This window comes from Salvelinus namaycush, chromosome 25 (assembly GCF_016432855.1).
Source record: "Salvelinus namaycush isolate Seneca chromosome 25, SaNama_1.0, whole genome shotgun sequence".
Classification (NCBI taxonomy): domain Eukaryota; kingdom Metazoa; phylum Chordata; class Actinopteri; order Salmoniformes; family Salmonidae; genus Salvelinus; species Salvelinus namaycush.
In genome coordinates, this window is record NC_052331.1 from 9,541 (window position 1) to 81,629 (window position 72,089).

The following is a 72,089-nucleotide window of genomic DNA, read 5'->3' on the forward strand; positions in this document are numbered from 1 at the left end:
ACGACGTGATCTCCACTGAAGGACTTGTGGATAGTGGAGCACATGACCACCTCTCTGGTATCCATCTTGGCGAATCCATCTCATGGTCCCCCGCTCAGCCCGCTTAGGAATGTCGTTCACCTTTGTCTTCGGAAAGCCCACTCTGTTGGTCCGAATGGTGCCACAAGCCCACACCTCCAGCTTCCTCAGGTCTGCAAACAGGGTAGGGCTTGTGTAGAAGTTGTCCACAAAAAGTTTGTAGCCCTTCCCTAGCAGCTGAAAATCTAATAACTGCATAACGGAATCATAACTGAGACCCTTACCGATCGCAAAACTGCTCTTCCCTTCATAGACAAAAGAATTGCACGTGTATGCACACACAGAATCAGCCAAAACAAACAGCTTGTAACCCCACTTAGTTGGTTTGTTACGCATGTATTGTTTTAGGCCAATTCTGGCCTTTGAGGCTACCATCCTCTCATCGATGGAAAGGTTCTGGGCGGGCTGAAAATAGGTCTTGCAGGCCTCAACGATGGAGAGATTTTATTTTACAGAGCTTATCAAACCTTGCTGTGCCTCTCGCCTTCTCGTTGTTATCATCAACTCATGGGTCACTGATATGAAGCGCCCGTGAGATTGTCAGAAACCTTTTGCATGACATGACAGTGGAGGGGAAAGGCAGTTTGATAGAGGGGAGCAGTTTTCCAGTAGTCTTTCAGGGTTTTCAGCTTCACAAGACCCATGTAAATGACCATTGACAGGTAACAAAAAAGATCTGACATGGAAATGGGCTTCCATCCCTCTTTCTTGCCTGCCTGCTTCTTAGCACCATACTTATTACTGTTCAACACCAGGGAATCAACAACAGATGAGGTGAAAAACAGCTGAAAAAGTTGCATGGGGCCGTACTTGGAGGTCATGTCCAGCTGAGGTCCTGATGGCCTTTTTGGTCTGAATATTGGAGGTGGTGGCGCCACATCCTCCTCCAGCACAGAGTGCCAACGACCCTCCCCCTCTCTGATTGCAGGTTTATCTCTTCCCCATCTCCCCATTGCTTCAGAAGTTAAGCTTTTAAATTATGTTAAATACCGTCCCACCTAGCCTAGAGAAGTTAAAAAGTGCTTTCTTTCTTTTTTGAAATTCTTTAGATTTTTTTGGTCAATTACACATGTATAAGAATTGTATGAACATACTTTTGTCATATTTTATTATCATATTTTTTTTTTAGTTGTCCATAAGGCATATGTTTTGTCCATTTGCAATATGATTTCATAGGAAGTCAAAAGTCTAAAATAATGTTGTTGTTTATTAAACGTCCAAAATGACAAGGGGCGCCCCATTGGATGGGCACGGGTCGGGGGGTGCTCCCTACCCAACCTTGCTCCCCACTAAAGGCATTAGGTGCACGGCTGTCCATTTGCAATATGTTTCAATGGGCATTTACCATCACGAATTTGACATGCTCAAAAATACTGCAGAAATGCAAAAGTGACTGACCCGATGAACTCGGGATGGCCGGGCAGTGATAGTGGTTCCTCTCCATCGCTCGTTGTGTTGATTTCATCATGTCCATTTGGTGATGTTTTTTCACTGTTGAATCATATTGCAAATGTACAGACATCCATTTTTTAAACCCTCCATAAATCACTCTGGCTGGCCCCTATTGACTTGGGGCCGTAGTATAGTGCTTCCATAGTGGGCATGGAAGTCTGAATGCCCCCTAAAAGCATTTAAAACCGTTTTGAAAATCGTGCCTGGTAACCCAAAACATTAAACAGAATATTTTCGAGAAGAAAAAACTGAATATTTTTTAGACTTTTTTTTGAAAACCTCCATAAATCACACAGGCCGGACAAAATTGATTTGGGGCATTAGTATAGTGCTCCCATAGCGAGCATGGCAGTCTGGATGCCCCCTAAAAGCATTTAAAACAGTTTTGAAAATCGTGCCTGGTAACCCAAAACATGAAACATAGCCTAAAATACTGCAGAAATGCAAAATGACTGGCCTGATGAACTCGGGATGATCCGGAAGTGATAGTGGTGACTCTCCATTGCTCGTTGTGTTGATTTCATCTTGTCCATTTGGTGATGTTTTTCACTGTTGAATCATATTGCAAATGTACTGTGCATTTGCAATATGTTTCAATGGGCATATACCATCACGAATTTACATGCTCAAAAATACCTCAGAAATGCAAAATTGACTGGTCTGATGAACTCGGGATGATCCGGCAGTGATAGTGATGACTCTCCATTGCTCGTTGTGTTGATTTCATCTTGTCCATTTGGTGATGTTTTTCACTGTTGAATCATATTGCAAATGTACTGTGAATTTGCAATATGTTTCAATGGGCATTTACCATCACGAATTTGACATGCTCAAAAAAACAGCAGAAATGCGAAATTGACAGGGCCGATGAACTAGGGATGGCCGGGCAATGATTCTGGTTCCTCTCCATCGCTCGTTGGGGTTGATTTCAGAATGTCATTTTGGTGATGGTACCTCACTGTTTAAACATATTGCAAATGTACAAAAGTCCATTAGCAAGTCAGTGTCCATCAGTCAATTAGATATTTTCTGACACCAAACTGATACAAACTGACACCACACCCACTTTTTCCAACTCGTTTAGAAGCCAACTTTCACATATTTCAGAGCAGGCCCAAAATGCACAGTGCCTTCTATTTAAACCATAATGAAAACATATAACACATAGTTACGTTCTAGCTGCAGGTCCAGTTCTGACATTATGTGTAGGCCTATGTGAGGCGACCTCGAATCCCAAGTTTCGGCTCGATAGGTCATTCGGTGACAGAGCTAGACCTTAATTGGTGCTGAAAATCCACCTTTTTCCATGCCTTGCTACGGGGTCCTTGAATGAGCTATCGGACAGAAACGTTGGGGTCCGTCTCTATGGGCCGAGCCGGTTTCAATGCACCTAGTCTTGCGACTCTTGGACTTTTCTAAATGTCGTCATTTTCGTAATGGTCCAAATGAATTGAAGTTGTTGCAAATGTACAAGGCTGTTTCTCGGTCCGAGAGCCTTCTGGAGCCACATATCTCACCACGTACTATCGACCTGAGCTCTAGAACAGGTTTCTAAAGTTTCAGAACTCTAGGTCTGACGGTTCTTTAACCTGTCTAGCCCCAGGGTTCCGCTAGCGGAACTCCTCCCACATTCCACTGAAAAGGCAGAGCGCGAAATCAAAAAATATTTTTGAGAAATATTTAAATTTCACACATTAACAAGTCCAATACAGCAAATGAAAGATAAAGATCTTGTGAATCCAGTCAACATGTCCGATTTTTAAAATGTTTTACAGCGAAAACACCACGTATATTTATGTTAGCTCACCACCAAATACAAAAAAGCACAGACATTTCTTTCACAGCACAGGTAGCTTGCACAAAACAAACCAAACTAACCAAGAACCAACCAAACTAACCAAGAAACAACTTCATCAGATGACAGTCTTATAACATGTTATACAATAAATCTATGTTTTGTTCGAAAAATTTGCATATTTGAGGTATAAATCATAGTTTTACATTGCAGCTACCATCACAGCTACCATCACAAATAGCACCGAAGCAGCCAGAGTAATTATAGAGACCAACGTGAAATACCTAAATACTCATCATAAAACATTTATGAAAAATACATGGTGTACAGCAAATGAAAGACAAACATCTTGTGAATCCAGCCAATATTTCAGATTTTTTAAGTGTTTTACAGCAAAAACACAATATAGCATTATATTAGCTTACTACAATAGCCTACCACACAACCGCATTCATTCATCAAGGCACGTTAGCGATAGCAATAGGCACGTTAGCGTTAGCGAATAAACCAGCAAAAGATATTAATTTTCACTAACCTTCAAAAACCTTCCTCAGATGACAGTCCTATAACATCAGGTTATACATACACTTATGTGTTGTTCGAAAATGTGCATATTTAGAGCTGAAATCAGTGGTTATCCATTATGCTAACGTAGCTTATTTTTCCCAGAATGTGCGGATATTTCTATTAGACTCTCACCTATTCTGACCAAATAGCTATTCATAAACATTACAAAAAAATAAATGTTGTATAGGAAATGATAGATACACTAGTTCTTAAAGGTTCGAACAAAGGTAACTATTGCAGGCTCTGTCTGTCTCTACACCCCACACTGTGTCCCATTACCACCAGTGCCTACACCACGCACCAAGCCTCCTGTGCGTCTCCAGAGTCCTGTGTCCTGTTGCTGCTCCCCGCACTAGCCTTGAGGTGCGTGTCCTTAGCCCGGTACTTCCAGTTCCGGTACCACGCACCAGGCCTACTGTGCGCCTCAGCCGGCCAGAGTCTGCCGTCTGCCCAGTGCCGCCTGCACTGTCCGTCTGTCCCGAGCCGTCAGAGCCGCCCGTCTGTCCCGAGCCGTCAGAGCCGCCCGTCTGTCCCGAGCCGTCAGAGCCGCCCGTCTGTCCCGAGCCGTCAGAGCCGCCCGTCTGTCCCGAGCCGTCAGAGCCGTCCGCCAGCCAGGACCAGCCAGAGCCATCCGCCAGCAAGGACCAAACAGAGCCGTCAGCCAGCCATGACCAGCCAGCCATGACCAGCCAGAGCCGTCAGCCAGCCATGACCAGCCAGAGCCGTCAGCCAGCCATGACCAGCCAGAGCCGTCAGCCAGCCATGACCAGCCAGAGCCGTCAGCCAGCCATGACCAGCCAGAGCCGTCAGCCAGCCATGACCAGCCAGAGCCGTCAGCCAGCCATGACCAGCCAGAGCCGACAGCCAGCCATGACCAGCCAGAGCCGTCAGCCAGCCATGACCAGCCAGAGCCGTCAGCCAGCCAGGATCCGCCAGATCCGTCAGCCAGCCAGGATCCGCCAGAGCCGTCAGCCAGCCAGGATCCGCCAGAGCCGTCAGCCAGCCAGGATCCGCCAGAGCCGTCAGCCAGCCAGGATCCGCCAGAGCCGTCAGCCAGCCAGGATCCGCCAGAGCCGTCAGCCAGCCAGGATCCGCCAGAGCCAGCCAGCCAGGATCTGCGAGAGCCAGCCAGCCAGCCAGGATCCGCCAGAGCCATCTGCCAGTCTGGAGCTGCCCCTCAGTCCGGAGCTGCCCCTCAGTCCGGAGCTGCCCCTCAGTCCGGAGCTGCCCCTCAGTCCAGTGGCGCCCTCTGGGATGGTATTCAGTCCGGGACTCGCCGTTCCAGAGGCGCCACCAAAGCGGTTAGTGACTATGGTGGAGGGGTCCACGTCCCGCACCCGAGCCGCCACCATAGGAAGGCCCACCGGACCCTCCCCTTCTGTGTCAGGTTTTGCGGCCGGAGTCCGCACCTTTGGGGGGGGTACTGTCACACCCTGGCCTTAGTATTCTTTGTTTCTGTAATATTTTGGTTAGGTCAGGGTGTGACAGGGGGGATGTTTTGTAGGTTTTGTCTCGTCTTGGGTGGTTGTATTGTATAGGGGGTTTTGTTGAGTGTATGGGGTTGGGTTTAGTATAGTTGTCTAGGCAAGTCTATGGTTGCCTGAATGGTTCTCAATCAGAGACAGCTGTCATTCATTGTCTCTGATTGGGAGCCATATTTAAGGCAGCCATAGACAGTAGGCTTTCGTGGGTAATTGTCTATGTCTATGTTGCATGTTAGCACTTAGTCTTTCATAGCTTCATGTTTGTTGTTTTCGTTCGTTTTTGTCTTCCTAATAAAATATGTATTTTTCACACGCTGTGCCTTGGTCTACTCATTATCCTCAAGACGATCGTGACAGGTGGTTTTGGAGCAGTGGCTTCTTCCTTGCTGAGCGGCCTTTCAGGTTATGTCGATTTAGGACTCGTTTTACTGTGGATATAGATACTTATGTACCTGTTTCCTCCAGCATCTTCACAAAGTCCTTTGCTGTTCTGGGATTGATTTTACATTTCGCACCAAAGTACGTTAATCTCTAGGAGACAGAACACGTCTCCTTCCTGAGCGGTATGATAGCTGCGTGGTCCCATGGTGTTTATACTTGCGTACTATTGTTGGAAATTGCTCCCAAGGATGAACCAGACTTGTGGAGGTCTGCAATTTTTCTTGGCTGATTTCTTTGGATTTTCCCATGTCAAGCATGTCGGAGCGAGTAGTCGCATTCCCGCTGGTCGCATTCCCGCTGGGCTCCCCAGGTAGTATTCCCCAGGTAGTACTCCCCAGGTAGTATTACCATTTCATTTCATTTTCATTACAGTACAACGGTTTGATTTGTTTGATCTTAGCTAGCTACATAGCCGTCTTTGTATCAAAGATAATTGTGTAGTTATTGAGGTTCGCTAGCCAGCTATTTTCGTCGTAACGTCGTAACGTAACGTAACGTAGTCAACACTGCTAGCTAGCCAGCTAGCCACCGAATAGCAGCACTGCAGTAACGATTACATTACAACGGAACGACTTGATTAGTGTAGTGTAGTGTTAGCTAGCTACATAGTTGTCTTTGCTATCTTTGTATCTAAGATAATTGTGTAGCTTAGAGTAGTTTAGAGTAATTATTCGGTTAGCTAGCCAGCTATTTTCGTCCGCCGCGCTGCCGTTCTCCTACCTAGTCAACACTGCTAGCTAACACTGCTAACTAGCCAACTTCTACCGAATAGCAGCACTGTAGAAACTCACATTACAACTTACATTGCAACGGAACGACTTGATTAGCGTAGTGTTAGCTAGCTACATAGTTGTCTTTGCTGTCCTTGTATCCAAGATAATTGTGTAGTTTTGAGAAATTGTCGAGGTTACCTAGCCAGCTATAGGTTACCTAGCCAGCTACACTTTCAAACAGTCAACAACGCAGCCACTGCTAGCCAGCCTACTTCACCGCCAGCAGTACTATATCATTTTAGTCAATAAGATTTTATTTTATTTTTGCAACGTAAGCTTAACTTTCTGAACATTCGAGACGTGTAGTCCACTTGTCATTCTAATCTCCTTTGCATTAGCGTAGCCTCTTCTGTAGCCTGTCAACTATGTGTCTGTCTATCCCTCTTCTCTCCTCTCTGCACAGACCATACAAACGCTTCACACCGCGTGGCCGCCGCTACCCTAACCTGGTGGTTCCAGCGCGCACGACCCATGTGGAGTTCCAGGTCTCCGGCAGCCTCTGGAACTGCCGATCTGCGGCCAACAAGGCAGAGTTCATCTCAGCCTATGCGTCCCTCCAGTCCCTCGACTTCTTGGCACTGACGGAAACATGGATTACCACTGATAACACTGCTACTCCTACTGCTCTCTCCTCGTCTGCCCACGTGTTCTCGCACACCCCGAGAGCTTCTGGTCAGCGGGGTGGTGGCACTGGGATCCTCATCTCTCCCAAGTGGACATTCTCTCTTTCTCCCCTGACCCATCTGTCTATCGCCTCCCTTGAATTCCATGCTGTCACAGTTACCAGCCCTTTCAAGCTTAACATCCTTATCATTTATCGCCCTCCAGGTTCCCTTGGAGAGTTCATCAATGAGCTTGACGCCCTGATAAGTTCCTTTCCTGAGGATGGCTCACCTCTCACAGTTCTGGGTGACTTTAACCTCCCCACGTCTACCTTTGACTCATTCCTCTCTGCCTCCTTCTTTCCACTCCTCTCCTCTTTTGACCTCACCCTCTCACCTTCCCCCCCTAATCACAAGGCAGGCAATACGCTTGACCTCATCTTTACTAGATGCTGTTCTTCCACTAATCTCATTGCAACTCCCCTCCAAGTCTCCGACCACTACCTTGTATCCTTTTCCCTCTCGCTCTCATCCAACACTTCCCACACTGCCCCTACTCGGATGGTATCGCGCCGTCCCAACCTTCGCTCTCTCTCCCCCGCTACTCTCTCCTCTTCCATCCTATCATCTCTTCCCTCTGCTCAAACCTTCTCCAACCTATCTCCTGATTCTGCCTCCTCAACCCTCCTCTCCTCCCTTTCTGCATCCTTTGACTCTCTATGTCCCCTATCCTCCAGGCCGGCTCGGTCCTCCCCTCCTGCTCCGTGGCTCGACGACTCACTGCGAGCTCACAGAACAGGGCTCCGGGCAGCCGAGCGGAAATGGAGGAAAACTCGCCTCCCTGCGGACCTGGCATCCTTTCACTCCCTCCTCTCTACATTCTCCTCTTCTGTCTCTGCTGCTAAAGCCACTTTCTACCACTCTAAATTCCAAGCATCTGCCTCTAACCCTAGGAAGCTCTTTGCCACCTTCTCCTCCCTCCTGAATCCTCCTCCCCCTCCTCCCCCCTCCTCCCTCTCTGCGGATGACTTCGTCAACCATTTTGAAAAGAAGGTCGACGACATCCGATCCTCGTTTGCTAAGTCAAACGACACCGCTGGTTCTGCTCACACTGCCCTACCCTGTGCTTTGACCTCTTTCTCCCCTCTCTCTCCAGATGAAATCTTGCGTCTTGTGACGGCCGGCCGCCCAACAACCTGCCCGCTTGACCCTATCCCCTCCTCTCTTCTCCAGACCATTTCCGGAGACCTTCTCCCTTACCTCACCTCGCTCATCAACTCATCCTTGACCGCTGGCTACGTCCCTTCCGTCTTCAAGAGAGCGAGAGTTGCACCCCTTCTGAAAAAACCTACACTCGATCCCTCCGATGTCAACAACTACAGACCAGTATCCCTTCTTTCTTTTCTCTCCAAAACTCTTGAACGTGCCGTCCTTGGCCAGCTCTCCTGCTATCTCTCTCAGAATGACCTTCTTGATCCAAATCAGTCAGGTTTCAAGACTAGTCATTCAACTGAGACTGCTCTTCTCTGTGTCACGGAGGCGCTCCGCACTGCTAAAGCTAACTCTCTCTCCTCTGCTCTCATCCTTCTAGACCTATCGGCTGCCTTTGATACTGTGAACCATCAGATCCTCCTCTCCACCCTCTCCGAGCTGGGCATCTCCGGCGCGGCCCACGCTTGGATTGCGTCCTACCTGACAGGTCGCTCCTACCAGGTGGCGTGGCGAGAATCTGTCTCCGCACCACGTGCTCTCACCACTGGTGTCCCCCAGGGCTCTGTTCTAGGCCCTCTCCTATTCTCGCTATACACCAAGTCACTTGGCTCTGTCATATCCTCACATGGTCTCTCCTATCATTGCTATGCAGACGACACACAATTAATCTTCTCCTTTCCCCCCTCTGATAACCAGGTGGCGAATCGCATCTCTGCATGTCTGGCAGACATATCAGTGTGGATGACGGATCACCACCTCAAGCTGAACCTCGGAAAGACGGAGCTGCTCTTCCTCCCGGGGAAGGACTGCCCGTTCCATGATCTCGCCATCACGGTTGACAACTCCTCCCAGAGTGCTAAGAACCTTGGCGTGATCCTGGACAACACCCTGTCGTTCTCAACTCACATCAAGGCGGTGACCCGTTCCTGTAGGTTCATGCTCTACAACATTCGCAGAGTACGACCCTGCCTCACACAGGAAGCAGCGCAGGTCCTAATCCAGGCACTTGTCATCTCCCGTCTGGACTACTGCAACTCGCTGTTGGCTGGGCTCCCTGCCTGTGCTATTAAACCCCTACAACTCATCCAGAACGCCGCAGCCCGTCTGGTGTTCAACCTTCCCAAGTTCTCTCACGTCACCCCGCTCCTCCGCTCTCTCCACTGGCTTCCAGTTGAAGCTCGCATCCGCTACAAGACCATGGTGCTTGCCTACGGAGCTGTGAGGGGAACGGCACCTCCGTACCTTCAGGCTCTGATCAGGCCCTACACCCAAACAAGGGCACTGCGTTCATCCACCTCTGGCCTGCTCGCCTCCCTACCTCTGAGGAAGTACAGTTCCCGCTCAGCCCAGTCAAAACTGTTCGCTGCTCTGGCACCCCAATGGTGGAACAAACTCCCTTACGACGCCAGGTCAGCGGAGTCAATTACCACCTTCCGGAGACACCTGAAACCCCACCTCTTTAAGGAATACCTAGGATAGGATAAAGTAATCCTTCTAACCCCCCCCTCCCCCTTAAAAGAGTTAGATGCACTATTGTAAAGTGGTTGTTCCACTGGATATCATAAGGTGAATGCACCAATTTGTAAGTCGCTCTGGATAAGAGCGTCTGCTAAATGACTTAAATGTAAAATGTAAATGTAAGCAAAGAGGCTCCGAGTTTGAAGGTAGGCCTTGAAATACATCCACAGCTTCACCTCCGATTGACTCAATTTATGTCAATTTCCCTATCAGAAGCTTCTAAAGCCATGACATACTTTTCTGGAATTTTCCAAGCTGTTTAAAGGCACAGTCAACTTAATGTATGTAAACTTTTGACCCACTGGAATTGTGATACAGTGAATTATAAGCGAAATAATCTGTCTGTAAACAATTGTTGGAAAAATTACTTGTGTTACCTTACACTCTATGTTGGCTGACAATTTGTTAGCTACGCTGTCCTTATGAACCACATAGCATATCATTACAGCAGTATGTACCAGTATGTTAGCTAGCTACTTAACGTCAGTAGTTATACATCAAACTTGCAAGTATATTATCTATAGGCTATCTAACTACTCAACGTTTATTGACTTGATTATTCTCGTCATTCATTAGTTTAGCTAAATGGTATAGTCGTTGTGCTTTCTCAATGGACATTCGGGTGCTTTTGTAAATTCGCTCTGGCTATCTATAGGCTGGACAACAGAACGAGTCAAAATTCACACAAGGCTGAAAAACGGCTTAAGAACGTTGGCTAAATTGGAACACTAGCGCGAGCCCATTGGAAATTAAATCTTAGTCCTGTATAGCCGAGTTGTCGTCAAGTTGAATGCATTTGAGAAAAGCAATATCCAAAGCCATTCATCAGTGTTGCAGAATTAAACATTTATTTTGGCACAGAGAGAAGCCTCAGTATAGGTTCACATACTGACCCTTGTATTAAAACTTATTGAGCCTATGGGGGGTGCTGTTTCGCATTAGCATAATTTGCTCTACAGATTAAACTGCCTAGTACTCAATTATTGCTCGTACAATATGCATATTATTATTATTATTGGATAGAAAACACTCTAGTTTCTATAACCGTTGGAATTATGTCTCTGAGTGGAACAGAACTCATTCTACAGCACTTTTCCTGCCAGGGAGTGAGATTTCAGAAATGTTGGCCTCTGGTCCCAGGTCAGTTTTTAAGTCCCTGTGAATCCTATGGGGATACAAACACTGCCCACGCCTTCCTCTAGATGTCAGTAAGTGGTGACAATTTGAATGGAGTCGATTGCGCAATCAGGGCCTGTATAAAACACCAAAGACCGGATGTACCGTTCTTTTGCTCCCTGCGCCTGACGCACGATGGACGTCGGACCTGCTTCTTTCCAAGCTGTTGTTTAGCCAGTAATATATGGCCGGTCATGTTTTTACTCGTTATAGGTGTTAAAAACATCATAAGGTAGTTAATTTAAACCGTTTTATAGCAATTTATATCCGTTTAGTGCGATTTTGAGGCATTTCTATGTGATGCACTTTGAAGCGCCGGGCACGTTTCGGGGTCCCGGTCGAACGTTAGTGGGCATTTCGACGGACAAGAGGACATCTTTCGACCAAAAGAAGATTAGACCCAAGAAAGGATACATTGCCCAAGATTCTGATGGAAGATCACCTCATAGTAAGAAATATTTAAGATGATAAATCGTTGTTCTGTCGAAAAATGTTAAACGCATGTCTGTTACTCTTCATGACATCAGTGAAGCATCAAGTTTTGCCCTTGAATTTACAAGTATGTCTTGATTGACACTCCAAAACATTGCAAAAGAGCTTGAATATGAAAAAGTAAATATTACATTTTTTCACTGTTCTTGATGAGCTGTTTGGATTCTCCAACTGAAAATGTCAGGACAGGTATGATGGATAATGACACATGCAGAAAAACAGTACCTGCCATACAATATATTACAGTAGTCGTACATCACACAGTCAACAATTATTGTAAAAATAATAAAGTATGTAGGTAGGACTACTGTTTGAATATTTTCACATCGGGCTAGGCTAGGGCCTATCTCCCATAGCGGTGAAATTGACACTTTGAACTGCTGCTAATAAACTAAAAATCATAAGTTAATATCGAACATATTGAATAATGTTCTACATTACCAGTAGCAGTACTACTGGTAATTGAGACAGGCAAATTTATACTGAACAAAAATATAAACGCTACATCAAAATCGAATTGTATTTGTCACATGCGCCGAAAACAAGCCCTTAACCAACAATGCAGTTTTAAGAAAAAATAAGTTAAAGTATTTACCATATAAACTGAAGTAAACAATTAACTAGAAAAATAACGAATAATTAAAGAGCAACAATACAATAACAGTAATGAGGCTATACCTGTACAGAGTCAATGTGCGGCGGTTAGTCGAGGTAATTGAGGTAATATGTACATGTAGGTAGAGGGTAAAATGCCTTTGTGTCACGCCCTGACCTTAGAGAGCCTTTTAATTTCTCTATTTGGTTAGGTCAGGGTGTGATTAGGGTGGGCATTCTTGGTTTTCTGTTTCTATGTTGATGTGTTTGATTCCCAATCGGAGGCAGCTGTCTATCGTTGTCTCTGATTGGGAGTCAGATATAAGTTGTTCGTTTCCGTTTGGGTTTTGTGGGGTCTTTGTTTGTTGCACTACGAAGCTTTACGTTCGTTGTATTGTTTATTGTTTTTAGTGGAACATTAATAAAGAAATTGTACGCCTACCACTCTGCACCTTGGTCCGGTCATTCTACCAACGAGAGCCGTAACACTATGCATAGAAATAAACAGAGGGTGCGTTCGTAAATTCACTCTGAAGCGCTCAGAGGGCACTTTTCGCGATCGTAAATTCAGAATGTTGTCAGATTGTCCGTTCTAGGAACGTTCAGAGCGCACACTGGACGCTATGGCCGAAGAGTAGGGTTGATCCGAGCGTTCTGGCCTCACAACGGCAGTCAAGCACCTAAGTTAACTCGCTTGTTAGCTACTTCCAGACAACATTGAGACAATGTTTGAGACAATGCAACACAGTTACAATCACCAACGATATGGATAACATGAACGCCTAGCCAACGTTTACTGACACCGACCATATTCAAGGCGTATTGAACGTTCATAAATTCATCAGTTATTCTGCGCTTTCGCACACTCAGACGGGAGTGCTCTGAAATCGGAGTAGATAGCCAGAGTGAATTTACGAACGCGCCCAGAGAGTAGCAGCATTTTTTACAGAAGATAAATTGTAGAAATGGGCGGCGTTTATGTATTTTGCGCGGTGGGTTATGGGTGTGAGCAGAGAAGTAAAATGGCGGAATTGGCAAACGAAGGTGAGCAGTGTCCGTGTGAGGAAACAAAGCAAAACTGTTGAATTATCTGCATGGCCGTTTACGTATTTATTTATTTAAAAAAATATATATATGTCATTGCAATAAACGTAATGGTTTACAGCCTTTAAATAAAATAGTGGAACCAATTGTTGTTTCAGACCGGCTACATAAGAAAGAACATGTTAATTTTCACAATACAGGTAGCTAGCTACCATAGCAAACCAGCCACATCTAACTTCGGCTATTTAGGCGGGGATGGGAAGCTGGCTAACGCTAGCTAATCAGATCTGTTTGTCAACGTTATTTTAACTACATTTAGCAAGGTATATTGTAGCTAATAAGTTAGCTAGTTAATGCACGTTAACGCACGTTTGCCACCTTGTTAGCTATACGAGTTCTTAATTTGTTAGTCACAGCTTGGTTGCTAACAATTTCCTCAGCTAACGTTAACCGGTGAAATGACACTTCATGGGGCTATGGCTAACTTAGCTAGCTAGCTACCTTCCTCTTAATGCTAACTTTCTATATCATGTATTGGTATTAGTGGTAACTAGCTATTTGTCAAGGACATTGATTTAGCTAATAAAATCATGAAGTCTCTTTAAAGGTAGCAAGCTATTTGTTCACACCCCACTTGCCAGCGAGGTAGTGTTAGCCAATTTAGCAAATGTTGCTAGCAATCTTAGCTAATGAATGCTGCACATTCTGAACTGGGTGACTAATTTATAAAGTCTTGTTGGTGCGCCAAATCCTGTTAGCTAACTAGCTTGTAGTTGACCAGCGCTATATTGTGACTGCATTTATATTACCCAGACTATCCTAATTTTGTAGTTAGCTAGCTAGTAAGGTTGGATATGTGGATTGGAAGCTAGGCTATGATGTCACTGTCGTACACCACTACTACTGTTTGAAACAACTGTTGTCATAAGTGACAATCAAGCTACACATATTGTTGGATCATGTGCTTGTATTTATTTACAAAGTATGACAGTCCTTTCTCTGACCCTGGCCTGCTGAGGTGCTAGTTGTCCTGGCAGTTTGTTGGCTAGGCCATGAGTTTTGATGGTCTAAATCCAATGCTCTTGTCAATGTGGTGTCCATACATGTAGCCTATGTTTAAAATGGCAATTATTTGATGCACACATTGTCCTATTTGAAATGCCTAGTTTGATTTAGATATATTTGTTTTAGTAAATATAATGTCCCTTACCAATTCTAGGCTAGTATGGTTGTTTTTGTTTTTAAACTGATTGTTTACTTCAACCTCTGAATGGAATAAAGGATTATATAACGCAAGTTGTTTATTCTCAAACCTTGCATCATGGTCATTTGGCATCTATTCAGAAGTATCTAACTGAATGGGGAGAGTTGGAAGTCTGTGTGATTGACCCAGTTAGCAGAAAGTTGGAGGAAGGACAAAACAAACAGTCTGAATACATGTGTTGGGATTCTTTTTGGCAGAATTTTTTTGTCTGTCTAGGTTTATGGTTTAGCCTTAGCTAAATATTCCTGCATTTCCTCAAGTGGCACTCTGAACATATTTATGAAATTAGAAACACATGCCTACGTTAAACAGAGAATCCAGAATGCCAGACATGGAATTACACAGATGTAGGTCTTCTACCTTTCTGAAAAAATATTATGGCAGAACCTGTGTCAACTCAAAACTGCTGCAGGGTGTTTGCTCATGACAAATGCTCATGACAAATGACAATCACTGTGACAATGTTTTTCATTGTTGACACAAACAACTGATTCACGGGCTGTGATGTCTTGATATTAGGCCTACACTTCATACAAGTGACAAATGTACTCTTCTGTATGGTAAAGCATGATTTCCCTCTTCATTAAACAGAGAAGCCTGCCATAGCGCCACCAGTGTTTCTGTTCCAAAAAGATAAAGCACAGAAGGTAAGCTAGACAGTATTCTATTCTATTCTTTCCCCTCACATTGATGGAAATCAATGGGCCTTCATGGAAATTCACTGTAAAGCTACATAATTTGACTCAGTTGTTTCTAGTCTGAGAAACAAACAGTTGACCTAGTGCTGCTCTCTATTACAGAGATCAGCTGATGGATCGAGTGCAGAAGATGAAGGTAGGGTATGCATACAACGCATCTGACTATTAGCCTATTTCATCATATGATTTCCATCTGACCTTATAATGCCCTTAATAGTATTGTAGTTAATTTACCAGGGATCAAATTATACTGCGTAGTAGGGCTGACCCCATTTAGTCCACTGGTCGATAGGCTGTTGATCGACCGAGATTGATTTAGACGAGCCGTTGCAAATAGATCATTTTTTTCATGGCATGCAAGACACCTGTCAGATTTGCGCCTGTCTCAGTTGACTAATCCATTGACGAGGCTGCGGGCATGCCATAGTCCAAGAAGGGGAGTGTGGCTAATATGCACAAGGCACGTCCCTCTCCAGAATGCACTCTCTCCCACAATTTCGTGTGCATTCATTGTTTCATAACTTCATTGTGTGAATTGTTTGCCTTTTGATTGTTAGTGTCTATCAATTCCCCATAACATATCACCAGTAGTACATTTACCGTTAATTTCCATCATTTCTAATCTTCCATGCTTGTTTGGTAATGGTAATTTCTGTTAATGCATTCAATATATTATTATTAAAGTCGTTTACTGTTCTCATTGTTGTAGTGGACACGTTGTTTGCAAAGCTCAAAACATATGCTACACATGTGAGAAACAAGTTTTAGTGTATTTCAAAATAAACCAAAACTTGATTACTTCTTATCCCTTGCACAAATAGCCTTACAGCTGTGTCTGTCCCAAGCTCACTGGAGCGGGAAACTCTGAGGACCCAGAATATTTTATAACATTTTGCAAGTTTGCTAGTAGAGGTCGACCGATTAATCGGAATGGCCGATTAATTAGTGCCGATTTCAAGTTTTCATAACAATCGGTAATCGGCATTTTTGGACACCGATCATGGCCGATTACATTGCAATCCACGAGGACACTGCGTGGCAGGCTGACTACCTGTTATGCGAGTGCAGCAGGAGCCAAGGTAAGGTGCTACCTAGCATTAAACGTATCTTATAAAAACAATCTTAACATAATCACTAGTTAACTACACATGGTTGATGATATTACTAGTTTATCTAGCTTGTCCTGCGTTGCATATCATCAATGCGGTGCCTGTTAATTTATCATTGAGTCATAGCCTACTTTGCCAAACGGGTGATTTAACAAGTGCATTCGCGAAAAAAGCACTGTCGTTGCACCAATGTGTACCTAAACATCAACGCCTTTCTTAAAATCAATACACAAGTATATATTTTTAAACCTGCATATTTAGTTAATATTGCCTGCTAACATTAATTTCTTTTAACTATGGAAATTGTGTCTCTTCTCTTGCGTTCTGTGCAACAGAGTCAGGGTATATGCAGCAGTTTGGGCCGCCTGGCTCGTTGCAAACTGTGTGAAGACCATTTCTTCCTAACAAAGACAGCCAACTTAGCCAAACGGGGGATGATTTAACAAAAGTGCATTTGCTAAAAAAGCACAATCGTTGCACGAATGTACCTAACCATAAACATCTATGCCTTTCTTAAAATCAATACACAGAAGTATATATTTTTTTCAACCTGCATATTTATTTAAAAGAAATTCATGTTAGCAGGCAATATTAAACTATGCTTAAAGCATTGCGCTGTTTATGACTTCAAGCCTATCAACTCCCGAGATTAGGCTGGCAATACTAAAGTACCTATTAGAACATCCAATAGTCAAAGGTATATGAAATACAAATGGTATAGAGAGAAATAGTCCTATAATAACTACAACCTAAAACTTCTTACCTGGGAATATTGAAGACTCATGTTAAAAGTAACCACCAGCTTTTATATGTTCTCATGTTCTGAGCAAGGAACTTAAACCTTAGCTTTTTTACATGGCACATATTGCACTTTTACTTTCTTTTCCAACACTTTGTTTTTGCATTATTTAAACCAAATTGAACATGTTTCATTATTTATTTGAGACTAAATTGATTTTATTGATGTATTATATTAAGTTAAAATAAGTGTTCATTGTTCATTCAGTATTTTTGTAATTGTCTTTATTATATATATATATACACTGCTCAAAAAAATAAAGGGAACACTTAAACAACACAATGTAACTCCAAGTCAATCCCACTTCTGTGAAATCAAACTGTCCACTTAGGAAGCAACACTGATTGACAATAAATTTCACATGCTGTTGTGCAAATGGAATAGACAAAAGGTGGAAATTATAGGCAATTAGCGAGACACCCCCAATAAAGGAGTGGTTCTGCAGGTGGTGACCACAGACCACTTCTCAGTTCCTATGCTTCCTGGCTGATGTTTTGGTCACTTTTGAATGCTGGCGGTGCTTTCACTCTAGTGGTAGCATGAGACGGAGTCTACAACCCACACAAGTGGCTCAGGTAGTGCAGCTCATCCAGGATGGCACATCAATGCGAGCTGTGGCAAGAAGGTTTGCTGTGTCTGTCAGCGTAGTGTCCAGAGCATGGAGGCGCTACCAGGAGACAGGCCAGTACATCAGGAGACGTGGAGGAGGCCGTAGGAGGGCAACAACCCAGCAGCAGGACCGCTACCTCCGCCTTTGTGCGAGGAGCAGTACGAGCACTGCCAGAGCCCTGCAAAATGACCTCCAGCAGGCCACAAATGTGCATGTGGTCTCACGATCTCATCTCGGTACCTAATGGCAGTCAGGCTACCTCTGGCGAGCACATGGAGGGCTGTGCGGCCCCACAAAGAAATGCCACCCCACACCATGACTGACCCACCGCCAAACCGGTCATGCTGGAGGATGTTGCAGGCAGCAGAACGTTCTCCACGGCGTCTCCAGACTCTGTCACGTCTGTCACATGTGCTCATGTGCTCAGTGTGAACCTGCTTTCATCTGTGAAGAGCACAGGGCGCCAGTGGTGAATTTGCCAATCTTGGTGTTCTCTGGCAAATGCCAAACGTCCTGCACGGTGTTGGGCTGTAAGCACAACCCCCCACCTGTGGACGTCGGGCTCTCATACCACCCTCATGGAGTCTGTTTCTGACCGTTTGAGCAGACACATGCACATTTGTGGCCAGCTGGAGGTCATTTTGCAGGGCTCTGGCAGTGCTCCTCCTTGCACAAAGGCGGAGGTAGCGGTCCTGCTGCTGGGTTGTTGCCCTCCTACGGCCTCCTCCACGTCTCCTGATGTACTGGCCTGTCTCCTGGTAGCGCCTCCATGCTCTGGACACTACGCTGACAGACACAGCAAACCTTCTTGCCACAGCTCGCATTGATGTGTCCTCCTGGATGAGCTGCACTACCTGAGCCTCTTGTGTGGGTTGTAGACTCCGTCTCATGCTACCACTAGAGTGAAAGCACAATTATTTTTTTTAACCAATCGATTAGTCGAAAGAACAGATGACTCTCGATCGACCAGTAGGACAGCCGTACTGCGTATCTTAGTGCCCAGGTAGAGCATTTTAATTGGTCATTTCAACAGAAGGCTAAAATAAGACAATTTGCTTATTTTCAGGTTCAGACAAAGAGGATGGTGGCTACTGTCCTCCATTAAAAAGAGAGAGGACTTCATCTTTAACACAGTTCCCACCTTCACATTCTGGTAATGAAACACATTAGATAAGTCATTCCCTGCTGAATGTATTTTCCTCGATTTTTACTTAATTGTTGGAAAATAATATATTTTCTAGATTTGGTGTTGTGTGTAATGCAGCCTCTCTCCTGCTCTCTGCAGGGTCTAGTAAGAACAATGTCTTCATGCCCTCAAGTTTCTGCCAGTCTCCAACTGGGAATTCAGAGGACTCAGAACCAGGTGAGACTTGTCTACTTCTTCTAGTAACTCCTCATCATAAAGGCTTCACTCATGAAGTCTCCAGTGGTTGACTTGTATGTAATATGGATTGTATGCTTAAACTGTAGTCCAGCTGTGTTTATTTAATGATAAAATGTACTGAGGATACAATAATACTATGAAAGCTGCCGTTATTGGTTTTTTTAAACAATTCTACATGTTCTGTTTTTTCTTCCTTTCGCCAGATGAGAAGCCTGTAGGGTTTCGTTTAAAACCACCTACTCTCATCCACGGCCAGGCGCCTAGTTCAGGTGGGTATTGATGCTTGTGTATGTGTGGTTCTGTAGAGGCTGGTGGGAGGAGCTATAGGTGGACGGCCTTATTGTAATGGCTGAAATGGAATAAATGGAACTGAGTCAAACATGTGGTTTCCATATATTTGATACCGCTCCATGTTTACCATTACAATGAGCCCATCCTGCTATAGCTCCTCCCACCAGCCTCAACTGGTGTGGTCTGGTATGTGGGGTGCTGACTTGACTAGAAGGAGAAAAACTGGGCCCTTGTTATAGCCCATGACTAGGCCCTATAAGTTTTCTTGGTCAGGTCAAGTAGTCATGATAAACTCCTGGTCCAAGTAAATGTATAAATGTAGATGGCAGTACAGCATGTTAATATGGATGGAGGTGCATGGTGGTAGTTCTGATATAGTACATGGTGGTGCATGTTTGTTGTGATATAGTGCTGATGTAGTACGTGGTGGTGCATGGTAGTTGTGATATAGTACATGGTGGTGCATGGTAGTTCTGATATAGTACATGGTTGTGCATGTTAGTTGTGTGGTAGTGCTGATGTAGCACGAGGTAGTGCATGGTAATTGTGATATAGTGCATGGTAGTTGTGATATAGTACATGGCATGATATAGTACATGGTTGTGCATGGGGTAGTTCTGTAAGGCATTCAGATCCAATCCATTAGCAGATTGTGTTCCAGGCGTCCCCAGTCAGAAACCCAAGGAGCAGCAGCGCAGTGTGCTCCGGCCAGCCTTGCTCCAGGCCCCACAAGTCAAGTCCAACTCAGAGTCCACTAACGGGGTGAAGAAGTCGTCCGACGGAACGTCAGAAGGGTCGAGCATCTTCCAGAACAATACTGAGCACTCAGACGTCCTCGCTAAGTCACCGGTGAGGACTACGATCATGGTCCTGTCTAATATACAGAGGCAGAAGTGTAGTAACTGCCCAGACCTACTTTTTGGAAATCATTTACTATCAGAATTGTGCAGTTATTTATTTTCGGTTGCCCAATTATTATTACTATTATTTAACAATAAATGAAAGCTGAATTCCCCAAACCCATCATGATGACTGACTGCTGTATCTTGCCTCCTGTAGAAACATGAAAGGGAGGATGGCGCGAGCAGAGAGAAGAATGATTGTTCTGCAGAGTCTTCTTTCGTGTTTGGGCAAAATATCAAAGACAGAGCAAAGGTGGTTATTTCTCCTTTAAACAATCACTTCAAATTATTCAAGGGTGATGTTTAAATATCCAATTTATTTTTGTAAAAAAAAATCTTAGCAAGAAACGTCAAAATATTTATTTTACCTGACGGTTCTCTTTCTCTCTTTCTAGTTGGAAGAGAATAGTAACGATGGCAAGTTGTTACCCCTGGATTCTCAGGAGGGAACAAACTATTTCTTACAGTACATCGCCACCCCCAGGTAACATTTTGTCACTGGCTTTTCAGACCTTTGCTCTGGCAGAGAATCTGCTTCTTTATGAGTTCAGATCAGACTTGTTTTTTTCACAATTTTTAAGGTTTTGCAATAATCGTAATATGATTGTTTTAGCTACCTTAATTGAATGCATTAATTGTAAGTTGCTCTGGATAACTGTCTGTTAAATTACTAAAATGTGCTAATATCTTGTTCTTCTTGATTCCTTTCAGTTCAAAGAACGCCATACACAATACCGACAAGGGGGCCAAATTTGTCTTTGGACAGAACATGTCAGAGAGAGTCCTAGTGAGTAGAGACTGTTCGTTTGATTAGTGGGGGCGTTGCCCTTTAGGCTGTGACATAGACCATAGAGATGGTGATCGAGCAAACCCAGTTGAACCCAAATAGAGATGGCTCCTGAGAAATGCAACAACCTGGGACTGTTATGGAGACGAGAGAACTGTGTGTGTACTGTGCACACTTATTTTGACTTATAGTGCATTCGGAAAGTATTCCGACCACCTAATTTTTTCCAAATTCTGTTACGTTACAGCCTTATTATAAAATTGATTAGATTTTTTTAAATTTAATCAATCTACACACAATACCCCATAACGACAAACCGAAAACATGTTTTTAGATTTTTGGGGGCAAATTTATTACAAATTAAAAAAACTGATGCATAATTATTCAGACCCTTTGCTATGAGACTTGAAATTGTACTCGGATGCATCCTGTTTCCCATGATCATCCTTGAGATGTTTCTACAACTTGATTGGAGTACACCTGTGGTAAATTCAATTGATTGGACATGATTTGGAAAGGCACATACCTGTCTATATAAGGTCCCACAGTTGACAGTTTATGTCAGAGCAAAAACCAAGCCATGAGATTGAAGGAATTGTCCGTAGATCTCCTAGACAGGATTGTGTCGAGGCACAAATCTGGGGAAGGGTACCAAAACATTTCTGCAGCATTGAAGGTCCCCAGTGGCCTCGATCATTTTTATATTGAAGAAGTTTGGAACCACCAAGACTCATCCTAGAGCTGGCCGCCCGGCCAAACTGAGCAATCGGGGGAGAAGGGCCTTGGTCAGGGAGGTGACCAAGAACCCAATGGTCACTCTAACAGAGCTCCAGAGTTACTCTGTGGAGATGGGAGAACCTTTCAGATAGACAACCATCTCTACAGCACTCCACCAATCAGGCCATTATGGTCGAGTGGCCAGACAGAAGCCACTCCTCAGTAAAAGGCACATGACAGCGCGCATGGAGTTTGCCAAAAGGCACCTAAAGGACTCTCAGACCATGAGAAACAAGATTCTCTGGTCTGATGAAACCAACATTGAACTCTTTGGCCTGAATGCCAAGTGTAATGTTTGGAGGAAACCATGCACCGCTCATCACCTGGCCAATACTATCGCTACGGTGAAGCATGGTGGTGGCAGCATCATGCTGTGGGGATGTTTTTCAGCGGCAGTGACTAGTCAGGATCGAGGGAAAGATGAACGGATCAAAGTTGAACAGAGCAAAGTACAGAAAGATCCTTGATGAAAACCTGCTCAGGACCTCAGACTGGGGCAAAGGTTCCCCTTCCAACAGGACAAGAACCCTAAGCACACAGCCAAGTCAATGCAGGAGTTGGTTTGGGACAAGTCTCTGAATGTCCTTGAGTGGCCCAGCCAGAGCCCGGACTTGAACCTGATCAAACATCCAGCCTTGAACCCGATCAAACATCTCTGAAGTGACCTGAAAATAGCTGTGCAGCGACGCTCCCCATCCAACCTCACAGAGCTTGAGATGATTTACAGAGAAGAATGGGAGAAACCCCCCAAATACAGGTGTGCCAAGAAGACTCGAGGCTGTAATCGCTGCCAAAGGTGCTTCAGCAAAGTACTGAGTAAAGGCTCTGAATACTTAGGTAAATATAATATTTATTTTTAATACATTTGCAAAAATGTCTAAGCCTGTTTTCGCTTTGTCGTTATGGGGTATTTTGTGTAGATTGATGAGAAAAGGTTTTTAATTTTTTTAATCAATTTTTAGAATACTTTCCCGAATGCGCTGTATCAGGAGTGAACTGTAGGAATGGACTTTATTATTGCACTGTAGAGACTGCATGTTTGGCTGACAGTGTACTGTGTGTTTTCAGAGCCCTTCCAAGGGAGGGGAGGCATCAGTGGAAGACTGTAAAGTCTTACCAGCTCCCCCTGTGTCTGAATCCTCTTCCAAGGAAAACATACCAGAGAAGGGTAAGACTCACGTACAGCCCAGTGCTGATCCCTTTGTATATTTCTAGTTAACTTGTTACGTGTGTGTGTGTAATCACAGGTAACAACGTGACAGAGTCACTGGAGGAATCTGCAGCAGCGTACACCAAAGCCACAGCCAAGAAGTGCATCTTGGAGAAGGTAGACGTCAAAACTGGAGAAGAATCAGAAAGTAACGTTTTGCAGGTCGGTGTCTCTGGCTGACGATATACGAATACATCAGGGCCCATATTCACATTGCGTCTCAGAGTAGGATTGCGGATGTAGGATCAGTTTTAAATATTTAGATTACAAGGACGGTGGTGATTTCCCCCCCCCCGATAAGTAATGTGTATGTCTCCCCCCTCAGGTCCAGTGCAAGTTGTTTGTGTTTGACAAGACAGCCCAGACGTGGATAGAGCGGGGTCGAGGGCTGCTCAGGCTTAATGACATGGCATCCACAGACGACGGATCACTACAATCACGTCTAGGTAGGTACACACTCACCTGGACATACACTGGCCTGTATACTCACCTGTACACATTTAATTTTGACTGATCAGTAAATAATATACTGAACAAAAATATAAATGCAACATTCAACAATTTCAAAGATTTTACCGAGTTACAGTTCATATAAGGAAATCAGTCAAAATAAATAAATTAATGAGGCTAATCTATGGATTTCAAATGACTTGGAATACAGATATGCATCTGTTGGTCATATTTACATTAAAAAAAAAAAAAAATGGGGCATGAATCAGAGAACCAGTCAGCATTTCCTTCGCATAGAGTTGATGGCTGTTGATTGTGGCCTGTGGAATGTTGTCCCACTTTGATTCAATGGCTGTGCGAAGTTACTGGATATTGGCGGGAACTGGAACAACCTGTCGTACACATCAATCCAGAGCCATCCAAAACATGCTCAATGGGTGACAGGCCATGGACAAACTGGGACATTTTCAGCTTCCAGGAATTGTGTACAGATCCTTGTGACATGGGGCTGTATATTAGCATGTTGAAACATGAGGTGATGGCTGCAGATGAATGGCACGACAATGGGTCACAGGATCTCGTCACGGTATCTCTGTGCCTTTTAAAATGCCATCAATAAAATAGTGTTTGTTGTCCGTGGCTTATGCCTGCCTGCCAATACCATAACCCCAATGCCACCATGGGACACTCTGTTCAGGCGACTCCGGGATGCTTGCCTTCTAGTCAGAGTTCCTCTGTCCAGTGTCTGTGTTATTTTGCCCATCTTAATCTTTTCTTTTTATTGGCCAGTCTGAGAGATGGCTTTTTCTTTGCAACTCTGCCTAGAAGGCCAGCATCCCGGAGTCGCCTCTTCACTGTTGATGTTGACTGGTGTTTTGCAAGTACTATTTAATGAAGCTTCCAGTTGAGGACTTGTGAGGCGTCTGTTTCTCAAACTAGACACTAATGTACTTGTCCTCTTGCTCAGTTGTGTACCGGGGCCTCCCACTCTTTCTATTCTGGTTAGAGCCAGTTTGCGCTGTTATGTGAAGAGTAGTACACAGCGTTGTACGAGATCTTCAGTTTCTTGGCAATTTCTCGCATGGAATAGCCTGACGAGTTTCAGATGAAAGTTCCCTGTTTCTGGCCATTTTGAGCTTGAAATCGAACCCACAAATGCTGATGCTCCAGATACTCAACTTGTCTAAAGAAGGCCAGTTTTATTGCTTCTTTAATGAGAACAACAGTTTTCAGCTGTGCCAACATAATTGCAAAAGGGTTTTCTAATGATCAATTAGCCTTTTAAAATGATCAACATAGATTAGCTAACACAACGTGCCATTGGAATGATGGTTTCTGATAATGGGCCTCTGTACGCCTATGTAGATATTCCATAAAAAAATCTGTCGTTTCCATCTACAATATTAACAATGTCTATTAACAACTGTATTTCTGATCAATTTCATGTTATTTTAATGGACCAAAAATGTGTTTTTCTTTCAAAAACAAGGACATTTCTAAGTGCCCCCAAACTTTTTAATGGTAGTGTACCTATTTTTTTCTGTTTACATTTTTTATCTAACGTCCTTGACCCATAAACCTCTGTGTGTTCCTCAAGTGATGCGGACCCAGGGCAGCCTTAGATTGATCCTGAACACCAAACTGTGGCCTCAGATGCAGGTGGACAAGGCCAGCGAGAAGAGTGTCCGTGTCACCGCCATGGACACAGAGGACCAAGGGGTCAAGGTCTTCCTAATATCGGTATGACATCACCATTGCCCAGCGTTTAGCCTGCTTCACGTTAGTCGTATCACACGCTTTGTGTATAGTTTTTGCATTTTATCTGGGGTTGGGTGTTGGAAAAAAACTAAAGAGCTGTATACATCTGTCACACCTTTGGGGAGGGAACCTAACGAACCAAACAGAAGCCAACAGAATGAAATGGGAAGGGACCTACCTGGATTTGTCCAATAGACTCTTGATTTCGTTATAGAACATTTTCCATTTGTAGTAACCGGTTTCCGTTGCAAAACTTTTTGCAACTGCTTTCTTTGTCTAAATTAAAATACCCCTGTGTTTGTACCTGTCCCTATTTAAATAAATGAATTTGAAATGTGGTGTAGTACTCAGTAGAGACACTAGAGGGTGTACAGGGATAAGGAAGTAGACAGGTGCTTGAATTCAACGCCTCATCAGCACAACAGTGTCCCTGTAATTGTGGTTCAATTGAGGCTAGTTTTTAGGACACAGTGCAGCAGTTGTCTGTCTGATGTGTTGTTTATCCCTATTATTGTTGTGGTGTTTTTAATGACTTCGCTCTGTCTGTCCTTGCTGTTATTGTCATCATCTCCAGGCTAGTTCTAGGGAGGACACAGGTCAGCTGGCAGCAGCGCTGCACCATCGTATCCTGGCCCTGAAGAGCCGGGCGGACCAGGAGCCCCAGGAGGCCCCGGCTGCAGACTGCGCCCCCGAGGCTGACTTGCCCCACTCTGAAGGGGACAGCGATGAGGAAGATCAGGTCAACAATGCTGCAGGTCTGATCAATAACTAGATACATCTCTAGTGGGCTTACTGTGTGCGTGCGTGCGTGCATCAGTCTCTGGTTTAGACCAGAGATTGACATGTGTGAGTGGCTTTGGTGTGTGTTTGTGGCATTCCAGCACTTAGTGTGACTTCAAGGTTCTTCAACTGCCTCTGTGGTATATTGTGAATAATTATTCCCAACTGTGCCCATTGCTCTAGTTGTTGTAGTCTTCTCCCTGCAGTTAGCAGCATGTCTTCATGTATCTTTCCAATCACTATTTATGTACTACTAGTCTTCCTGTCCATCATACAGTAATACAGGTATTAACATTGTTGTTGCTCTGTCCCGCAGTTAACTCAGAGGGAGGAGAGGCCCAGGCTGCTGGAAGCACATAGCGTTAGTCCCCCTAAAGGATTGCCTGCCAGGATACTGCTACTGCTGTTTGGGCATTTTACTGAGGGCATCCCAACGAACACCCTAACCTGACCAACATGGGTCCTTCAGACCAGTACTTTTGGATACTCAGAAGTCTAGCTCCAGTTAATTTTTTCTTTACATTCAATCAACATAAAAACATCTGGAGTTGTATTTTTTTTTCATTTTGTTATATTTTAGTTTTTTCTATATTTTGTTTTCTCAGCTGCAAAAATAAATACTTATTTTTGCAGCTGAGACAAATTGTTGGGTTTGGGACTTGGCTGCTCATCATATTGATGAGTGTGGGGGTGTTTTCCTCTCCAACATTTTAATGTATGACTGCAGTTTCTACCTTGGGACTTTTTTACTCACTAGACCACCACCACACCTTTGGGACCCAACCAACCACCCCAGGCTCCAGAGGAACTCCTGTCTGTCACCGTATACTGACCTGTCTTATGGTCAGTCATTTGACTGGTTTCTACATCATCCCCATCCATTCAGCTTTCACATGGGGGCTGATTCCGACCTAAGCGGGCGTAAATGGAACGTAATTCCCTTTTTATGCACTTTTCTCTCTGACCTTGAACTTAATCCACTAATAATTCCACCACCTTTACGCGTGAGGAAACCATGCATATGGCAGAAAACTGAAGTATATAAAAATGTCCCACAGTAAAGTTTATGAAATGCTGTGTCATTATGCAGAATTTAAATTGTACGGCCTTTTAACTTGCAGGGATGGGCACTCAAAAGTCTTAATTTTAGGCTACCCCAACTTTCACTGTTTCCTATTTCTATCATGTTAAATATTAGCCACTATCAGTATCGACTGTCAGTAGGCCTAATAACCACACTTATACCATGGCGTTGTTAAGTACTACATTACATTTAAGTCATTTAGCAGACGCTTTTATCCAGAGCGACTTACAAATTGGGACTAGTTTCTGAAAGGCATTCTAACGCACGGTAGAATTCAGTGGCTATAGTTCATCCTTATGTTTGAGCTGCATTGAAAGCAAAAGTCGAATTGAAAACATTGGCATTGTTGAATTCGATTTTCATAATCGCAAGCTAGGTCTGATGGTTTGGTCTGATGGTTAGCTAAACTAGAAAGTCTGTTTTGTTACCAAGGTAACTACCTTTGCTATCTAGTGAAGTTCCTAGCTACCTAGAAATGAACACATTTCTAGAGGCAAATGTGTTAAATTATTGGCATGGTATAAAAGGGATAATCAACTCGGGGCTCTATGCTTTCTCTGGAAAATAATGCAACTCGTGGAAGGTCAGTTCCACTCTACTGCGTCGTGGAACACACCTTCCACGTCGTTCATTGTTTTCCATAGAACGCATAGCCCCTCGTTGATTATCCCTTACCTATTCGTTCTGCCAATTTACTGTTCACTTTAGTTGTAGTCTACTTCATAATTTCATTTAATTACATTGTTTTATACTACCTTAATTTGCTTCCTCTGTAAATGCAGTCATGGCCATGTGGTTGTTGCTGAGGATCGTTAGTAACAGTTGATAATATATTTTTAAAACGTGTAGGCTAATTAAATCATGATGGAGTTGAGCGCGACACAATACTTGGCCGTGTCGTCACACAGTTTCATGGTTAGTGCATGCAATAGACGACGGCAGAGCCTACTATTGTACACTATTCTCCCTATTATAATTCAATATACGCTAATCTTCCAACATTGCCATGGGTAATTGAATGTGGCAATTTTTAGAATGAATTAAACCAGTTTTCTTTCGTTCATAAAGGCTCGCTAAACCAGCTTTTTTATGATTCATAAATACTTTCCTAAACCTGAATAATTGACAAGATCAGTATTTTTCAATCTACCGACTGGTGCTGAAACACAGACAAATATGCATATATTTAGATGGCTTTCTTTCATTGATCCATAATATTCTGAACTCGTTCTCAATATATTCTAGTGAGTCTTTCGGCAAAATTCAAACTAAAAGCTACACCGTATTGGAAGGGATGGCTTAAGATAAATGTACTGAACCCTATTGGATGAAAACTCCATGAGAAAATCTGTTTGCCAGCAAATGGGAGGGTTTTTGTGGTGGGAAGTTTTTTCAGAGCGCGCAACGTAGGCACATATGCAGAGCGTGTTACCCGATTAAGGTAAGTCTGAATACCAAATACTGAGAAGTGTGTAGGAAACGCATACGTTTCCTAAGTCTGAATCTGCCCCATGTTGAATAGTTTCCAGACATGTCATTTATTTTTGGTCATGAATTTCATGAGGCATCTACTAACAAAATATGTTTCTAATGGCTAGGGCTGGTTAGCATCTCTCAGACTTCGATAGCAGTTTCTTAGTTTTCCTATTGACTTAGTACACAAAGTACTAAAACAAATACATAACTCTCTTATGGGTTAATGCTCCAAGCATAACCAACGAAGCGGGCAGCAAGGGGCTTAACCCCAATATCTCCTGAAGTGTGCACTCATTCACTACCCTCAAAGCTAAAAGCAATGAATTGGAGGCTGGGTTTCCACCACGTCTGTTACACCAGTTATTTCCTTTCAAATCAGTGAAAGGAAGTGAACAACTACACACTTAAGGATGAAAGAGAATTGAGACAAAGCCAAGCATACACCTGGAAAGTTTGTAAAGTTTATATGGCTGAGTTGTCTACTCATTGGCTGTTGTTTTTGTTAGTTTTATGTTTCTCTAAATTAACCTGACAAATCTATACTGAACAAATATTTTATATGCAACATGCAGCGATTTCAAAGATGTTACTGAGTTACATGCAGTTCATATGATGAAATCAGTTTAATGAAATAAATAGATTAGGCCCTGATCTATGGATTTCACATAACTGGGAATACAGATATGCATCTGTTGGTCACAGATACTTAAAAAAAAAAAATGGCCATCAGGATTTCGTCACGGTATTTTTGTGCATTCAAATTGCTATCGATAAAATGCAATTGTGTTCGTTATTCTGCCCATACCATAACCACACCGCCGCCATGGTGCACTGTTCATAACTTGACATCAGCAAACCACTCGCCCACACAACGCCTTTACACATGGTCTGCAGTTGTGAGGCCGGTTGGATGTACTGTCAAATTCTCTAAAACAACATTGGAGGCGGCTTTCGGTAGAGAAATTATCATTAAATTCTCTGGCAACAGCTCTGGTGGACATTCCTGCAGTCAACATGCCAATTGCACGCTCCCTCAGCTTGAGACATTGGTGGCATTGTGGGACAAAACTGCACATTTTAGGGTGGCCTTTTATTGTCACCAGCACAAGTTGCACCTGTGTAATGATCATACTGTTTAATCAGCTTCTTGATATGCCACATCTGTCAGGTGGATAGATTATCTAGGCAAATGAGAAATGCTCACTAACATGGATGTAATCAAAATTTGAGAGAAATAAGCTTTTTGTGTGTGTGGACAATTTCTGGGATAATTTATTTCAGCTCATTAAATATGGGACCTACATGTTTCTTTTATATTTTTGTTCAGTATACATTCTGCATGTCATTGTTTTAATTTCTGACATATTGAGGATTTATATTGTTATAAAAAAAAATATGATATGAACTTTTTATCCATTTTCATTTGAGATGTTGGAATAAAGATTGATTTTGTGTGATTTTTGTTGTGTGCATTCAAAAAACCGTACTACCCTTGTACTGCATGCACATTTGAATATATTTTCCTTTAGTAGAACACAATGATAATCAACTCCTCGCCCTCTTTACAAAATATAACATTTTGGACTGACTTTTGTATTTTTCATTTTGAAATCTTTGATCCTTCATTAAATACTCTTCAATCATTTCTCCCAGATGTAAAATAACAAATAGAGACAGTAGATTACATTTACTACACTTGCAATGACATTCATTCACAATGGGCAGTGGAAAGGAAGCTTGAGAAGTTTCCACTAATTTGACAGAAGTTTGTGTTTTGTTTTCTTCCTTTTGGTGAGATATAATTGGTTCTTAGTACACAGTAAGTAATCTGTAAGGACGACTACTGCTATACACACACATTGTGTCCTGTCGAGACGTTTACACCAGGGAATCTTAATATATTTTAGGGGGGAATTCCGACCCGAGTTAAGCTTGTGTAAATAGAATGTAATTCCCTTTTTATGCATATACACTACCTGTCAAAAGTATGGACACACTTACTCATTCCAGGGCTTTTCTTTATTTTTACTATTTTCTACATTGTAGAATAATAGTGAAGACATCAAAACTATGACAAAACATGTAATCATTTAGTAACCAAAAAAGTGTTAAACAAATCAAAATATATTTTAGGTTCTTCAAAGTTGCCACCCTTTGCCTTGATGACAGCTTTGCACACTATTGGCATTCTCTCAACCTTCATGAGGTAGTCACCTGGAATGCATTTCAATTAGGTGTGCCTTGCTAAAAGTTCATTTGTGGAATTTCTTTCCTTAATGTGTTTGAGCCAATCAGTCGTGACAAGTTAGGGGTGGTATACAGAAGACAGCCCTATTTGGTAAAAGACCAAGTCCATATTATGTCAATAACAGCACAAATAACTTCCCAGCACAAATAAGCAAAGAGAAACGACAGTCAATCATTACTTTAAGACATGAAGGTCAGTCAATGCGGAACATTTCAAGAACTTTTAGAATTTCGTCCAAGTGCAGTCGCAAAAAACATCAAACACTATGATGAAACTGGCTCTCTGCTGTAGAGGTAACCACTACTAAAGGACATGAATAATAAGAAGAGACTTGCTTGGGCCAAGAAACACGCTCAATGGACATTAGACCGGTGGAAATCTGAGGTTTTTGTTCCAACCACTGTGTCTTTGTGAGACGCAGAGTAGGTGAACGGATGTTCTCCGCATGTGTGGTTCCCACCATGAAGCATGGAGGAGGAGGTGGGATGGTGTGTGGGTGCTTTGCTGGTGACACTGTCAGTGATTTATTTAGAATTCAAGGCACACTTAACCAGTATGGCTACCACAGCATTCTGCAGCCATCCCATCTGGTTTGCGCTTAGTGGGACTATAATTTGTTTTTCAACAGGACAATGACCCAAAACATACCTCCAGGCTGTGTAAGGGCTATTTGACCAAGGAGAGTGATGGAGTGCTGCATCAGAAGACCTGGCCTCCACAATCACCCGACCTCAACCCAATTGAGATGGTTTGGGATGAGTTGGACCGCAGAGTCAAGGAACAGCAGCCAACAAGTGCTCAAGACTGTTGGAGAAGCATTCCTCATTTTATTTTACATTTATTTAACTAGGCTAGTCAGTTAAGAACAAATTCTCATTTACAATTATTCTGCAATGTAGAAAATAGTCAAAATAAAGAAAAACCCTTGACTGAGTAGGTGTGTACAAACTTTTGACTGGTACTGTAATAATACAAATTGAATGGTTTCCAATCTTCCCATTTAGAATTTCTAAATGGAAAGATTTAGAAATGCCCTTATCCAGATGGTGTGACAAAGCATTTCCCAACAGACCTGCTAACTTTCCTTATTTTTACTTTTAAGGTTGGAACCGATATGCATTACCTCCAGCAGGAAGAGAGACAAGAACCATTTGTCTGCCAGCTCAGGGACAAGCTACACAATTCACTGCCCTGTTCAATGTAATTTCATTGCTAGAATTTTTTTTAAATGTAATGTATTGTTTTAAAAATGTACAAATAAAATTAAATGTATATATAGTGTCATGTTGATTTGTTTTAGCTGTTGGTGATAATTCCTCAAGTGTTAATACATTTGTGTTTACATCATTAAACTTCTTGTCAATAGGGGGGCGCTGTATTCACTTTGGAAAAAATCGTGCCCAAATGAAACGGCCTCGTACTCTTTTCTAGATCATACAATATGCATATTATTATTACTATTGGATAGAAAACACTCTCAAGTTTCTAAAACTGTTTGAATTATATCTGTGAGTAAAACAGAACTCATTTTGCTGCAAACTTCCATACAGGAAGTGAAAAATCTGAAAACGAGGCTCTGTTTCAGGGCCTGCCTATTCAACTGGCTTTTATTTATCGATATGCATGCACTTCATACGCCTTCCACTAGATGTCAACAGGCAGTGGAAGGTGGAATGGGGTGTCTAGCTTGATCTGAGGCCGAACAAGAGCTTTTGGAGTGACAGGTCCGGAATTTTCTTTGTCTTCCAAGGCGCGCGGCGGAGCTCGACATTGTCTTCTGAAAAGCGTTCGGTTTACACGGCGAATATCTCCGGTTCTGATTTTATTTGATACATATGATAAAAACATCATAAAGTAGGTTTTTTCAACCGAGTTTTATCAGTTTATTCAACGTTTATTGGGACTTTTGGAGTTTTCCGTTCTTTGCGTCAAGAGAGGATGGGAATGTTAGCAACCTTGGCTAGCATTGTGGCGCGAATTCGACAGAAGAAATGGACATTCGAAAACCAAACAAAGATTTATTCTGGACCAAGGACTCCTTGTACAACATTCTGATGGAAGCTCAGCAAAAGTAAGAAAACATTTATGATGTTATTTCGTATTTCTGTGTAAAATGTTGAGTCCTATTCTCCGCCGTTTTGGTGAGCGCTGTCTCGCAATAACGCAAGCTGTATGTTATGGTAAAGTTATTTTTAAAAATCTAACACAGCGGTTGCATTAAGAACCAGTGTATCTTTCATTTAATACAACAAGTATTTTTATGTAAAGTTTATGATGAGTTCTTTGGTCAGATTAGGTGAGTGTCCAAAATATCTCCGGAGATTCTGGTGAATCGATGATACGTATTCACAATGTATAATCAGGATTTGTAGCTCTAAAGATGCACATTTTCGAACAAAACATAATTGTATTGTATAACATGATGTTATAAGACTGTCATCTGATGAATTTGTTCAAGGTTAGTGATTAATTTTATCTCTATTTTGTCGGTTTTGTGCAAGCTATTTTTTGCGGGGAGTAAATTGCGTTGTGTGGTTTGGCTACTGTAGTGAGCTAATAGAAATATATATTGTGTTTTCGCTGTAAAACACTTCAAAAATCGGAAATATTGGCTGGATTCACAAGATGTTTATCTTTCATTTGCTGTACACCATGTATTTTTCATAAATGTTTTATGATGAGTATTTATGTATTTCACGTTGCTCTCTGTAATTATTCTAGCTGCTTTGGTGCTATTTGTGATTGTGGCTGCAATGTAAAACTATGATTTATACCTAAAATAAGCACATTTTCGAACAAAACATAAATGTATTGTACAACATGTTATAAGACTGTCATCTGATGAAGTTGTTTCTTGGTTAATGACTAATTTTATCTTTATTTTGTCGGTTTTGTGAAAGCTATCAATGCGGTGGAAACATGGTGAAAATATGCGGTTGTGTGTTTGGCTATTGTGGTTAGCTAATAGAAATACATATTGTGTTTTCGCTGTAAAACATTTTAAAAATCGGAAATGATGGCTGGATTCACAAGATGTTTATCTTTCATTTGCTGTATTAGACTTGGGATTTCATGAAAATTCTATTATATGATATCCCTGTCCCGTTAGGCTAGGCTATGCTAGTCAGCTTTTTTGATGAGGAGGATCCCGGATCCGGGATGGGTATTAAGTAAATTATGTGTTATGAATGACTAAAGGCGTCAGTCTTTATAGTAAGTACAGTGTCAAATGATAAGACATTTATGTTTGTGTTATAAATGACAACATTTAGTACATTTTATTTAAACCTTATTTAACTAGGCAAATAAGTTAAGAACAAATTCTTATTTACAATGACGGCCTACCGGGGAACCGTGGGTTAACTGCCTTGTTCAGGGGCAAAAGGTCAGCTCAGGGATTTGATCCAGTAACCTTTTGGTTACTGGCCTAACACTCTAACCACTAGGCTACCTGCCGCCCCAAAGGGATCAGACTTTAAATTAAGTACAGCTTCACGCGATATGAATGACTGATGGTGTCTCATTTCAAACTAAGTATTACAGGACACTACATAAAGTGCCAATAAATAGGTTATTAACATTCTGCTGTTTTGTGAAGGTTATTTCATGATCCACAGTTTACTGTAGGGTGTGAGATGTATTTAAATGGATTGATGGACCTCCAAAGCTTGCGTTTGTGTGGGTGTGTTTGTCAGAACCAAGATGATTTGGAGTAGTCCAACCTGAGACTACTGCACCAGGCATTCCTCTTCTGTTCCCATGCTGGAGACAAGGGCTTGATTACAACCTGTTATAATGGTGCCAACATTTTGTGGTTGATCTTTCAGCGGGGGAATGTGTGAATGTGTCAAAGTGCTCTGTTGTCTCAACCAAGTCGGCCCCCAAACACTTTGATTTGCTGGTTTTAGACATTAAGTTTTCAAATATCTCTTTGTTGACTGTTGCTGGGTGTTATCGTCCACCATCAGAAACGGCCTGTACCCTACACTAAGTCTGACTTTTTCCTGTTGGTTGACCTAAACTGGGACATGCTTAAAAAACCCTTCTGGATATGACCCTTCATCTCAATTTCCACATAAATGACACACCCAAATCTAACTGCCTGTAGTTCAGGACCTGAAGCAAGGATATGCATATTCTTGATACTATTTCAAAGGAAACACTTTGAAGTTTGTGGAGATGTGAAATGAATTTAGGATAATAACACAATAAATCTGGTAAAAGATAAAACAAACAATGAAGCTTCCCTACATAAAAGGTACTAACACGAGACGAGAACGCTGATCCAATGCCTCACAACACAGATGTGAACTATTTAACTAAAATAAGGGCCAAATTAGCAGCAAACACTGATCTAATGTCATAAGTGCACAAACCACACACAAAGTGAAAAATATATTTACACACTGTCGACAATTAGAGGATTTAGAGCACCCACTGTCCTCTACACAAGATTGTGCTGCTGATGCCAAGTCCCATAGCAGTCTCTTTCTGCTGTGAAGCAGAGGGTAACAGTGCAAGTAGTACAGGGGATGGGAGATGTCTTGAGGCACAGAGTACAATGACGTCTACCTCTTTTGGCACTGAGGCACATTCAGGTCTGCAGTTATGTATTTTGGTCAGGCGGGGGTGGGTGTGGAGCCAGAGATAGCAGCATGGGTCAGACTGGAGGAACCAGTTCCTACGTTTGAATGAGTGAGGGATGGAGGACTTAATTGTGGTCTCTTTGGAGTTGGCTCCCAGAGGTCATCCGAGTCTCTACCTCTATTGAGAATTTAAAAAGTTTACTATTACTTATTTTATTTAACCTTTATTTTAGCAGGGAGTCAGCCCTGCATCAATATTTTTACGGATGAGCCTTGCATCAATACATCAAATACACAACACATATCTATAAACATATATTATATAGAATATTGGGAACACAATAATTCACTATAATGAAATATGTTAACCAATAGCCAACATAACATACACATAGGCTATGCTAATACATGGTATGCCTCAGGTCTATATATATATATATATATATATATATATATATATAATGCAAAACGCTGTATACAACATGGATCATGTTAGGATATAAAAAAAAAAATTTTATCAAACAAAACTATGCTATAAAAATTACAGACCTCTACATGCTTTGTAAGTAGGAAAACCTGCAAAATCGGCAGTGTATCAAATACTTGTTCTGTATATCAAGTATTTGATATACAGTGGGGAGAACAAGCATTTGATACACTGCCGATTTTGCAGGTTTTCCTACTTACAAAGCATGTAGAGGTCTGTAATTTTTATCATAGGTACACTTCAACTGTGGGAGATGGAATCTAAAACAAAAATCCAGAAAATCACATTGTATGATTTTTAAGTAATTAATTTGCGCCCCCAGGTGGTAAATTGAGGTCATAGGAGAAAATAATTGAGGTCATAGGATTTTCCAATGGTTTTCTATGGGACTCCCTTATTAATAGGAACCCTGGTTGCAGTTACTATGGCTTCCACTAGATGTCAACAGTCTTTAGAAATTGTTCTATGTTTTTCTTTTGAGAAATGAAGAAGTAGTGCTATTCATTGTAACTGTCACTCCAGGTGGACTCTACTGTTTTGGTGCCCGTGAACTGGAGCGTATTTCACATTGTTTTTATCCGGTATTAGAAACTGTTTATTCCGTCTTAAATTTGATCGATTATTTACGTTTTAAGGTACCTGAGGTTGGATTAGGAACGTTGTTTGAAATGTTTGGACCAACATTACAGGTAACTTATTCGATACTTTGTAGGCATGTTGGGCGAGTTGAAACCGGTGTATTTCTGAATCAAACGCGCCAAATAAATGGACATTTTTGGGACAGAAAGAAGGACATTATCGAACAAAAGGACCATTTGTGATGTTTCTGGGACATTTGAGTGCCAACAGAAGAAGATCTTCAAAGGTAAGGCATTAATTATATCGCTATTTCTGACTTTTGTGGCGCACCTGCCTGGTTGAAATATGATTTCATGTGTTTGTATGCAGGGCGCTGTCCTCAGATAATCGCATGGTTTGCTTTCGCCGTAAAGCCTTTTTGAAATCTGACACAGCGGCTGGATTAACAAGAAGTAAAGCATTATTTTGATGTATAACACATATATTTTCAAGAACGTTAAATATTTGAATTTAGTATTTTTGAATTTCGTGCTCTGCTAGCGTCCCACCTACCCCAGAGAGCTTAATAAAATGTGCATTTCAAAAGACAGCCATGCATTTTAAAACACTCTCCATTAAGAATGTAAATTGATGATCGTGTTGTTGCTATTTCATTCACAGCCATCCAAATGAGGATGCTCCACAAGGATATCTCAACCTGTTACTTTCTGGACATGAGCCCTATTCGTCCTCACCCACCACCACCAGTGGCATCAGCTCTGAAAAGAAAGATAAGAGCTCAAGCATGTCTGTGAAGGACTCCAGAGGACCACCAGATTATACACCCTATCTTGATGGAACTCTGTCCCCATCAACAACCACAGCATCGACTGGCACATCCTTTGCTCATGAGGTACATTTTCCACTCACTAATGTAAAAAAATATTATGAATGCAATATGCATTATATATGAATGCAAATACAAGCAAGTTAAAAATCATCGCCAAGTAGCATTTCTGTAGCAACCTACAGGCAGAGTTTCTTCCACTGAAACTGATCACATCTTCTGCAGCAAAAATGATGACACTCCAACCCTGGTTTTTGAGACGACTGTCTATTTGAGTGACGAGTCTGTTGACGACAATGACCCTGCACTGACTAATAAGAAAGGAGAGGATGGAGAGGGGCAAGAGGAGGATGAAGAAGAGGATGAGGAGAATCTAGAGGAGGATAGTTCAGATGAGTGGGTGCTGTCGGATGAGGAAGACATTTTAATAGGATGTTGTAATGGGGTATTGTTCTGACAACCCACATAACCCTGACGAACTACACCACTCTCACAACAAACCATCTCCCCCTCTGCCCAGACTGTGGCACATTCATTGTTCATACAAGGTACAACAAGGGGAAACGTCACGTTTGTGAGCACAAGATCAAGCCACACCGCTGTGTAGACTGTGGTCAGTGTTGTAGTACTGAAATGGGTGTAGAGTTTGAGACGTCTCCACCACCAATACCATGTTTATCCCTGTAAGTTCTGCCTCCAGCCTTTCAAGACCAAGTTAGACAAACTGGCACATGAGGAGAGCCATCCAGGTGAGGTGTCCATATTAGTGCCCTGACTGCTCGGAGAGACTAAATTACATGAATGAAGGAATAGGCACTTTTGAAGCTATCGGGGGCCAAGGTACATTTTTCATGACTGTGGCACAGAGTGGCATCATTTTACTACATTGAAGACACAAATGTTGGTCCACACTGGGCAGAAGCCCTACTCTTGCCAAGTGTGCCAAACATCTTTCATCCAGAAGAGCCTCCTCAAGTCCTGTGTGCCAATGAATGAACAATGAATGTGCCTCCACAAAGGGGAATGGCCTTTAAAGTGCCGTCACTGTGAGAAGTGTTTAATTCACATCAGTCTGAAGAACCACATCAAACGCCATCATGGGCCCAGCTCTAAAGAGCAGAGAGAAAGAGAGAAGGAATTGGAGAGACAGGAGACAAACTCTAGGACAGAGCATGAGAGAGAGGAGAAGGAGAGAAAGAAGGAGCTGGAGAGTGAAAAGGTGCCAGAGAGCGAGGAGGGGGAAGGGTCTAGTATTACTAAGGAATAGAGGGAGGGTCAGGAACCAAACTCGGTGACAGAACAGGAAAAAGTGAAAGGGAAGCATTTGTTTTTTTTGACTTTCCTTCCTGGGTGAGGATCAGAGAGAGAGCCCCCTCCTTCCACCAGAGAGCAAGAGGGGGAAGTTGGCAAGTTTTATAAATACCTTGCAGGAACTCTCTTTCCCACTCTGCAGAAATGGAAGTTAAAAATCCCTTTGTTACAACAGAGATAGACTTTTCAGTACTCTAACATCAAAAGGTTGGACATTGAGACAATATTTCCAACATGAAGAATGTGGGGATTGGTCGGGAGGGACCCATTTTCTCAAGTTTCGCCTAAAATGACATACCTAAATCTAACTGCCTGTAGCTCAGGACCTGAAGCAAGCGTATGCATATTTTTGATACCATTTGAAAGGAAACACTTTGAAGTTTGTGGAATTAATGTAGGAGAATGACACATTAGATCTGGTAAAAGATAAAACAAAATATTTTGTTGTATCATCATCTTTGAAATGCAAGAGAAAGGCCAAAATGTAATATTCCAGGTTATGCGCAATTTAGATTTTGGCAACTACATGGCAGCAGTGTATGTGCAAAGTTTTAGACTAATTCAATGAACCATTGCATTTCTGTTCAAAATGTTGTATCAAGACTGCCCAAATGTGCCTAACTGGTTTATTAATAAATGTTGAAGTTCACAACTATGCACTCTCCTCAAATAATAGCATGGTATTTTTTCCCTGTTATAGCTCCAGTAAATTGGACAGTGCAGTTAAATTAACAAGAATTTAAGCTTTCTGCCCATATCAGATATGTCTATGTCCTGGTAAATGTTCTTGTTACTTACAACCTCATGCTAATCACATTAGCCTATGCTAGCTCAACCGTCCTGTGGAAGGGACACCGATCCCTAAGTTAATGCAAGGAAACTCAAATTCATTTTACCTAATTTCTAACAGCATGTTACAAATCAGGCAGTAGTCTACACAGGCAGCACATTTCTGCCAAAATTGGATCATGAATGAATGTGTTTGTGTACCTGGGCCTGCCCCTTTTGTGATGTGAAATGACACATTCATGACTAGCTGTGTTCATGTCGCGTACACAGAGTCATACTTGCCTAACAAAACCAATACACTTAGGAAGACTTCTTAAACCCTGTCTGAGGCAGCAATGTCAGAGAAATGATTTAACAGCTAATACGGTTTAGACACAGCTCAAGAGTCAAACTTGTAGCTATCATCTATATCATCATCATTACTATCACTCTCATTGTATGTGAAAGTTCTCTGTCCATTACTTTACAACAAAAATGTAAAGATGCCATTAAACAATGCAAATAAGAAGAGGCAGGAGAGAGTCTGACCCCCTTGTCCTACAGTAAAGGGAGAAATAAAGAGAATATTCAGGCTAATTTCAGCAAACAGACGGTCATTATCATTGATTGTCTGTGATACAAGCCAACTTCTCCTCTTTAACGACAAATTGGGTTGGCAGAAACGCAGGCAGATATGGAAACAGACTACCAACATTATCTTACCAGACAACTGGTAAAGAGTTTTGCGGAGGAAGTCCCGCCTCCATCTTGATCTTCATCATCTCAATTTTTATATTTTCAGTTGTATGGTCAGAGGGACTTGATACAAGCACTAACATTCAAACAAAGGGCATTCGTCACAACATTATAAGATACTGTACAGAACAATTGTTTGAAGATGTCATTAAACAATGCAATCACACTGACCAACAGATGAGGCAGGACTTGATTGTCCTAGGGAGGGAGTCTGATCCCCTTGTCCTAAAGGGAGGTTAATGTGAGCCAACAGATGATTCATTACAGCAGGGATTCCCAACAACTTGCCCGAGGACTAGCCTGCCCTTTTTATAGTTTATAACCTGGCTGATGCACAGATCTGTGATACACACAAACAGGTCAGATAACCATTCTTTCTTCCACAATATTCAAACCATTCTTTCTTCCACAATATTCAAACCATTCTTTCTTCCACAATATTCAAAACACAAACAATCAAGATGGAATTAGGGCCTAACTAACATCACATGTAAAACATGGGTTAGCCATTGGTCTGTATGGGTCGATCTGTATTCACTGACCCATAGTCAGTAATGTCCAAGCACAACAGCACTACTAGTGTGCTGAACCGGTCTTTTCCATGAACGGCCCTGCATGCTTACTGCCTGTGTCGCAGGTTTAGTATGAATGGGTCAGACACGGTTTAAACCCACTTCAAATATACAGGGTAAAACCCTGGTTATTGGTGTGAAAGGGGTATAAAGTATTAATATACATGTTTTAGGGGGGTAGATCAGCTATAATATTAAAGATCTAATTGTCTGCATCATTTCCAATCCCCCATCTATAAATCAGTTTTTTTTTATGTAAATATATATTTTTACTACATATTACCAGTTAAAAGTTTGGACACACCTACTCATTCAAGGGTTTTTCTTATTTTTACTGTTTTCTACACTGTAGAATAATAGAGAAGACATCAAAACTTTGAAATAACACATATGAAGTAACCAAAAAAATTAGATTATTCAAAGTAGCCACCATTTGACTTGATGACAGCTTTGCACACTCTTGGCATTCAACCAGCTTCACCTGGAATGCTTTTACAACAGTCTTGAAGGAGTTCCAATATATGCTGAGCACTTGTTGGCTGCTTTTCCTTCACTCTACAGTCCAACTCATCCCAAACCATCTCAATTGGGTTGAGGTTGGGTGATTGTGCAAGCCAAGTCATCTGATGCAGTACTCCATCACTCTTCTTCTTGGTCAAATAGCCCTTACACAGCTTGGAGGTGTGTTGGGTCATAGTCCCACTAAGCGCAAACCAGATAGGATGGGGTATCGCTGCAGTATGCTGTGGTAGCCATGCTGGTAAAGTGTGCCTTGAATTCTAAATAAATCACAGACAGTATCACCAGCAAAGCACCCCCACACCATCACACCTCCTCCTCCATGCTTCACGATGGGAACCACAGATGCAGAGATCATCCGTTTACCTACTCTGCGTCTCACAAAGACACGGCGGTTGGAAACAAAAATCTCAAATTTGGACTCATCAGACCAAAGGACAGATTTCCACCGGTCTAATTTCCATAAGACGTCTTTCTTGGCCCAAGCAGGTCTGAACTCTGTGACACATTTATTTGGGCTGCAATTTCTGAGGCTGGTAACTCTAATGAACTTAACCTCTGCCTCAGAGGTAACTCTGGTTCTTCCTTTCCTGTGGCAGTCCTCATGAGAGCCAGCACTTGATGAAACGTTCAAAGATCTTGAAATGTTCCGTATTGACTGACCTTCATGCCTTAAGGTAATGATCGGCTGTCATTTCTCTTTTCTTATTTGAGCTGTTCTTGCCATAATATGGACTTGGTATTTTACCAAATAGGGTTATCTTCTGTATACCACCCCTATCTTGTCGCAACACAACTGATTATCTCAAATGCATTAAGGAGGAAAGAAATTCCACAAATTAGCTTTTAACAAGGCAGACCTGTTAATTGAAATGCATTCCTGGTGGCTACCTCATAAAGCTGGTTGAGAGAATGCAAAGAGTGTGCAAAGCTTTCATCAAGGCAAAGGGTGGCTAATTTGAAGAATCTCAAATATAAAATATGTTTTGATTTGTTTAACACTTTTATGGTAATGGATTTGAACGTTAGCAGAGCCTGTTTTGACTGGAGTGATGCTTAGAATTCCATAAAAAATGTATCCCTTTTTATTTTACCACTACAATCTGTTTATCTGACAAAACTGGAAGAAAAAAAACTTGTGTAGAAAGTAAACATCCGCAACTGTCAACTGTGCTTATGTCTTTGTAATGAAAAAGTAGGGAAAAAATAAAAAAAACTTTGACTATTTCTGGTCAAGCGATCGATGACAAACGAGCTCGCTGCCCAGACTTACATAATTACAAAGAGGATATTCTCCTGATTAAAATGGTGCCCGTGTAACAGTTTTGCTTCTGTCCCTTTTCTCGCCCCTACCTGGGCTCAAACCAGGGACCCTTTGCACACATAGACAACATCCACCCTCAAAGCATCGTTACTCATTGTTCCACAAAAGCCACGGCTCTTCTTCAAGGTCTCAGAGCAATTGACGTCACCGATTGAAACGTTATCAGCGCGCACCCCGCTAACTAGCTAGCCATTTCACACCGGTTAAACCCGACTTTAATTTTTTTTAAATATACACATTGCAAGATATTTGGCAAAATGGACAGACATGCCTATATTTCCCCCATAGGAAACAATGTGAAGACCGCAGAGTTCCAATATTATTTTTGTTGTTTACATTTTGTTGTTTACATTTGAACTATAAAACAATGTGAGCAGGTCTCATTGCCAACAATAGCGAAGCGTTTCCATAATATTATGGAAACACCATAATATTAATCAAATGAATTAAGACAAATTCTTAAACTCAATCCCAAATACTGTGTTATTACTGTGTTATTACAACAACAAAAAAAATCTCTGGTAATGCCAATACAGAATACTATCAAATGCTTCTCAAAGATGCCCTCTGGTGGTCAAACTAGCAATAACTTACAGTAACAGAAAAAATGGCTGAGAATTAAATGACGTGCCACAGAATGCTGCAGCAGCACGCAGGGTGTGCCGCAGTATGATGCAACTTTTAAAGGAGGAACCACTGCATGGGCTTCTGGGAAGAAAACTGGTGAGTACTGTAGCTGTAGAGTCTAAGGCCTCAAAGTAAATGTTCAACTTTACTAAGGCTGGTATTTTGCTCGAACCCTTAAGTGATCCTAGCCTAAATCCGTATTGGATGTTCCATTGTACATGTGCGTTTATGCTTACACAAGCAAGCATGTCAAGGGAAGACAACCAAGTATCCTGGCAGACTACAACTTGTTCAGAATGAGTCTGAGGTAATCAGGTAATTTTCAGTTCAATGCCAATGTCAATGTCAGTCAGAATTGTTGTTGAGTTAGTCTGTAATGGTTTTATTACGAGTCACTGCGTCTTCCACTATTGTAGTGGCGATAGGTATGAAGAAGTCAATTTCATAGCTATGTTATCCATGGAGGAGCTAACCTCACAATGGAAGTACTCTATAAGCACTGGACCAGTCGTACACGGTGTGATCATGGTTCATGGCTTCTAATAGCTTTCCTCCTGATTGGAGGGTTCTATTTATTTGTGGCATGTGTGTTAACCATTGGAAGAGTGCTCTGGAGATTCCCTTCCCCGTGTTGCACTCTGAGTGACTCCTAACTACTATGTCGCTGTTGTCAAGGGTAATTTGATTGGTTAGGTCTCTAACCTTCTTACTGATTGTAGCTGGACTGACTGTTGCTGGCATTGGTACTGGTACTCAAGGGGACCAGTTATCCTACCGATTTATTCTGAAATATTATCCTACAGGAACACATGATTAGAGCATTTTACTAGTTGTATTGTAGTTGAACCTACACATGGCAAGGATTTACTATTGTTGCCATTTGTTTGAGGTGGAAGTCCACTGGAAATGTTATTTGTCACATACACATGGTTAGCAGATGTTAATGCGAGTGTAGCGAAATGCTTGTGCTTCTAGTTCCGACAATGCAGTAATAACCAACGAGTAATCTAACCTAACAATTCCACAACTACTACCTTATACACACAAGTGTAAAGGGATAAAGAATATGTACATAAAGATATATGAATGAGTGATGGTACAGAACGGCATAGGCAAGATGCAGTAGATGGTATAGTGTACAGTCTATACATATGAGATGAGTAATGTAGGGTATGTAAACATAAAGTGGCATAGTTTAAAGTGGCTAGTGATACATGTATTACATAAAGATGGCAAGATGCAGTGGATGATATATAGTACAGTATATACATATACATATGAGATGAGTAATGTAGGGTATGTAAACATTATATTAAGTTGAGTTGAGTTGAGTTGAGTCAGTATGTTGGCAGCGGCCACTAAATGTTAGTGGTGGCTGTTTAACAGTCTGATGGCCTTGAGATGGAAGCTGTTTTTCAGTCTCTCGGTCCCTGCTTTGATGCACCTGTACTGACCTCGCCTTCTGGATGATAGCGGGGTGAACAGGCAGTGGCTCGGGTGGTTGTTGTCCTTGATGATCTTTATGGCTTTCCTGTGACATCGGGTGGTGTAGGTGTCCTGGAGGGCAGGTAGTTTGCCCCCGGTGATGCGTTGTGCAGACCTCACTACCCTCTGGAGAGCCTTACGGTTGTGGGCGGAGCAGTTGCCGTACCAGGCGGTGATACAGCCCGACAGGATTCTCTCGATTGTGCATCGGTAGAAGTTTGTGAGTGCTTTTGGTGACTTGCCGAATTTCTTCAGCCTCCTGAGGTTGAAGAGGCGCTGCTGCGCCTTCTTCACAACGCTGTCTGTGTGGGTGGACCAATTCAGTTTGTCCGTGATGTGTACGCCGAGGAACTTAAAACTTACTACCCTCTCCACTACTGTCCCGTCGATGTGGATAGGGGGGTGCTCCCTCTGCTGTTTCCTGAAGTCCACAATCATCTCCTTTGCTTTGTTGACGTTGAGTGTGAGGTTATTTTCCTGACACCACACTCCGAGGGGCCTCACCTCCTCCCTGTAGGCCGTCTCGTCGTTGTTGGTAATCAAGCCTACCACTGTAGTGTCGTCCGCAAACTTGATGATTGAGTTGGAGGCGTGCATGGCCACGCAGTCGTGGGTGAACAGGGAGTACAGGAGAGGGCTCAGAACGCACCCTTGTGGGGCCCCAGTGTTGAGGATCAGCGGGGTGGAGATGTTGTTACCTACCCTCACCACCTGGGGGCGGCCCGTCAGGAAATCCAGTACCCAGTTGCACAAGGCGGGGTCGAGACCCAGGGTCTCGAGCTTGATGACGAGTTTGGAGGGTACTATGGTGTTAAATGCTGAGCTGTAGTCGATTAACAGCATTCTCACATAGGTATTCCTCTTGTCCAGATGGGTTAGGGCAGTGTGCAGTGTGGTTGCGATTGCGTCGTCTGTGGACCTATTGGGTCGGTAAGCAAATTGGAGTGGGTCTAGGGTGTCAGGTAGGGTGGAGGTGATATGGTCCTTGACTAGTCTCTCAAAGCACTTCATGATGACGGAAGTGAGTGATACGGGGCGGTAGTCGTTTAGCTCAGTTACCTTAGCTTTCTTGGGAACAGGAACAATGGTGGCCCTCTTGAAGCATGTGGGAACAGCAGATTGGGATAAGGATTGATTGAATATGTCCGTAAATACACCAGCCAGCTGGTCTGCGCATGCTCTGAGGACGCGGCTGGGAATGCCGTCTGAGCCTGCAGCCTTGCGAGGGTTAACACGTTTAAATGTTTTACTCACCTCGGCTGCAGTGAAGGAGAGCCCGCAGGTTTTGGTAGAGGACTTCTTTTACGACCAGTGTGGTACACCTCAGTAATCTCTTAGATGTGTTCTAAGATTATCCCCTTCTAGGCGCCTGTCTGCTCCTCACTGTTCTCACAGGGGAATTTATAACTAGATTTGTTTTCTGCTCTGGCGGCCTCGTACGGTGTTGCATGTAGTCTCGCCCCCCCACCGGCCTCGATGAGGCTCATCATGGGTCTGGGCTACTATTCCCCCTTTTGTGTCTTGGGACCCCCCCACCAGCGGGTGGTGTGGGTATCGGAGGCACAAACTAAAAGGTCGGCCCTAAGTACGAGTTGTCAGGGGCCGCGTTGTTATGAGAATGGCTGTAACCTTTCAACCAAATCTCCTGGTGTTTGTGCTTCAAAACGCTCAGTGGCTGTCGAGGCCTGTCAGTCACCACTGCGTCTGCGTGTGGCAACCTCTTCAATACCTGCGATCTGAGATGAGGATATCTGTCTGTGATATCACAAAGTGTCACCGGGTCAGTTGCTGGACTGACGCCATTAGTGTCATTGTAAGGGCTGACAGTCCCCCACAATGTGAAAGGTGTATCATCGGAAGCAGAGTACAGTCTGCACAACAATGTTTTTCTTGCTGAGATGTCCACAGTGCTTGTGGAAGTGTCCGACGGGCAAGAGAAGTTCATCTTAACTACCGTATTGCACAACTGCAAGGAGGAGGGAAGTTGCTCATTCACAGAGACAGCTGGCTCGAAATCATGAAAAGAATGGTCAATCAGGTTTGCTGATGAAATGTGTCGAGATATCATAATATCTCTTTGGATCGGATTCTGCAGCAAGAGCTTTCGAAACATATTTTTCCAAAGGGGTGCTTTCAACAGACACCCCTCGTGAATGACTGCGTTGTAGATAACATTAGGGGAAGACAGACAGTGTGGTCAGTGGAGAAGCCATCAGTGGGAGTAACCGAACCATCAAGTCTGCTCCGAGTAGCAGGGGTACAGATTTGAGGCTGGTAACATACACAGGGTGAACGAGCGATACGTCCTGGAAGTGTAGTTTCAGCATGACTCTCAATGTGAGAGGCGAGGTAGTCTGATTGAAACTGAGTGAAAGTGTAGTGTCACATCGTTCCACTTTTAAAGCCCTTTTGAGATCATCGAACAATGTTTGAGAGATGAGCGATATTGTCGCGCCCGAATCAATTAGCACATGACAAGTTAAGCAGTCCTCCAGGACTGTTTCCTGGTATGACCATTTAGAGTTGCGTTTGGTGGACATATTCCCCACAAAGTGGAGTGGTCGTTCGCAACGACGTGATGTGCCATTTCTGTTCAAGGTGGAAGCAGATCGACTTTTTGGGTTTTGATTGGGCTTAGCTTTAACAAAGCTTTTGACCTTTTTCTTCACAACCTTTGTATCAGAGTCTATAGACAAAGCCTGTGGGCTTGTTTCTTGATCAAGCGGGCCCTGGATAGGGTTTCAAGTGAGGGCGGGAGAAATTTGAATTTCAACGTCCTTGCTATGGGTGTTAATTCCTGTAGACCTGGTGTCCGGTAAATCCCCATCTAGTTCTTGTGACTTATCTTTAACCCTTTACTCACATTCTTCTCACTTTAGTTCTTCACGTAGTGGAACTTCTAGAGAACATTGGTCTACGTTTTGATCGTTCTTTAACCCTTTGTTACCCTTGTGCTCTGACACTTTTTTGGGTTGGATGCAGGAACGTAGCAAACAGGTCGATTGTAGCGGTAGTCGTTTTGATGGTGACGTACTTTACAGTTATTTTGACCAGAATTGGAATCGTGGTTTCGTGGTAGAAACTGTTGTTGTGCGTCATCTCTCAATGCTCCAATACCTGATAATGCACCCTCTAACTGGAGTGAGTGCTCCCGGTCAAACTTCAAAACTGAGTGGTCAGGGCTCCTAGCATTGTGAGCTTTTGATGCCTCAAAATCTGTGCTTGCAAGCTCTCTGAGTTGTAAGATAGGCAAGACAACATGGGCTGCAAGTAGGTACTGAAGGTGAGATACATGTTCGACAGAAACATTTGTTTGAATGGTAACAGCTCTTCCATTCCTGTTTCAGTGAGTAGGCTAAAGTAAGCTGAACAAAGCCTATGATAGTAAGCTTGTGGGTGTTCGTTCCAAGCTTTTTTGACGGTGTTAGCCAGTGAGCTATCGTGTTTGTGAGTCGCAGAACCACTGAATTCTAATTTCAAAGCTGTGGCAAGTTTAGCATGGTCTTCTTTTAGCACGTTTTGCTGTTGTAGACAACTGAACCTCGTCACGTGTCTATTTGACATTCGCTTCAACAGGTAAACCCTGTCATAACCCATAGCGTTCGGGTAGCCATCCAATGCGTCCTCTATGTCAGATAGGAACGTTTCAGTATTGTTTGGCTGACCTGGAACGGGGTCAAAGGTGGGGAAATTCTTGACGAGTTTGTCAAGTTATTCTGCGGCAAGCGGACGGAGAGGGTTGGCTTCATCCTGTGGGGAAATTGGAAGGCCAAGAGGAGAAGCCAAGCTATGGCTTTGTTGGCCAAGAGGCACCATATTACTCAGTGCCAAATGGACAAGAGGAAAAGACTGAGGGACACATGAGGGAGGCAAAGTCTGAAACCTATCGTCTTTACTCCTTTGAGTACAGGGCTCCGGTTGCTTGGATTGGTAGTCACGCTGCAGAGCATGACCATTCTGGACTTCCTCCAGATTGTACCTAATGGTGGTATTCTGCTGCATTACAGAGTTCACTTGAGTGCTGAGAGTACTGATTTTGGACAAATGAGTGTCGCATTTGCTCCTTTCGGCCTCAAACTTATCTGTCATGGTTTGCAGATAAAGGTCTAGAGTAAGGAGCAAGAGATTCATTGATAAGATTTCTTCCGCTTGCTTAGAAATCAATATTTCCATCTTCATCACCTGATTTCTCTCATCATTTATTTGGTCAGCGACTTCAATGAGTTCTGCTGATCTGTCATCCAACTTAGTTATTGTGTTCATTAACTGATAGTCTTTGGTCTGCTGCATTTTGAGTAGAACCGTGTTACTTTGAGAAACGTTCAACAAAATCGCATGAATGATGTCACGTTCGTCGTAACATTGAAGAGAGGAGGACCAAGGCGCAGCGTGAAATGAATACATATTTAAATAAACGAAGACGAAGAACACTTGACAAACTATACAAAACAACAAACGAACGTGAAGCTATATAACAAATAGTGCTGACACTAAACACTACACATAGACAATCCCCCACAAACTACCTAATGAATATGGCTGCCTAAATATGGTTCCCAATCAGAGACAACGATAGACAGCTGTCTCTAATTGAGAACCAATCTAGGCAACCATAGACATACATACACCTAGACTGAACACTGCCCCATAAACATACAACAACCCCTAGACAATACAAAACACATACATCCCCCATGTCACACCCTGACCTAACAAAGATAACTAAGGCCAGGGTGTGACAAATGTTATCAAGTTGAGCGCTCCTGTTTGTAGATAACTCATCAGATTTATCTAGTTTGGTGTGGACATCATCGTATTTAGTTTTGGCTTCCTGTAGAAGGCGATTTTGTTCCTGTAGAAGACGATTTTGTTGAAGAGTTTGTGCTCGTTCATCGTCATAAGTTTTTGCAAATACAGTACATTTAATTGTTCAGTTTTCAAACGCAGTTCCATAGCTAGCATTATGTGTCCCTTTTCTGAATTTGTCATTGGTTTACCGGTTCTCTCCACCTGTTCCTTTATGTCTACCGTTACCTGCTCGTGCTTTAGCTGTGCACTGCGGTATTGGACCGATTCCAATCTCAGATGGCAAGACATCAGGTCTAGACTGGTTGATTTTGGAGAGAGTTGTTCGCCATGTCTGCTGTTTTTCCGCTAATGGCATAATTAGGGTTGGTATCGCGGCTGAGGTCAGACATCAATCCATTCATGGGTGGAGGTTCACTAATTAGCGGGCGAGTGGGGACTTCCCCCTCTGATGGCCTGCACATTATTAGAACATTTGAAAGGAAAAATGTTTTCCCTAATTTTCCAAAGTTTGGTTTTGGAATATGTTGGAAGCTGCAAAGACGATTTTAATCTATTTATAGACGTTAATGAACCATCAGTACTGTACCAGTACTGTGGGAGTTGGACGTGAATGAATTTGCAAAAGCAAATGATACTGATTAATCATACCTGGATAGGATATCTGGGAATTAAACTTTAATTAACCTGGGAAGTTGGTTCATCTAGGTTACTATTGCAAAGTTTAAAATGTCTCATTTATTTGGAAGAACCTAATTATGTATGTTCAACAAGTTAACTGACTAAATTGAATTAAACGATGATATCCAAGCAATTGAGATTGTCTGGATTATCATAAGCGTCACCAATAGTTTAATTGTTAGGGTACATTCACCACTAGGTTCACTTCTCCCTAAGGCCGAAGCCACATGGGATTCCTGCTGGAGGCGGGACTTCCGTCAGTACTGGGGTTTACTGATCATGTTTTGCAAAAACAATTGATTTTGTTTTCAGCAGAAAGCAGAAATCAAACGGCAGTACCAAGGGCGTGACTTCCGTCCCGCAAGGCCAAGAATTTCAACGTGACACAAGAAAACCAAAATGTCTGCTTTCCCTTTGTTAGCTTAGCCTATCGTGCTAAACAAATCATATTTGTACAGAAATCTCACTTCCAAGCACAAAATAGGGTGGGTTTACTTATAAAGTCATTATGTCCAAACCATTTCCCGGCGTTATTTTTGCGATGTTTTAACTGCAACGAGCGGCAAACAACAAAATGCACTGTGTTCTGCTCGCGTGAAAACGCACGAGAGAAAGATAATTATCGCTAGTCAAGCTAATATCTACTCAATTTCAATCGGCTGGCTCTTTGTCCTCGCTCGAGAAATTAATAGTCACTGAGCCTACCCGGTTCTGAAACACGGGAGGCAGAAATAGCACACGTTTGGCCAAACGCTCTATTTCTCACATTTCTGTAAGTAGCTGGATTGTATCCTAGCACTAGAAATGTATTGCTAACGTTACCCACTGGCTACATCAGAAACCACAACTATTCTTATACAGCACAAGGGATTCAATACCACATTGAGCGCGGTTTTTACTAGTGACGTCTCGCATTAACCCATTCGGCATACTTTGCTAGCATTATGTTGACCGGAGAGACACATGAAAACAGATACGCCTGTGGTCTACCCGCACTGGCAAAGTGCGGTAGGGGGACAGATAATACTTTGGCTCAGTCACCGAACAGATCTATCCTCTAATTTCTAACCTTACTGACTCTGTCACGCCCTGACCTTAGAGAGCCTTTTTATGTCTCTATTTGGTCAGGGTGTGATTTGGGGTGGGCATTCTATGTTTTTGTTTTCTATGATTTTGTATTTCTATGTTTTGGCCGGGTATGGTTCTCAATCAGGGACAGCTGTCTATCGTTGTCTCTGATTGGGAACCATACTTAGGTAGCTCTTTCCCTCCTTTCATTGTGGGAAGTTAACTTTGTTTGTGGCACATAGCCCTTAAGCTTCACAGTTGTGTTGTATTGTTTATTGTTGGCGTCATTCTTAATAAAAGGAATATGTACGCTCACCACGCTGCGCTTTTGTCCTCTTCATTTGACGGCCGTGACAGACTCTATGCCCTTTCTCTAGAAATTAATATTGACCGACAGAAATCTTACCTTTTGGCCTAAAGAACTAAATCTGGAATTTACAACTAATTGCTCTGACGCTATCGACACACGACCGGAGGCGCTTCCACATAGCTTGTTCAAATGGAAACACACACGCAACCAATATCTTTCTCTATTCGCATACAACAGTCTGTTTGCACAATTCTGTTCGCACAATCGATATATACATAATTCAACAGCAAAGTCTCGTTCTATCTTAGATTCCTCGCACAGGGCGTCATAAAATGTCGTGTCTTTGGCATCATTAAAGGTGAAGACTGTATTTTATCAAATCAATTCTCTGTAATTATTATGTGGTTAAACTAATCATGTACATTTAATTAACTAGGAAGTTGGGGCACTAAGAAAAATCTTCAGATTACAAAGTTATACTTTTCAGAATATAACTCTTCAGATATTTTAATATCTGATCAATTAGTCTTCTATTGATGAAATATTCTTTACCTCACGTCAGTCTCATCTGAACGCCGTAAATTGTTGGTTATCTGCATGAACCCAGCCTTTACTATAAATCATCCATACACCAATTGGCTTAATCATTTATTTACTAACTAACTAAATAATCACAGAAATGTAAAAACAAACAAACAGTAGATATTGGTTACTAACAATGATAGGGAAGAGTCCCTATTGGGCTAAACCGATATGACGGCTTGGTGGACAAAGGGAAGGGGGTGTGGACTGAGAAAGAGTGGGAAAGACCAAATAGATTCATTACACATTGTATAATTAGATACATTGAGATGCTAATCCTTCGCACATGAACGGCCGCTCGTTCGAGAATAATTGCAAGTACATATTTACGGTGTATGTCATTGTTGTCTTCTCTGTTGGAATCCGGTCTGTCTGCTGGAGAGTTCATCCAAGTCTGTCTCTCTCTTTCTGTTTCCCTGAAGATCAAAGTATTTCGTGGTTAGAATGGATACTTCAGCGTACCATTCAGAAATGTTCTCATAGAATAAATGTTTCGGCGGTATTCGCATCCCAGGTTTACATAATATTCTAGCTGCAGACTAGTAATTAGTATCTAAGATTTGCTCTTATTCTGTAGGGATTGATAGTCTCAGAGTAACCATTTCCAGCCGTGAAGCCAATGCTCCACGTGGTATGGTTTTCTAGTCTTAGTACTCAAACCTGTGCCACCTCAGCTTACACCGAGGTATGCATGGTCTCAACTATTCGTAATCACAGCTCACGCTTAGTCTGAAGAGGATTTTCTTAGGAGGGGATTTTATTCGTAACAGTAGAAGAGGGCGGTTCCATGATGCCTGATCATGTCTGTGCTCACTGGGGCGGGCCAATGACTAGTTAAACTTTAAAGGAAATACAATTCTCTCACATTAAAGGTTTAACTTCATATTACATAATTTCACAAATAGTTGTCTTTACTCATTAATTTTATATAAGAATTAGATGCAAACACCATAATTGAGAAATGTACACATTCAGAGACAGAGTTGTGTCCTTATATGTCCTTTGTGAGGTCAACAAATGAAACACATTCAACATAAGTGTCCACGGACCATTCCCACACTCTCGTAGGTGGACATAATGTTTAAAACTCCTATTTTGGGGATTTAGGAGTTTGGCCAGGTGAAATCCTTTGTTCACTCTGTGGTCTCTCTCTGCATGAAAAGGGGAAGAGAGTCTCAGCCAGGAATTTATAACCTGAGATAACAGAACCTGGGTGTAGCAGAGAGTGAGAGAGGGGGAAGCCACAATCTACACCCAGAAAGGGCCACGTCATGACACCATGGATGAGAGGATCATCGTCGACCAGGTGGTCGGTTGGTGACGGCCACGTTGCGGGGGAAGAAATTGTTCAAGTGGCGGTAGGTTTTGGTTTGATTGACCTGAACAGTTTGCCAGAGGGGGTAGAAGGGGTCAGCGATGATCTTTCCTGCATGCTTCCTAGCCTTGGTGTCATGCCTGACCTTGATGGAGGGCAGGTGGCAGCCAATGACCCTTTCAGCAGACCGGACAATCCGTTGCGGTGATCAAGCTGGTGATGGACTCCATGATGGTCGTTTAGGACTGAATTACACATAGCATTCAAAAGAGGACTGAGGACAAAAAAATTCCATGCATTCACCAAATATTAAACTGAGGAAAACAGATTTGTTTTATAGTGATTGTCTGATTAGGAACTACCATTGTCTATCAATTACAGAATCTGATATTATTTCAATTTGGCATTGTAAGTTTTATTAAATACAGTCAGTAATACAGGAGTCAAATATCAAAAAGAGTCATCAGATGTTATCAGCAAGCCAGAGCCATCTTTGGAAAGAGCCCAAGTAGAACTAATATATAAGTGTAAACAGATAATAAATGTACTGTTCACATAAAGCAAAAACATAATCTCTGTACAAATTAATCTCTGCTCAGCTCCTCACTTCCTCTTTACTTGTATCCTTCTCAAAACCGATTGGAGGAGGTCTGAGGCGAGGAACCGTGGTTTGTCTCCTCCAATGGGGCTTTAGAAGGCTTGATGGTCAGTCCTTGCATCCGTAGCTCTGTCAATTAATTGTAGTGTGGTTACATTTCTCCAGCGCCATCCCTCAGCTTTTTACCAAAACAGGGGCAGGTAGAACACATTCTTATTGTTTCAACTGCTAAATGCCACTTTAAGAAACACAGTAGTGACCAAACAAGTATATTTAACCGTACGTTACTTTTGATAGTGCTGTGTCATACCTTTAGCTCCCAGGTGCAGCAGTGCTAACACACTAAAGATGAAGTTGCGGTAGATATCTTGATCATCCTGGCTCTTCTCAAGACAGCAGTAGTACTAGATGTTGTCCGAGGCTGTTTGCGGCCACAACACCTGCCTCAGAACCAGTGAAGTTCTTACAGTGCTGCATCAGCATTCTCTATAGAGAGGGCAGAACTATACAGGAGATTAAATTAGTATCGCTCTGCTCTGCTCTGCTCGCTTAACCCTGAAAGCCAGCCGCACCGATGTGTCAGAGGAAACACCGCACAACTGGCGATCCCGCCAGGCCCGCCACAGGAGTCGATAGAGCACGATGGGACAAGGACATCCCTTCCGGCCAGACTCTCCCTTAACCCGGACGACACTGGGACAATAATACGCCAATTCATGGGTCCCCCGGTTGCGACTGGCTGCAACACAGCCCGGGATCAAACCCGGGTCTGTAGTGGCACCTCAAGCACTGTGATGCAGTGCCTTAGACCGCTGACCCACTCCGGAAGCCCCTTACTGCACCAACCTTGGCATCCTCTGCCTCGTTGGTGTAGTGTTACAGGGCGTTGAAGTAAAAACATGACTCCACCTGGACAAACGTGTTCTCTCTACACACACTGACCTGTCTACTGAAAACAACTTGAGGGAGAGAGAGGAAAATAAGAAGTCAGGAGTTCAATTGGAGTTTAAATGTTTTAACATCTTTAATTTTAAGACTGCTGTGGCTTTATCAAAAGAGCCAATTATGGATACCCAGCTAACAATTATAGGGAGAACATATTAATGTTGTACACACGTTACCTGAATAAGCGTTATGTTTGAGACAAATCCAACACAACACATCACTAAATACCACCCTTCATATTTTCAAGGATGGTGGTTACCTGCAAGAAGTCCCCAGAATGCTGTGCATAGAGGAGAGCCAAGGTAACCTACTGAAGAGGGAGAGGAGACATCTGTGTGGGGACATGGCATATTTGTGAGTGCAGAAATGTTTGCCTTGAAAAATCTCTACTCCCAAATTAATTTACTGCTTGCGGCAATGCAGTTCTGCTCGCTCAAAGTCACACTAGCAAGCTCTCAAGTTTAATTTGCGCTCACCATGCTAGCCTGCCCTCGTGGGACCTGCCCTGAGCTGACTCGACCACATTTCTTCTCTCTCGACTTGTGCTTTACACACACAATGATATCTCATCTTGCTCATGTGCGTCATCTCGCGCCCGTTTGACTTTTGAATCGGCTTTGACTCCGTACAGCCTCAGAATTTCTTTCCAGACAATCCACACTTTCTTTTACCTGGCCTTTTTCATGTCCAACACATTGTTAAAACCTTTCTGGACTACCCATCCCGGATGCGGGATCATTCTCATCAGAAACGCTGACTAGCATAGCATAGCCTAGCGCCACAGGGATATAATATAATTTCATGAAATCACAAGTCCAATACGGCAATGAAAGATAAACATCTTGTGAATCCAGCCAACATGTCCGATCTTTAAAATGTTTTACAGCGAAAACACAACATATATTTATGTTAGCTCACCACAATATCCAAAAATACACCACCATTTTTTCACAGAAAAGATAGCTTTCACAAAACCCACAAATAGAGATAAAATTAATCACTAACCTTTGAACAACTTCATCAGATGACAGTCATATGACATCATGTTATACAATACATTTATGTTTTGTTCGATTATGTGCATATTTATAGCCACAAAACGTGGTTTTACATTGGCGCCAAGTTCAGAAATGGCTCCAAAATCGCGAAAGTAATTACAGATAGCAACGTGAAATACAGAAATACTCATCATTTGATGAAAGATACATGTTGTACATATAATTAAAGATACACTGGTTCTTAATGCAACTGCTGTGTTAGATTTAAAAAATAACTTTAGTAAAAAGCACAGCATGCAATAATCTGAGACAGCGCTCAGCCATTCTCCGCCATGTTGGAGTCAACAGAAATACGAAATTACATCATAAATATTCCCTTACCTTTGATGATCTTTCATCAGAATGCAGTGCCAGGAATCCTAGTTCCACTATAAAACAAAAAAACGATTTATTATGTCAATTACTTCTGTCGAATTAGCAACTTTGGCTAGCATATGTAGTTCACGTGTCCATCGAACTTTACGCAAATGAACGAAAACTTCAAAAAGTGATATTACAAATAGAATAAACTGGTCAAACTCAGTTGAGAATCAATCTTCAGGATGTTTTGTTTATATATATCCAATAATGTCCCAAACGGAGCATTTATTAATGTCTATCTAACGCAGTGCAGACAAAGACATCACATGCCCTCTGTGCGTGGCCACGAACTGGCAATCTGCCTGACCTGTCACTCCAAAGGCTCTCATCCGGTCCCACATGAAGCTATATGCTTCATTCCACGTTCTACTGCCTGTTGACATCTAGTGGAAGGCGTATGAAGTGCATACAGATCCATAAATATAAGGCAATTGAATAGGCGATGCCTTTCACAGCGACCCATTTCAGAATTTTCACTTCCTGTTTGGAAGTTTGCCTGCCATATGAGTTCTGTTTTACTCACAGATATAATTCAAACAGTTTTAGAAACTTCAGAGTGTTTTCTATCCAATAGTAATAATAATATGCATATGATCTAGGACAGAGTACGAGGGCGTTTAATTTGGGCATAAATTCATCCAAAAGTGAAAATGTCGCCCCCTATCCCTAAGAAGTTAAACAGAAGCATAATGTACAGTGTTCACATATGGATTGTTGACATACAATCTCATCTGACAGCAAACTGCTAATTTGATTCAACGCATTGTTGTGTTTAACCATCTGTCGACACTTTGAAATAAATAACAAACTACACTTCCATAATGTATATCTATCCTAAATTTGTCCAAAATGAAAACATTACCACAGCAATACTTTATCGTACACATACATATGTTTTAATTAGTGTTTTATTACCACAGTTATCAGTTTACAGCTAATTGTAGGCCAACCAAACATTTAATACACAACTTCTCTCGTAAAGAAACATGACAACATTAAAATAAATGTCACTGTATCGTAAAATATTTCAGAAATGTAAAACAGCAAAGTCTATTGGTAAAAACACTTAATCTCTTAAATGGATAAACAAGCCTGTTTTTCTTAGGCCTCGTCCCAAATGGCACCCTATTCCATATACAGTGTACCACCTTTTACGAGAGCTCTAAGGGCCATGGTTTAAAAGTAGTAGCACTAAATAGGGAATATGGTTCCATTTGGGATGCGGATGATAAGTTATTTTATTATCATCAGGAGAGATGACATTTCTGATGACAAACATGTTTGGTAGAAAAGAGGAAAACAGGGAAAGACCCCAAACAAGGAATGTATTCAATTAAAAAGTACCCCCCCCCCCCATTTTTTTTAATAAAAGACAAACCTGGTGTATGATCCACATGCACATAAATAATATGTTCAGTGCAATATACTGTATGAAGAGTTTATTTCCAAAATGCTATATCCACACATTTCATATGTGTTTTTTAAAATCAGAAATGTGTAACGCTCGTCGTCGGTGGAAGGAAGAGTGGACCAAAGCGCAGCGTGGAAAGTGTTCATGATATTTACTTACAAGAAACACTCAAACCAAAATAACAAATCCAAAAACGAAAGCGAACAGTTCCGTCAGGCACAGACACTAAACAGAAAATAACACCCCATAAAACCCAAACGGAAAATCACAACTTATATATGATCCCCAATCAGAGACAACAATAGACAGCTGCCTCTGATTGGGAACCACACTTGGCAAAACAACAAAGAAATAGAAAACAGATTTTCCCACCTGAGTCACACCCTGACCCAACCAAACATAGAGAATAAAAAGGATCACTAAGGTCAGGGCGTATGGATACCTTCATGTGTGTGTAAAATATTACTGTTCTCAGATTTTTTGTTCATAGATTTTAGAATTATTTGTATTTTTTTGTAAGACGCTATATATCCATTATTTAGCTGGAATGGAACATTCCTATCCTGTATATGTATATGTGGTTGTCTCACCTTGCTACTACACTGCTCAAAAAAATAAAGGGAACACTAAAATAACACATCCTAGATCTGAATGAATGAAATATTCTTATTAAATACTTTTTTCTTTACATAGTTGAATGTGCTGACAACAAAATCACACAAAAATTATCAATGGAAATCAAATTTATCAACACATGGAGGTCTGGTTTTGGAGTCACACTCAAAATTAAAGTGGAAAACCACACTACAGGCTGATCCAACTTTGATGTAATGTCCTTAAACAAGTCAAAATGAGGCTCAGTAGTGTGTGTGGCCTCCACGTGCCTGTATGACCTCCCTACAATGCCTGGGCATGCTCCTGATGAGGTGGCGGATGGTCTCCTGAGGGATCTCCTCCCAGACCTGCACTAAAGCATCCGCCAACTCCTGGACAGTCTGTGGTGCAACGTGGCGTTGGTGGATGGAGCGAGACATGATGTCCCAGATGTGCTCAATTGGATTCAGGTCTGGGGAACGGGCGGGCCAGTCCATAGCATCAATGCCTTCCTCTTGCAGGAACTGCTGACACACTCCAGCCACATGAGGTCTAGCATTGTCTTGCATTAGGAGGAACCCAGGGCCAACCGCACCAGCATATGGTCTCACAAGGGGTCTGAGGATCTCATCTCGGTACCTAATGGCAGTCAGGCTACCTCTGGCGAGCACATGGAGGGCTGTGCGGCCCCCCAAAGAAATGCCACCCCACACCGTGACTGACCCACCGCCAAACCGGTCATGCTGGAGGATGTTGCAGGCAGCAGAACGTTCTCCACGGCGTCTCCAGACTCTGTCACGTCTGTCACATGTGCGTGTGAACCTGCTTTCATCTGTGAAGAGCACAGGGCGCCAGTGGTGAATTTGCCAATCTTGGTGTTCTCTGGCAAATGCCAAACGTCCTGCACGGTGTTGGGCTGTAAGCACAACCCCCACCTGTGGACGTCGGGCCCTCATACCACCCTCATGGAGTCTGTTTCTGACCGTTTGAGCAGACACATGCACATTTGTGGCCTGCTGGAGGTCATTTTGCAGGGCTCTGGCAGTGCTCCTCCTTGCACAAAGGCGGAGGTAGCGGTCCTGCTGCTGGGTTGTTGCCCTCCTACGGCCTCCTCCACGTCTCCTGATGTACTGGCCTGTCTCCTGGTAGCGCCTCCATGCTCTGGACACTACGCTGACAGACACAGCAAACCTTCTTGCCACAGCTCGCATTGATGTGCCATCCTGGATGAGCTGCACTACCTGAGCCACTTGTGTGGGTTGTAGACTCCGTCTCATGCTACCACTAGAGTGAAAGCACCGCCAGCATTCAAAAGTGACCAAAACATCAGCCAGGAAGCATAGGAACTGAGAAGTGGTCTGTGGTCACCACCTGCAGAACCACTCCTTTATTGGGGGTGTCTTGCTAATTGCCTATAATTTCCACCTTTTGTCTATTCCATTTGCACAACAGCATGTGAAATTTATTGTCAATAAGTGTTACTTCCTAAGTGGACAGTTTGATTTCACAGAAGTGTGATTGACTTGGAGTTACATTGTGTTGTTTAAGTGTTCCCTTTATTTTTTTGAGCAGTGTATATCTTAAGATGAATGCACTTACTGTATTGTCACGGCCGTCGTAGGGAGGAGACCAAGGCGCAGCGTGATAAGCGTACATTCTTCTTTATTTAAAGAATGAACAAAACGAACCGTGAAGCTAATATGGCTAGTGCAGACAGGCAACTAAACATAGAATACAACCCACAAATACCCAAGGGAAAATGGCAACCTAAATATGATCCCCAATCAGAGACAACATTAAACAGCTGCCTCTGATTGGGAACCAATTCAGGCCACCATAGACCTACATATGCCTAGACTTACAAACACCCCTAGACATACAAAAACCCTAGACAATACAAAAACAAGCATACCCACCCTCGTCACACCCTGACCTGACCAAAATAATACAGAAAACATAGATAGCTAAGGTCAGGGCGTGACACTGTAAGTCACTCTAGATAAGAACAACTGCTGAATGACTAAAATGTTAAATGTAAATGATTTACACACAGATCGCATATTACTGAATTGAATTATTATTTGTAAACAAAAAAAATTATGTTTTTATAAAATGTTTTATTTAACCAGGAAGGGCTCATTGAGATTTGAAATCTCTTTTTCAAGAGCGTTCTGGCCAAGATAGGCAGCACCAAGTCATTACACAATTACAGACAGACAACATGAAAAACTACAGGTAATCTAGTAAAAAAAACATAGAATTCACAAGAGTCTAACAAAATCATAAAATAGCTAATTAAAAACATTTGACGGGTCAAGGAATCAACCTCAAAATAATTTTTCTAGGATTTAAAAACACCAATCGGGACAAGGTCTTCCAGTTTAAAAGTATTTTGTAAGGCATTCCAAGTCGATGGCGCAGAGTACGTAAAAGCCCTTTTACGAAAATCAGTTCAGACATTTGGAACAGTTAGCAGGATAAAGTCCTGCGAACGAAGAGAGTACCCACCACATTTCTGAACAATAAAAATGCCCGCATAAAATGGTAGTAACCCCAAAATGGCTTTGTAAATCAAAGTATACCAGTGACTGAGCCTATGATTAACTAGAGAAGGCCAGACAACCCTGGAATATAAAGTGCAATGGTGCGTAAGGGTTTTGCAGGTTAAAATAAATCTCAATGCTCCATGGTAAAGAGTGCCAACTGATCTCAAACACTGAGCGAAAGCATTCATATATAAAATATTACCATAGTCTAGTATAGGCCTAAATATAGCTGACACTAGCCTCCTTCTGGTTTCAAAAGAAAAACAGGCCTTATTCCTAAAATAAAATCCCAACTTCAGCTTCAATTTTGGAAGTTGTTTAAAATGCAATTTAAAAGAGAGGCTGTCATCAATTAAAATTCCAATATACACTACCATTCAAAAATGTGGGGTCACTTAGAAATGTCCTTGTTTTTGAAAGAAAAGCACATTGTTAATGTTGTAAATGACTGGAAACGGCTGATTTTTAATGGAATATCTACATAGGCGTTCAGAGGCATATTATCAGCCACCATTACTCCTGTGTTCCAATGGCACGTTGTGTTAGCTAATCCAAGTTTATAATTTTAAAAAGGGTAATTGATCATTAGAATACCCTTTTGCAATTATGTTAGCACAGCTGAAAACTGTTGTCCTGATTAAAGAAGCAATTAAACTGGTCTTCGTTAGACTAGTTGGGTATCTGGAGCTTCAGCATTTGTGGGTTTGATTACAGGCTCAAAATGGCCAGAAACAAATAACTTTCTTCTGAAACTCATCAGTCTATTCTTGTTCTGAGAAATGAAGGCTATTACATGCGAGCAATTGCCAAGAAACTGAGGATCTTGTACAATGCTGTGTACTACTCCCTTCACAGAACAGCGCAAACTGGCTCTAAAAAGAATAGAAAGTGGAGTGGGAGGCCCCGGTGCACAACTGAGCAAGAGGACAAGTACATTAGAGTGTCTAGTTTGAGAAACAGTCGCCTCACAAGTCCTCAACTGGCAGCTTCATTAAATAGTACCCACATCCACATAGGTTTGTGCAGAGAAAGAGGATACTGAATCAAACAGCCTACCAGATTAAACAAAGTGCTCATTGAAACGATTCATCATTTCAGTTTTGTCAAATACAGCAACAGAGTCCTTCAATACACATGACGGTAATTTATTAACATTACTGTTACCAGACATACACCTAATAGCCTTCCAAAATGTTCTAGGGTCATTCAGGTTATCAGTGGAAACAGACATAAAATATTCAGACTTGGCCTTCCTGAGAAGAGAAGAACACTTGTTTCATAGCTGCCTAAAAAGAGGCCAATCAGCATCAGAACATGATTTCCTTGCTTTAGGCTAGATTATGTTTGTGAATAATACAAGACAGCTCAGAAGAAAACCATGGATTATTTCACCCTTTAACTCTGAACCTGCGGAAAGGGCATGTTTGTTTACTATTTGGAAAAAAACATAGTGAAAGAATATCCAGGCAGTTGTCACATCAGGAATAAGCACCAGTCAAAATAAAACAAATCATGAAAGAAATGCTGCTCATTAAAACTCTTAAAATTGATCTTACGAATAAAGCATGGGTGTGTCTTATGAACCTTAGTATTTCTAACAGCAACAACGGTCACTTAAATCATTACAGAAAACACCAACCACAGAATATTTATGTGGAACATTTGTCAATATCAAATCAATCAGGGTAGATTTCTCTGGACATTTGAGATTTGGACAGGTGGGTGAGTTAATCAACTGGGTAAGATTCATAGAATTACAATACATTTTTAAATCATCAGACACCGGCTTTAACCAACACCAGTTGAGATCACCAATCAAGATAATTTCACTGTAAATAAGTTTAGACATAAGGTGCATCAGAGAAGAAAATGCATCACAGAGAGCAGAGGGGGGTCTATAACAGCCAATCACAGTTATAGAGAGACCCTTTGAAAACTCAACATTCAAAGCAAGAAATTCCAACTGTTTACAAATAGTTTCAGACTTTGCCACACTTAGTGATTACATAATAGCCACACCCCACCTTTCTTAACTCGATCAGTGTGATAAACAGTGTAACCATTTATACAAATATCCCTATCAGGAACATACTTGCTGAACCAGGTTTCAGAAAACACAATTACATCAGCATCAGTTACATTTACATTTACATTTTAGTCATTTAGCAGACGCTCTTATCCAGAGCGACTTACAGTAGAGTGCATACATTTTATTACATTTTACATACTGAGACAAGGATATCCCTACCGGCCAAACCCTCCCTAACCCGGACGACGCTATGCCAATTGTGCGTCGCCCCACGGACCTCCCGGTTGCGGCCGGCTGCGACAGAGCCTGGGCGCGAACCCAGCCCAGCCTGGGCGCGAACCCAGAGACTCTGGTGGCGCAGCTAGCACTGCGATGCAGTGCCCTAGACCACTGCGCCACCCAGTTGATTTATCTCAAATCCTATCCCCATCAATTTTAGACATTTGATTAAACATTTTTTCTTACTATCAGTAGTTTAAAGGAACTAAGGTTCCCGACCTCAAACATGCACATCGATGACCCCTTTCACCAGCTCTGTGGAAGTGGCAACTCGCAACCAATCTACTCCAACACAGCCATACTGGAGCACATGGTACGCCCATTCTGGGAGGGGAGAAACAGGAGCTGTAAATTAGTTGTATAGGGAGATTTTAGAGGGATGTTCCGACTTCACTCCTTTGCTACTGTTTTCTTGGGTTCTGTGAGACAAAGGCTGGGATTCAAACCAATGCAGATTCATGGACTTCTAAAGGCAACTCATGTTTCAACTGACATCCATGTCGTGTACGGCAAATACAATCTCCAGGAATGTCTGTAAAATTGCCTTTAACTTTTACCGAACCTCAACCCCGGATCCGGGATCACCCCCCACCCCCCCCACACTGATTAGCATCGCTAGCATAGCGTCACAATTAAATAGTAGCATCTAAATATCATTAAATCACAAGTCCAAGACACCAAATGAAAGATACAGATCTTGTGAATAAAGCCACCATTTCAGATTTTTAAAATGTTTTACAGGGAAGACAAAATATGTAAATCTATTAGCTAACCCCGTTAGCAAAAGACACCACTTTTCTAACTCCATCAGTTTCTTACTCCATCAGGTGCTATCACCAATTCGGCCAAATAAAGATATTGATAGCCACTAACCAAGAAAAAACCTCATCAGATGACAGTCTGATAACATATTTATTGTATAGGATAGGTTTTGTTAGAAAAATGTGCATATTTCAGGTATAAATCATAGTTTACAATTGCACCCACATCACAACTCGACTAGAATAAATACAGAGAGCAACGTGTATTACCTAATTACTAATCATAAAACATTTCTTAAAAATACACAGCTCACAGCAATGGAAAGACACAGATCTTGTGAATTCAGACAATATTTCAGATGTTCTAAGTGTTTTACAGCGAAAACACAATAAATCGTTATATTAGCATACCACATATGCAAACGTTACCCGAGCATTGATTCAAGCCAAAGAGAGCGATATCGTTATCATCGCCAAAATATATTAATCTTTTCACTAACCTTCTCAGAATTCTTCCGGTGACACTCCTGTAACATCATATTACAACATACATATAGAGTTTGTTCGAAAATGTGCATATTTAGCCACAAAAACCGTGGTTATACAATGACAATACTAGCAAAACTAGCCTGAAAATGTCGGGCGCCATCTTTCACAGTGGTCTTGTCTCATGGATAACTATTCATAAACTTGACTAAAAAAATATAAGTTGGACAGTTATCGAAAGACAAATTAGTTGTTAATGCAATCGCTGAATTACATTTCTAAAATTATCCTTACTGTGCAATACAGGGTTCGCCAAGCGAAGCTATACCAAACAAAATGGCGGAATATGCGTTTAACATTTTTCGACAGAACAACGATTTATCATCTTAAATATTTCTTACTATGAGGTGATCTTCCATCAGAATCTTGGGCAATGTATCCTTTCTTGGGTCTAATCTTCTTTTGGTCGAAAGATGTCCTCTTGTCCGTCGAAATGCCCACTAACGTTCGACCGGGACCCCGAAACGTGCCCGGCGCTTCAAAGTGCATCCCATAGAAATGCCTCAAAATCGCACTAAACGGATATAAATTGCTATAAAACGGTTTAAATTAACTACCTTATGATGTTTTTAACACCTATAACGAGTAAAAACATGACCGGCGATATATTACTGGCTAAACAACAGCTTGGAAAGAGAGCAGGTCCGACGTCCATCGTGCGTCAGGCGCAGGGAGCAAAAGAACGGTACATCCGGTCTTTGGCCTTTTATACAGGCGCTGATTGCGCAATCGACTCCATTCAAATTGTCACCACTTACTGACATCTAGAGGAAGGCGTGGGCAGTGTTTGTATCCTCATAGGATTTACAGGGACTTTAAAACTGACCTGGAACCAGAGGCCAAGATTTCTGAAATCTCACTCACTGGGAGGAAAAGTGCTGTAGAATGAGTTCTGTTTCACTCAGAGACATAATTCAAACGGCTATAGAAACTAGAGAGTGTTTTCTATCCAATAATAACAATAATATGCATATTGTACGAGCAAGAATTGAGTACTAGGCAGTTTAATCTGTAGAGCAAATTATGCTAATGCGAAACAGCACCCCCTATAGTGGCAAGAAGTTAAAAGTCTATCGCTTTGTGCAGGTAGTTAATTGGTTTGAATCCCTGCCTAATACACTGTACAGCGTTGTGTGTCCAGGGTTCCGAGAGACTTTGACTTCAGAGACTTTGACTTCAGGCTTGAATAAGGGCACAGTCAGGTGATAGTCAGAGGTGTACATACATTTTTTAAATAAACAGTAAAAAACTGTAAACAGAAAACAGTACAAAGAAGTCAGTGTGATATTTCAATAGAGTTCCTTTGTTTTGCTCTCATCACTTCCAGAATTCCCAAAAAGTTGCCAGGGGAGAGTTGGTGTTGGTGTCTTCCAAGGATTCAGTCGACTACAGCAACACTGAAATCTTTAACAACCACAGTGAGTCAGATTCGACTTTGAAGTAAAACAATTCCATTACATTTAGCTTGAATTAGAAAAATGTCTACATAATTGTATGTTATAACAAATTCTCTGCACAGAATTTTCCATCATCGTCCCATAGTTTTATGTTGCAGTTGCATGCTGTTGCGTCAATGTAAAACACTACAGACACAAAGGCATAGTGCTTTATAGTGGTGGGAACCCGTTTACTCTGGTCTCTACCCCACTGTTTTTGAGGAGATAAATACAGTATAAAAGCCTGGGACTACTTCATATAATGCCCCCAAGCTTTGGGTTATTTAACCTCTACTTCATCACCCTCCCGGAAAAAAAACACAATATAGAATTATATTAGCTTACCACAATAGCCAAACACACAACGGCATTTATTCACCGCAAAGGTAGCTTTCGCAAAAACCAGCAATAGATATAGAATTAATCACTAACCTTTGGACAACTTCATCAGATGACAGTCTTATAACATCATGTTATACAATACATTTATGTTTTGTTTGAAAATGTGCATCTTTAGAGCTGCAAATCGTGGTTATACATTGTGAATACGTAGCAACAATTCACCAAAATCTCCGGAGATATTTTGGACAGTCACCTAATCTAATCAAAGAACTCATCATAAACTTTACTAAAAAATACATGTTGTACAGCAAATGAAAGATACACTGGTTCTTAATGCAACCCCTGTGTTAGATTTTTAAAAATAACTTTAGTAGAACATACAGCATGCAGTATTGTGAGACAGCGCTCCCATATTCTCTGCCTTGTTGGAGCCAACATTTACCACAAAAATATGAAATAACATCATAAATATTCTCTTACCTTTCTTGAGCTTCCATCAGAATGTTGTGCAAGGAGTCCTATTTCCAGAATAAATCGTTGTTTGGTTTTAGAATGTCCATTTCTTCTGTCGAATTAGCAACTTTGGCTAGCCATGTGGAGCTCACGTGTCCAAGAAATGTTTGCGCCTGGAACGAAAAATTCCAAAAGTCCCAATAAACGTTGAATAAACTGATCAAACTCGGTTGAAAAATTCTACTTTATGATGTTTTTCTCATATGTATCAAATAAAATCAGAGCCGGAGCAATTCGCCGTGTATACCGAACGCTTTTCAGAAGACAATGTCGAGTTCCCCCGCGCGCCGTCGAAAACTGACAAAATACCAGACCTGCCACTCCAAAAGCTCTTATTCGGACTCACATCAAGCTAGACACCCCATTCAACCTTCTACTGCCTGTTGACATCTAGTGGAAGGCATATGAAGTGCATACATATCGATAAATAAAAGCCAGTTGAATAGGCAGGCCCTGACACAGAGCCTCGCTTTCTGATTTTTCACTTCCTGTATGGAAGTTTGCTGCCAAATTAGTTCTGTTTTACTCACAGATATAATTCAAACAGTTTTAGAAACGTCAGAGTATTTTCTATCCAATAGTAATAATAATATGCATATTGTATGATCTAGAACAGAGGACGAGGCCGTTTAATTTGGGCACAATTTTTTCCAAAGTGAAAACAGCGCCTTCCTATTCACAAGAAGTTAACACAGTGTCTAAAGAGGGGCCAGAAGTATACAGAATGGTGTCTTCTGCGTAGAGGTGTATCAGAGAATCACCAGCAGCAAGAGCAACATCATTGATGTATACAGAGAAGAGAGTCGGCCCGAGGATTGAACCCTGTGGCACCCCCAATGAGACTGCCAGAGGTCCGGACAACAGGCCCTCCGATTTGACACTGAACTCTATCAGAGAAGTAGTTGGTAAACCAGGCGAGGCAATCATTTGAGAAACCAAGGCTATCGAGTCTGCCGATAAGAATGTGGTGATTGACAGAGTCGAAAGCCTTGGCCAGGTCGATGAATACGGCTGCGCAGTAATGTCTCTTATCGATGGTGGTTATGATGTCGTTTAGGACCTTGAGCGTGGCTGAGGTACACCCATGACCAGCTCTGAAACCAGATTGCATAGCGGAGAAAGTACGTTGGGATTCGAAATGGTCGGTAATCTGTTTTTTAACTTGGCTTTCGAAGACCTTAGAAAGACAGGGTAGGATAGACATAGGTCTGTAGCAGTTTGAAGAGGGGGATGACCGCGGCAGCTTTCCACTCTTTGGGAATCTCAGACGATACGAAAGAGAGTTTGAACAGGCTAGTAATAGGGGTTGCAGCAATTTCGGCAGATAATTTTAGAAAGAGAGGGTCCAGATTGTCTAGCCCAGCTGATTTGTAGGGGTCCAGATTTTGAAGCTCTTTCAGAACATCAGCTCTCTGGATTTGGGTGAAGGAGAAATGGTGGGGGCTTTGGCAGATTGCTGTGGAGGGTGCCGGGCAGTTAACCGGGGTAGGGGTAGCCAGTTGGAAAGCATGGCCAGCCGTAGAGAAATGCTTATGGAAATTCTCAATTATAGTGGATTTATCGGTGGTCACAGTGTTTCCTAGCCTCAGAGCATTGGGCAGCTGGGAGGAGGTGCTCTTATTCTCCATGGACTTTACAGTGTCCCAGAACTTTTTTGAGTTAGTACTACGGGATGCAAATTTCTGTTTGAAAAAGCTAGCCTTAGCTTTCCTAACTGCCTGTGTATATTTGTTCCTAACTTCCCTGAAAAGTTGCATATCACGGGGGCTATTCAATGCTAATGCAGAACGCCACAGGATGTTTTTGTGCTGGTCAAGGGCAGACAGGTCTGGAGTGAAACAAGGACTATATCTATTCCTAGTTCTACATTTTTTGAATGGGGCATGCTTATTTAAGATGGTGAGGAAGGCACTTTTAAAGAATAGCCAGGCATCATCTACTGACGGGATGAGGTCACCGTCATTCCAGAATACCCCGGCAAGGTCGATTAGAAAGGCCTGCTCGCAGAAGTGTTTTAGGAAACGTTTGACAGTGATGAGGGGTGGTCGTTTGGTCGCAGACCCATTACGGATGCAGGCAATGAGGCAGTGATCGCTGAGATCTTGATTGAAAACAGCAGAGGTGTATTTGGAGGGCGAGTTAGTTAGGATGACATCTATGAGGGTGCCCGTGTTTACGGATTTGGAGTTGTACCTGGTAGGTTCATTAATAATTTGTGTGAGATTGAGGGCATCAAGCTTAGATTGTAGGATGGCCGGGGTGTTAAGCATGTCCCAGTTTAGGTCACCTAGTAGAGCACGAGCTCAGAAGATAAATGGGGGGCAATCAATTCACATATGGTATCGAGGGCACCGCTGGGGGCAGAGGGAGGTCTATAGCAAGCGGCAACAGTGAGAGACTTGTTTCTGGAAAGGTGAATTTTTAGAAATAGAAGCTCGAATAGTTTGGGTACAGACTTGGATAGCAATACAGAACTCTGCAGGCTATCTTTGCAGTAGATTGCAACACCGCCCCCTTTGGCAGTTCTATCTTGGCGGAAAATGTTATGGTTTGCGATGGAGATTTCAGGGTTTTGGTGGTTTTCCTAAGCCAGGATTCAGACACGGCTAAGACATCTGGGTTGGCAGAGTGTGCTAAAGCAGTGAGTAAAACACACTTAGGGAGTAGGCTTCTAATGTTAACATGCATGAACCCAAGGCTTTTACGGTTACAGAAGTCAACAAACGAGAGCACCTGGTGAGTGGGAGATGGGCTAGGCACTGCAGGACCTGGATTAACCTCTACATCACCAGAGGAACAGAGGAGAAGTTGGATAAGGGTAAGACTAAATGCTATACGAACTTGCCGTCTAGCACGTTCGGAACAGAGAGTAAAAGGAGCAGGTTTCTGGGCTCGATAGCATAGATTCAAGGCATAGTGTACAGACAAAGGTAAGGTAGGATGTGAGTACATTGGAGGTAAACCTAGGCATTGAGTAATGATGAGAGAGATATAGTCTCTAGAGACGTTTAAACCAGGTGATGTTATCGCATATGTAGGAGGTGGAACAACATGGTTGGTTAAGGCATATTGAGCAGGGCTAGAGGCTCTACAGTGAAATAAGACAGTAATCACTAACCAGGACAGTAATGGCCGAGGCATATTGATATTACAGAGAGGCATGCGTAACCAAGTGATCATATGGGTCCAGTGAGTGGTTGGGCTGACTGGGGACACGGCGATTCAGACAGTTAGCAGGCTGATGCTAACAAGCTAACAGTTAGTAGGCCGGGGCTAAATAAGCTAGCAGTTAGCAGACCGGGGCTAAACAAGCTAGCAGTTAGCAGACCGGGGCTGGCGAGCTAGCAGTTAGCAGACCGGGTTAGCAAGCAAGCAGTTAGCAAACCGGGGCAGGCAAGCTAGCAGTTAGCAGACCGGGGCAGGAAAGCTAGCAGTTAGCAGAACAGGCTAGCAAGTTAGCCTTTGGGGGACGTCGCAATGGGGGTAAATCTGTTTTTGCCTCTTCGTGCGGTGACGTCGATAGACCAGTCGTGGAATTAGTAGGGTTCCAGGTAGCTCTAGGTAGCTACCAGGCCTAGCAGGTTAGCAGAATGGGCCTTCAGCGGGCGTTGCGCCTGAGGGGCCTGTTGGAGTCCTCGGGCAGATTATGTCGGTATTCCAGTCGTAGAGGATCGACGGGGTTCCGTGCCCCGTACCGGCAGTAGAAGGGGTCCGGATATTGTAGCCCAGGAGTGTGCTTCGGTGGTAGCACAGGAGCCCTGGCCGGGCTAGCTTCAGGCTAATTGGTGCTTGCTCCAGGATGGAAACGCTAGTCAGGAGTGGTCACCCGGGATTGCGGTTAGCTAGTTGCGAAGATCCAGATGAAAATGTTCAGAGTTTGCGGTAGGAATCCGGCGATATGGAGAGAAATAGGTCCGTTATGCTCTAGTTTGAGTCACGTTGTTCGAACTGGCGAGAGCTTTCCGAGCTAAAGGTTAGCTGAAGACCGCTAGCAATGGTTTGCTAACTGATAGCTGGTAGGTAGTTAGCTGGCTATCTTCAGTTGAGCGATTCCAGATCCGAAGTAAATAGAAATACTTTAGAAAAAAAGCAGATCCACGCCACATTGGGTGAGGTTGCAGTAGAGTATTTAGAAGTTGCTGTTTAGGAAAATATTTTTAAAAGATATGCGAAGAAAAAGATGTAAAAATATATATACAAGGGTCAGGACAAAGACAAAGACATCTAACTGCTACGCCATCTTGGAAATCCCAAAAATTGTGCGGTGCACAATTGGCCAGGGTAGGCCGTCATTGTAAATAAGAATTTGTTCTTAACTGACTTGCCTAGTAAAACATTAAAATTGAAAAGCAAAATGTATTCCTAAAATAGAAACCCATTTTTGATTCATGTTCTTGGTCAATGTGCTGTTTAAAATTCAGCTTTTCATCTAACCAAATCCCAAGATATTTATAGGAGGTTACCCTATCAATTTGCTGGCCTTTTATAGTTAAAATCTACAAGTGACTCCATCTGTTTACTTTCAGGGAAGAGAAAACCATACATTTTGTTTTCCTTGCATTAAGCACAAGTTTCAATTCGAAAAGCTGACTTTGAATAACATCAAAAGTCCTGTAAAGCCTTCTCAATATTAGATGCGCTAGAATAAATAATTGTGTCACCAGCATACAGATGGAGATTTGCATAGTCAACAGTCTTCCCTATATAATTTATATACAGTGTAAAAAGGATCTGACCTAAAATTGAGCCCTGGGGACTCCTTTTGTAAGCCTTCGTAACTTCGATTTCATACCCTCCTGTGCTACACACTGTGTTCTGTCAGAAATGTAGTTTTGGAACCAATCCAATGCATCAACACTTATTAAGGATCGGACACCTTTTTTAAAATGTTCGCCAAAAATGACGTACCTAAATCTTTCTGCCTTCAGCTCAGGGCCTGAAGCAAGAATATGTATATTCTTGATACCATTTGAAAGGAAACACTTTGAAATTTGTGGAAATGTGAAATTAATGTACGGGAATATAACACATTAGATATGGTAAAAGATAATACAAACATGCGTTTTCCAATTTTTTTGTTGTTGTTCCCTCATCTTTGAAATGCAAGAGAAAGGCCATAAAACCACTTAGGAGTCTAGACGCAATTTAGAATTTGGCCACTAGATGGCAGCAGTGTATGTGCAAAGCCTTGCATTACCGTTCAAAATGTTGTAT

General features: G+C 42.3%; 1 protein-coding gene across 3 annotated transcripts; it reads left to right on the plus strand.

The window, feature by feature from the left end:
* Positions 1 to 13,181: 13,181 nt before the first annotated feature.
* Positions 13,182 to 28,018, plus strand: LOC120020088 (ran-binding protein 3-like). 3 transcript variants are annotated; one of them, XM_038963526.1, is made up of 16 exons: positions 13,182 to 13,228; positions 15,084 to 15,139; positions 15,293 to 15,326; positions 18,775 to 18,861; positions 18,994 to 19,071; positions 19,296 to 19,361; positions 20,033 to 20,232; positions 20,443 to 20,538; positions 20,681 to 20,769; positions 20,997 to 21,072; positions 22,918 to 23,017; positions 23,097 to 23,221; positions 23,385 to 23,505; positions 25,107 to 25,249; positions 25,842 to 26,022; positions 26,364 to 28,018. In XM_038963526.1, the coding sequence occupies exons 1-16, from the start codon at positions 13,207 to 13,209 to the stop codon at positions 26,405 to 26,407; spliced, it is 1,518 nt and encodes a 505-aa protein (XP_038819454.1). In that variant the 5' UTR covers positions 13,182 to 13,206; the 3' UTR covers positions 26,408 to 28,018. The 3 variants fall into 3 exon arrangements, with proteins under 3 accessions (XP_038819454.1, XP_038819455.1, XP_038819456.1); XM_038963527.1 differs by having other exon boundaries at positions 20,045 to 20,232; XM_038963528.1 differs by lacking the exons at positions 13,182 to 13,228; positions 15,084 to 15,139; positions 15,293 to 15,326 and having other exon boundaries at positions 18,576 to 18,861.
* The last annotated feature ends 44,071 nt before the right edge of the window (positions 28,019 to 72,089 follow it).

Excerpts from the sequence above, each read along its gene's own strand:
- LOC120020088 (XM_038963526.1), top strand. The coding sequence starts at position 13,207 with ATGGCGGAATTGGCAAACGAAG. Across the intron at positions 23,018-23,096 it reads GGAAAACATACCAGAGAAGG|GTAACAACGTGACAGAGTCA; the intron begins GTAAGACTCACG and ends GTGTAATCACAG. Across the intron at positions 23,222-23,384 it reads CAGAAAGTAACGTTTTGCAG|GTCCAGTGCAAGTTGTTTGT; the intron begins GTCGGTGTCTCT and ends CTCCCCCCTCAG.